Source organism: Camellia sinensis, chromosome 11 (genome assembly GCF_055761805.1).
Source record: "Camellia sinensis isolate YWXY chromosome 11, ASM5576180v1, whole genome shotgun sequence".
NCBI lineage: Eukaryota > Viridiplantae > Streptophyta > Magnoliopsida > Ericales > Theaceae > Camellia > Camellia sinensis.
Window position 1 is genome coordinate 130,524,387 of NC_138971.1, and position 60,948 is coordinate 130,585,334.

Consider the following 60,948-nt stretch of genomic DNA (forward strand, 5'->3'; position numbering starts at 1 on the left):
CTCGAGCGAAGAGTCCTGTTTCAGAAAATTTTGAAGCTTTGTTTCATATTTCAATTTTTGTTCTCTTTCACTTCCAAGCATTCTTAGGCATGACACAACAGGATTAATAAACTACTAATCAACATTAATTAGTAGATTAAAGAATAAGTTATTGACTTAGTGGTAATTGATTAAGAAGCCAAGTAAGAAATTGGTTTATTCAGAAAAGAATAATTTAGTAATGAAAGAATATGTGAAATGAGAACCCGATTCATTTGAATAAGAAAGAATTAGCATAGTAGACCTTCGGATTATTTAGACAAAAGACATGAGAAGTCAAGTTTGATCAAGGAAGTAATATTGTGTTTCAATGTGTATATGCTATGTGTTTGTGTAGGTCACGCGCTATTGTCAGCCTGATCTGCTTCTACAACTATTTGTGAGTAATAACTTAGTAAAACTATGTTCGATATGCAATACTTTATGAATATTATGATATGATATGAACTGTTTCTAAATGATACAAAAGGTAATTTTGTGATTACATGAATGATGATCCAATTATTTGAAATGTCTTTGTGGTATCCTTAGTGGAGGCCCTCGCCCAGGGGAAATAATACTGTGGATTATGGTCATGAGGCCCTCGCTCGGGGGAGATAATACCGTGGCCCAGGCCCTCGACCGGGGGAAATAATACTGTGGCACAGGCCCTCGCCCGGGGGAAACAATACCGTGGCCCACATATGAGATATGTTACCCGGTACCAGATGTTTCATTATGGAACTTGATATGCTTGACCAACATGATGTGTTACGCTAAAGGAAGTACCACACATGATTTGAATATGAATATGACTCTGTTTCTGATACGAATACGAACATGACTATGTTTCTGATTTGATAAGAGATTTGAAATCTGATTTCTGAATTTGATATGTACATCATTCATTAAAATCTTTACTCTGTTATTATTCACTGGGCTTTAGCTCATTGTATTATTTATGTATGTAGGTGATCAGGCGTGTGACCAGGCCTAGAGCTTCTGCCTGGATTCTGTTTTGTCAGCCAACCTATGTGCCTCCCGTGGAGGTTCCGGATATGTCTAGTGGTTATGGATAAGTGCATGAAGTTCAAGTTTCGTTTTCTTATTTGGTTAAACAAGTCTTTGCTTATTTTGTAAATAGGGTTAAGTCCCCTTTTGTTTAATCTGTATATATATGATGACGTAAGGGTGATGTGTAAATATGTATATAAAAAGTTTAAAATTTTTCTGTCTCATATAAGTCTGCACAACTCAATGGACGTTTTATATTTGTTATTTGCTTCCGCTAGCCCATAATATTATGTTAATTTGTCTTAGAGGCCTTCGGTAATCCCAAGATTACTGGCCGGTTATGATGCTAAACCTAAACCCGCCCCTATAGGTTTAGCGTCGTAACCGACCAGTAATCCAAGATTACCTTGCCTCAAAGACAAAATTTCAAAATATTTATAATCATATTGGGGCCTAAAGCGGAAGTAAAACAAAAATAAAAATATTCATTGAGCTTGTACCTACATGATACAAAAAAAATTATAAACATATAAAAATCTTATATATCTCACACACATATACATTTAAGACTCAGCAAAATACAATACTCTGACAAAGCTAAGGGGCTGATTTTCTTGGCTCTACTTGAGCCTAACTTGCTCCATTCTGGAAGCTTTTCAAAAGGCTGACACGGGTAGACTCCGAGGCTTTCTCTTTCCTTGTTGCTTAGTTTGCTCACCTACATATACATATAAATAATGAACTAAAGCCCAGTAAGTAATAACAGAATAAAGAGGTTAAGTGAATGAAGTTTGACGATAATACAAAAACCTATCTTACAATTTCGAAACGAATCTTAAATCATTTTTAAAGTAAGGCATTTGCCTTATTATATCAAATTTATAACAAAACAATTTCCATATCAAATCATTGTTTTCATTTTCTGAAACAATCTATTTGAATAGGCAAAACAATTCGATTAGCCATTATATCAATCCTTTGCAATGGAAAAACCATTGTTCGATAGCGATTTCCATACAATTCCGATTTCAAACCAATTCTCAATGATTCGTGTCAATTTCAATCCAATTCTCAATGATCCATATCAAAACTCATTCAATTACAATTTACGTAGTACACCCAATAAAGTAACAATGTATCAATAACAATGGGAACTCAAGAATGGGACCACAATGGGTCAATCAATATATCATATCCAATGTAACCATTAAGGTCTAACAGCAGAGATTTCTGTATTTCAATTATCCAATGGGCCACGGTATTGTTTCCCCCGGGCGAGGGCCAATGGGCCATGGTATTAATTTTCCCCAGGCAAGGGTCTATTTAAAGGATGCCACGAGTTTGTTTACAAAAATGAACTTCATTCATTAGTAACAAATAGTACTTCGATAAACCATTCAATCAATCATGTATCGATGTCGATAAAAATAACATTTTTGAAAATAAATATCACTTGAACATATCTTTATAAAGTTATTACTCACAGTGGGTTAAGTCGATATAAGGCTTCGGACGTCCACCTATACAAATCACATAACAAAGATACAATATAAGCTCCATTCAATATTCATTTCATTTTAATTCAACTCTCTTTATATGTTTCTACCTTATTTCATGACTATATGAGTCCAATTGGTGCCTAAGAATACTTAGAATGTCACGAGGATGCAAATAGGCACTTAGAAGAGTTAGTCAAAAATTGCTGAAAATAGGGTCTTCGCTCGAGCACACCTTTGGTCGCTCGAGCGGTCTACAAAGCTTTGTAAAAAAAATACTGGATGGCTTCAAAGTTCACTCGAGCGGTGACTTTTCTGCTCGAGCGGTCTGCAAATTTTCTGTGTTTTTGAAAACCAACAAAAATAATTCCCAAACATATTTTCAAAACTTTGACTCTTGCATGAACCAATTTAAACATGTAATTTTATTAATAAAGATGAACCCTTAACTGATTTTCTAATTTCTAATACAAAAATCTCTTTGATCATAATAATTTCATGAATATAATAATTTCAACATTTTTCTTCTTTTGTGTTATAAAACATAAAATTAGAGTTATAAAGCTCTTTAAAAGAAATATTCCCATATATGAAATTCAAATCAAAATCAAACTAATTTTTGATTCTCAAGTATAAATTGTAATTTATTCCCAAATTTGTCCAAATTTAGGTTTAATTCATTTTCTTTATATCAAACCCACAAATTTTAAAATATGAATTAAACTTTCTAAACTCTTGAAATTTCATGATGTATGTAAAAAATAGAACCCGATTTCATTATTAATAACAAAAATCAAACTTATCGAATGAATTACAAAATCAATTTCTTAGAATTTCAACTTAACTTAATTTGAAACCAAAAACTTAATTTATGATCATAGATGTTCCAAAATGTGTCTAAATTGAATAAAACTTTTAAATCAAATTACATGCATGGATTAAAAATCAAAATCAAACAAATTCCTAATTTTCAAAACTTTTCCTTTGTCTCTTCAAAATATGAGATTGAATTAATTCAAATTCTTCAAAATCCATGATGCATGTATAATTAGAGTATTAAACTTGTAGAATTTACTTCTACATGTAACAATGAGGCTTAATTTCATACAAGATCACAACATCAAACCAAAAATAATTAATTTCCATAACATGAACCTAACTTAATCTCTTCATCTTTGTTTTCTAATTTCTTCCAAATTATATGAAATTGAACTCAAACTCATCATTAATTTCAAGCGTAATACATGAATTCTAATTAAGGTTGCAATCCTTACCTTTAATCTTAAATTTGATAGTTTCTTGATGATCTTCCATTTTCCTTTCTTGAATTTCCTTCAAAACCCTTCAGCACAAAGCTCGCTCTCTCTCTCTCTCTCTCACGATTTTTCCCAACTCAAAGAAAGGAAAAGTTGCCTACTCTCTCTCCTTATGTTGACACTTATACACGTACACACACAGCTTTCTCTGCACACCCACCTCCAAATACACTCTCAATTTTAGACCATTTATAATTCAATTTATGATTAGGATTGATTTAATTAAGCAACACTTAATCTAATTAAATTTTGATTATCACATAATTAAATTAATCATAACCAATCACCAATCCCACATAATTTAATTAGTCTAATTGGCTTCAATTAAGGCCCAATTAATTATATTTAATTTTTACCATTCTGAATCATATTTTTAATCAAACTCCCGAAAGGCTCTAAATATTAAATTAAGATTATTGCCATCATCAATTTTGATTTCTCAAATCGATTTGGCTTTCAGTTTCTGATCACACTCAAAATTTTCGTCAATAAATTACACATTCAAATTGGATACCTCAAAAATAGATTTAATTCATAATAATCATAATTTCTCAAACCTTATAACATAATTAACTTAATTAACTCCGATTTGGACCCAATTAATCCAATCTTGACTTTACTAAACTGAACTAAATATTAATTAAACGCCCAAATGGGTTCATAATTAAAATTAAATTGATTCAACTTATTAATTTCACTTCCTTAAGCAATTTGGACCCTTAATTTCTAATTCCAAAATAAATCTTTAATAGAATCATATACGAATTAGATTCCACAATTCTCATAAACCCCAAATTAAATTAAAATAACGACTAATTAAAATCTCAAATCTCCTTAATTAACTAAATATAAAATATTATACGTGGTGGGGTCATTACAATCTCTCATTCTTTGAAAGTTTGATCCTTCAAACTTAAGACACTTGTACCTGAAAACAAATCATATAGCTTTGCTTCATTTCATTCCTCTTTTCGAAGTAACTTCCTTACCATTCGATTTTCTCATCACAGGAGTTTGACTCATTCTCATTTATTTGTTGGTTAATAACCAAAATTGGTGATTCATTATAGTCCATATTTTCATCAAAGGTCATTTAGTAATGATCAATAACATATACTAGACCTTGAAGTCAACCTCATAACATTAAACCACGAAACATATTAATCACAATGTACTATCCTTGTCAATCACTTAATTCATATACTTCTATTCATCTATTCACATGTCTCCAATAAGTCAAATAATCTACATGTCTCCAAATCATTGAGGATTAATCACAAATGATATTCATGATCCAACTTAATTTCAAATAAATCAAAATACTCCATTATTGACATCCCATAGGAAGTCATCAAAATAGATTAGGTACTTGATATAACCTCAAATTCACCTTTTTTTTTTTTTTTGGTCCACAATTTCTCTGACCACAATAGCCTTATTGACAAATCAAATCGGGTGGGGATTTGTTCCATTAGTTCTAGAAGAAAAGTCATTTACTTTTGAAAGTCAAAGACAATTCACTCAGGCATATGGCCAACATTTACTGATCATATTCAACATTACATCCCAATAATCCATATTGAAAGCATTGAGTCAAATTCATAGTATAACATTTCCAAACAATATGGCTCCTCTAGATAACGAAGAAACACTTATCACATAACATTAATCCCAATAATCAACTCATTTATAACCAAATAGGTTGAAAGGGGAAAAAAAAAAAAAGAACGGGTTCTGAATCAATCATCACACAAATGTTCGTTCACAGGTAGTAAGGGTGCTCAATAGTGGTCTTGGCAAATCGAAGCATTCTCATCCAAATTGTTTCAACAACCTCAAATTAAGTTCCAAATGCCCAAGTAGATGAGTTCTAAATTTATCATAATTAATTGAACAAACATAGGAATATGCATTCTAACTCAAGACTTTTTGCATTTACTAGACATTCTACCACAAAACTGCCAAACACATTCTTTGATTCCTTAGTTGGCTAGTACTACATTGGCATAGACAATCTATGATTCATTATTTCCATACTCATTCAAATTCTCATGTGCGTGTACACATTAATTTATTTCAATCTTCAAGTGGCATTAAAGATATCATCAAATTATTTTTAAAAATAAATTTTTAACTAACACTAGAAGCGAACTTGTTTTTCAATGTTGACAATGCAATCTTAGCAAATAGAATCGTTCTCCTTCCAACATGAAATAGGCCAATCTTCATTGGTTTAGCCCTTAGTCACATTTTATTAATTCTAGTATTTTCGATCAAGTTTTAAGTAAACATATTCTAAATTTATCAAACATTTGGTAGAAAAGATTCACATAACCAAAATCTCAAAATTCTATATACATACTTAAAGTACTCCCTCACCTAACAATTGGCTTAGTTACTAATCTTTAAACTGACTATTTGACTTGGAATCTCCTTAAAATTTTATTATTTGAATAGTCCTTCATTAGTTGCTCTATCTCTCCACATTTGAAACATGCTCCCGAAATTCGATAACACACCCTGTATAACACTTGTAACAAATTGAATAATTTGGGGGTGAACTTATATCTTGCTTAAAATTACTTGTCTCTTCGGATTTTGCTTAACAATTAACACTCCACCTTTTAGTTATATTATGCAATTCCTTCTTTGACTTAACACTTTACTTTTTCTTCTAATCTCGCGGTTTCCCATAGCATTGTTGCATAGTTTTCATCATATTTTCTAGCATTTCTTCTATTTTGCCCAATTACTCCAACAAGGACTTAACTTCTATTTTGTACTTACTTCTCATCATCTTTTCCAAAAGTCACAAGTCAAAGGTGGAAAAGACTTGGGGTAACATTGGATAGCTTGAAACATAACATCACATATTCAACCATAATTAAACAATTTTTACAAGGACATTGGTAGGGTAACCTATTTATTCCCATGAAGTTGATCGAGAATTTTTGATTCGAAGGTACATCGGCCGAATGTGATTCCAATCAGACTTTTAAGGTCATCAACAAAAATATGAAACTCTATGGTTCATACAGTAGGTCCCTCACGCAAACAGTACATCATCTTCATATTAAATAATTTTCTAACTTTCAATCACCATAGTCCCATATACTTCATTGATCATCAAATATTTCAACTTTTCAAATATTCTCATAGTCTAATTTGACATATAACCTATACAGCTTTCATAACTTTCGTTAAAGATTTTAATTCCTTATAATACCGTGTTCCCACGAATCAATATGCTTGTACTCACCAATGTGCTATAATAAAAAATTACATTTCCCTCATGGCATTAAAAATTTTCACAACAGCTCTTAACTTCAATATTAAACTTATTAAACACACACATCCCAGTCTTCTTTACTCATCGAAATTCCAAAATAACCTTTAATTCTTATAATACTATATTCTCATAAATCATTGTACTTGTACTCACTAATATTTTCTTATAATGTGAAAAAGTTCCTCAATAGTTCTTGACTCTTGGCCCCATACCACACTTATTAAACAAACGCATTCCGATCCTCTTATAAGTATCAAAATCTCCTACTTAAATCTATTACACAAACACATACGTATTCTTAAATGCATAACTTATCACTTGCTTACTAGATGCATGCAACTTAAATTCATTCTAAACATTCTTATGCTCAATGGACACATGTGTGAGATATTAACTCGTATTCTGATACCACTCTATCAGTTTAAATATTAGTACCTAACCCAATTGTTAAGTGAATGAGTACTTTAAGCATGTGTATAGAATTTTGAGTTGTTATATCATATATGTTTTGGCTATGTGAATCTTTCCTACCTATGTTTGGCAGACTTAGGATACATTTAATTGGATTTTTGGGACTCAACTAGAGACTACTAAGATTATTAGAATATGACCAACACTTAAATTTATTGTAAAGAAGCTTGTATCTAGTACTACTTAGAAGAGTTAATACGAAATATAAAGTAAGAAAATATTTTTGTCGAAGTTATAAATGTATATTTCGTAAGAACCTCTTGAAACAAAGGAATTTGAATTAACTAAATTGTAAAGAATTGAGAAAGACAAAAGCTTAGTTCCAAATAATTTGATGATAGCTTTGATGCCGCTTGAAGGTCTAAATGATTTGGGAAATCAAAATTTGATGATGACAATAATCTTAATTTAATATTTGGAGCCTTTGAAAGTTTGATTAAAAATCTAATTTGGACTAATAAATTTAAATATAATTAATTGGGCTTAAAATGAGGTCAAATTAGACTAATTAAATTATGTAGGATTTGTGATTGGGCTAATCAAGATTAATTAAGATTAAATGATGGTCAATTAAAATGTAATTGATATATTAATTTATTTTTAATAAAATTATAATGCAAAAAGGGATGTTGGTGTGTTCTGGAAAGTTCAAGGCAACAATGCTATATACATATATATACATCATCAAGTGATGAGTGTGCTGGGACAAAATAGAGCCAAGAGGGAGAGAAAGAAGAACCGAGAGAGAGAGAGAGAGAGAGAGAGAGAATTGTGCTGGAGAATTCAAGTCAATGGAAAGGAATACAAGAAGAGAACCAAGGAGAGGAAGGAAAAGTTCAAGAATTTCAGCCAATTAAAGTTTAAGGTATGAAATTTATGCTTGATTTTGTAGAATCTTTGTATTACACTTGAAATTGAAGATGAGTTTGGGTTCAATTTCATGTAATTGGAAAGAAATAATGAAAGTAAGAGGTAATTTGAAGATTATGATGTAAATTGATGGGAATTGGGTTTTGCATGTTAAATTAAGTTAGGTTGAAGAATATGAGTTATGATTCCTTAAATTTGTTAAATTGGGTTCAATTTTGAGAATCATTCTTGAATTGAGTTCTATAAATTACATGCAACAAGAAATGTTTGAAGATTGGATCCATGCAATGGAGTTTATAAATGACTTTGAAGAAAAAGTTATAAAAATCACGAGTTCATGAAATTAGAGAGTTGATTTTGGAATTAAAGGAAGTTTTGATTTTATTACGAAAACTAGGAATTTGTTTGATCCATGCATGTAATTGTTCACCGATGAAGGGGACATACATTCCTTTACTTTGGACAATGTATGTTTTTGTATTTACTTTTGTCGAGCGTGAAAATCACCCAAGCAGTACTTTTTCAAAGTTTGCAGACTGCTCGAGCAAGGGAATCTGCGCTCGAGCGACCCCTCACATGTTTGTACGTCCGCTCGAGCAAAAGAGGAAGTAGAGGAGAATCAACCAAATATACTGAAATTAAAGTTTCTTACCTTATACTTTAATTTCAGTATATTACCTTAAACTTTAATTTCAGTATATTTGGTTGATTCTCCTCTAGTTCCTCTTTTCTTTTTCTTCATTTCTTTTTTTGATCCATAGCTTTTTCCTTGAGCCCTCTTCCATTTCCAACAACTCTTTTCTTCTCCAGTAACCAAGTAAATTGAGTACTCTCTCTCTCTCTCTCTCTCTCTCTTCATTTCTCTCTCTCACGGTTCCACTCCCTCTCTAGAACTTCTTCAACAATAAAAGAATATTTTCGAGGCCTTAATCAAAAGAGCAGACGTCGGAGGCCTTATATTGACCTAACCCACTGTGAGTAATAACTTTATAAAGATATGTTCAAGTGATATTTACTGTAACAACCCCGACTTGTGATTAGCTAGCTAACAATGATTAATTATGCCTAAGAAGTAACTAAGGTGAAATTCTGAGGAAATTGCATGTGCGTTGCATTATTTGTGCTCATATCTGTCTAATGTAGAAATATCTGTTTGGATTCTGTTTTGTTTTGTGAATTGAAGGTCTTATCGGCATCCGATTACTAAATTGACTTGGTTTATGTGTCATTTGGAATTTTTAGAACATTATGGCGGCTTTAATTGAATTTCGATTTGGAGCGACTAAATTAGATTAATTAATGTCCAATTGAGTAGTTTAAGTACCAGCTGAGTGCGTGTTTCATTATGTCTTTCTGCTATATGTATAGGTCACGCGCCACAAGTTATTTGATTTGTCTGTTCTGTAAGTGGAGCCATTTGTGAGTAATAACTCTGTAAAGTTATGTTTAACTTTAATTATTTTCTGATGCTATGAAATGATCAGTTTTCTAAAATGCAATGTTTTGTATGAATGAATGATTATCCAAATTTCTGAAATGTATTCATGGCATCCTTAGCACAAGGCCCTTGCCCGAGGGCAATAATACCGTGGTGTACAAGTACAAGGGCCTTGCCTGGGGGTAATAATACTGTGGTTCTCAAGGCCCTTGCCCGGGGGTAATAATACCGTAGTTTTCAGGGGTTCCGCTCGAGCGCAACTTTTTTCACTTGTGCGGACATATAAACATGTGAGGGGCTGCTCGAGCGCAACTTTCTTTGCTCAAGCAGTTTGCAAACTTTGAAAAATTACTAGTTATGTGATTTTCATGCTCGACAGACGCTCGACGGTTGCTTGAGCGTGAGACGTAGGCAGACAATAGCGCTTGGGCTATGGTATTATCTCCCCCGGGCAAAATAATACTGTGGCACAGGCCCTCACCCGAGGGAAACAATATCGTAGCCCACGTATGAGATACGTTACCCGGTATCGGAGGTTCCATAATGGAACTTGATATGCTTGATCAACATGATATGTTACGCTAAAAAAAGTACCACACATGATTTGAATATGAATATGACTTTGTTTCTGATACGAATACGAACATGACTATGTTTCTGATTTGTTAAGAGATTTGAAATCTGATTTCTGAATTTGATATGGACATCATTCATTAAAATCTTTATTTTGTTATTATTCACTGGGCTCCAGCTCACTATATTATTTATGTATGTAGGTGATTAGGCGTGTGATCAGGCCTAAAGCTTCTACCTGGATTCTATTTTGTCAGCCAACCTATGTGCCTCCCGTGGAGGTTTCAGATATGTCTAGTGGTTATGGCTAAGTGCATAAAGTTCAAGTTTCGTTTTCTTGTTTGGTTAAACAAGTCTTTGCTTATTTTATAAATAGGGTTAAGTTCCTTTTTGTCTAATCTATATATATATGATGACGTAAGGGTGATGTGTAAATATGTATATAAAAAGTTTAAAATTTTTCCGTCTCATATAAATTTGCACAGCTCAATAGATGTTGTATATTTGTTATTTGCTTCTGCTAACCCCTAATATTAAGCTAATCTGTGTCAGAGGCCTTCGGTAATCCAAGATTACTGGTCGGTTACGATGCTAAACCTATAGGAGCGGGTTTGAATCGTGACATTGCCCATCAGTTTGCGGGTGGTAAGTAGTGCTAAACTTCAGTGTGGTTCCCAGAGCCTCTTGCAATTTGTTCCATAAGTGAGACATGAAGCAGGGGTCTCGGTCAGACACGATTGAAACTGGGGTACCATACAACCGAATGATTTCTGTGATGTATAAAGTGAAAAATGCACTGACTTCGTCAATCGGTCTACTATAACCCATATTGCATCATTCTTTAAGACCGACTGAGGCAGCCTGACCACGAAGTCGATAGTAATGTGCTCCCATTTCCATTTAGGAATAGGGAGTGGCTGCAGCATTCCTGTAGGTCTCTGACGTTTTGCTTTAACACGCTGACAATGCAGGCATTTGGAGACATAGCTTGCTATGTCTCTTTTCATTCCTGTCCACCAGTAATGTTCCTTCAGATCATGGTACATCTTTATGTTGCCAAGGTTGACTGCAAACCTTGAGCTATGAGCTTCCACCAACATCTTCTTCTTGAGTTTCGGAATGTCGGGTACGCAAATTCAATTTTGAAATTTTAGTATCCCATTGCTTATAGTGAAATCAGGATTAGGTGTACTCCTTTACTCCTCGTACTTTTTCTTGAAAAGTTTATCTTCACATTGGCGTGCTCTGATTTCTTCAATCAAGGTAGGTTCCACAGTTATGTTGGCAAGTAGTCCATTGATCTTGCGAGAAACAAGAGTACATGCCAAACTTCTGGTCGTCTTTCAGCACAGTGCATCTGCCACCACGTTAGCTTTGCCTGGATGGTGATGGATCTCTACATCGTAGTCTTTCATAAATTCTAGGCACCGTTGTTGCCTCATATTTAGTTTATTCTGTGTAAATAGATATTTATGACTCTTATGGTCAGTGTAAATCTCACAGGTTGCACCGTAGAGATAATGCCGCCAGATCTTGAAAGTGAAGATCATTGCAGCTAATTCTAGATCACGAGTTGGGTAGTTCTTCTTATGAGTCTTCAGTTGTCGTGAGCCATAAGCAATGACTTTTTCGTTTTGTATAAGAACATAACCCAAACCATTATATGAGGCATCACTATAAATAACGAACCCATCTATTCCCGCGAGGAGTGCTAGTATAGGAGTTGACACATGTCTACTTTTTAACTCTTAGAAGCAACGCTCCTGTTTGTCAATCCATTTAAAGGGTGTGTTTTTCTGAGTTAGTTAGGTCAAGGGTGATGTTATCTTTGAGAAATCTTGCACGAAGCGTCGATAATAGCCAGCTAGACCCAAGAAACTTTGAATTTTTGACACATTAGTAGGTCGTGGCCAGTTCACGATTACTGTAACTTTTTGGGGGTCAACTGAGATGCCATCTTTGTTAATGACGTGACTGAGAAAGTGTACACTAGTGATCCAAAATTCACATTTTTTCAACTTGGCATAAAGTTTGTGATCATATAATGTTTGTAAAACCGTTCGCAAGTGCTGCTCATGGTCTTTCGGTGACTTGGAGTATATGAGAATGTCATCAATAAATACAATAACGAACTCGTCAAGATAGGGTTTGAACACTTGGTTCATGAGATCCATGAAGGTTGCTGGAGCATTTGTGACGCCAAATGGTATGACGAGAAACTCGTAGTGCCTGTAACGGGTACTAAAGGCAGTCTTTTTAATGCTTTCCATTTTGACTTTTAGTTGATAATAGCTAGAACGCAAGTCGATTTTGGAGAATACTTGAGCGACTTGAAGTTGATCGAACAAGTCATCAATTTGTGGCAGAGGGTACCGATTCTTGATGGTGACCTTGTTCAGCTCCCAGCAATCAATGTATAATCTCATGGTACCATCTTTTTTCTTTACGAATAGTACTGGAGCTCCCCAGGGTGAGGTACTAGGTCGAATGAAGCCTTTGTCCAGTAGTTTCTAAAGTTGAGTCTTTAGTTCTTTCATTTCTGTCATTAATATGCGGTAAGGGGCTTTTGATATTGGTTGGGTACCAAGTTGAGTTTCAATGGTGAATTTGATTTCCTGGTTAATTGGCGTACCGGGTAAATCTTTAGGAAAGACATCCGGGAATTCTCGAACCACGGGGATTGCATCAACGGTGGGGGCCTCTTTTTGTGTATCGATCACATAACAAATATAACTACAACAACCTTTTCTTAGAAGTCATTGGGCTATCATGGAGGATATAAAACAGGAAGGGGTGGAAATTTTGATTCCATCAAAGACAAGCTCGAGTTGGTTTAGGAACCGGAGGGAGACCTTTTTGACTTTACAATTGATAGAGGCATGGTTGGCAACCAGCCAATCCATCCCAAAGATCACACCAAAGTTCCCAATGTGAAGGGGAATCAAATCTACGTATAAGGTTTTGCCTTTTAAGGATATAGTACATGATCTATATACATCAGTACTACAGGCATGATTAGCAGAAGGAAAAGACACAGACAATACATATTCTAAGGGTTTGGGTGTTGATGCCAACTTGGCAGCAAAGTGTGGTGCAACAAACAAATGAGTTGAACTAGAGTCAATGAGAACATGAGCTAAATGACCACAGACAGAAAGTGTACCTGACATAACGTTTTCGGTAACTTCCAGTTTTCCAAGTACCAAAGCAAAAGCCCTTCCTTGGCTTTTTGGGTCCTTCCTTCCTTCTCCAGGTCCTGCGGGTTTTCTGATTAGGCCAGAGGGCCTAGTTGTAGGATTGATAAGCTTTGGAAAATCCCTCAGCAAGTGGCCAACTTGACCGCATTTAAAGCATGCTCCTGTATCTCAATGGCATTGTTCCCAATGAGCCCTTCCACACGTAGGGCAAGATGGAATGGTGCCACCTCTAGGGTTAGTAGAACCTTGATTGCCTGAGCTGGTTGTACTCGTATTCACCCTCTTGGGAGGCGCAACACTAGATCTTCTATTGTCTTGGTCCCAAAATCGCTTCTTTTGGCTTGGTTCCCTATAGCGTGTAGCTTTGATTCCTTTTTCTGCAATGTATGCTCAATCTACCACTTCCGCATAGGTTGGTAGTTTGAAAAGCTCAATCCTATCTTTGATTTAGCATCCAATCCTGTTTCGAATTTCCTTGCTTTTCGAGCTTCAATGGAGATGACATATGTCACAAATCGAGCGAGTTGTGTAAACTTACTCTCGTATTCAGCCACCGTCATGGTTGCTTGCTTTAGATGTATGAATTCCAAAGCCTTTTGTTCCCGCAGCGAATTTGGGAAGTATGTTTCATAAAATACTTCCAAGAATCTTACCCAAGTCACGATTTCTTCTTTCTCCAGGGTGAGAAAGCACCATTCCTGCACATTATCTTTAAAAGTAAAAGTGGTGAAAGTAACCTTCTGTCTTTCTGTGCAGGGTAAGGCGCAAAAAATCTTTTCCATGTCTTTGACCCAAGCGTCTGCTACCATTGGGTCTGGACCGCTAGTAAATGTGGTGGGTTTCAGATTCTGGAATTGTTTTATGGTAACCGGCTCTTCTCGCTGTTCTGGCATCCCATTGTTTATGTTAGTCTGCAAGGCTTGCAAAAAAGCTAGTAACCGCTCTTTCCATGATTCTTTCCATCGATTCAGTGCCACTAACTGATGATTCGCTTCCGTTACCATTATTGGCCATTCTTCAAAGTAATAAACGAGGCATTATATTCATAACGCAACATATATACCGTAATATATATAAAATACCAACTTTATTATTTTTACAATTAATATTACATCCTTGTCCAAAAGTCAAAATATGTTAGTGTCTCATCCTTATGGTACAAAAACAAAAGATGGATCAGAACCGATCATGGTTAGCTCACAAAAAAAAAAATAAAAATAAAAAAATAAATTCTTTTCTACAAGATCTAGATGGGCGGATCAAACAACCATGAGAAGTAATGTTGCATAAAAAGCTCAAATTCTCACCCTAACTGTACCACACCAAAACACATATACGCTGTCTGGACTGTGTAAATGGGGACGAACTGTATGTATCCCCAAAACGCTCAATCAACAATCTATCCAGGTATCTTGAGGTATGATAAGTCATTGCTAAAGTCAACATCTTGAATATTAATAATTTCCAACGAGTTAAGGACATTGGTGAAGATGTAGTCATCGGGATACACATTTCCCCTTCTTGCAACAAAATTTGGGGGCAAAGGGCCAATGATGTAGTGTGGGTGGTCATATCTTAAGGCAAGGCCGAGGACGAGGGTGGGTCCGAGATATCGTCCACGCGTGTAGGCATGGCTCTACCTTCACAATAAGTATGGTACATCAGTAGGATCAGTTTATATATAGATTGGCCGACCCATCAATTGGGCAAGGCCTGGATGTAGTCTCCTAATTATATTCTTCGAGTCTCCCCATCCTTCTAGAGAGGCAGGGGCGGGGTGCTTTGCTAAAATATCCTCCAAATCGATAGCCCCAAGCTCCTCCCAAAATGCCTCATCAAATTTAAACTCGAACATTCCTACATCACTAGAATAAATGTGAGATTTTACAAAAAATGACTAACGTCGTAGGTAAATATTTATTTTTTTCTATTTTATTTATTAGTCCTAACCATTGCTCTGATACCACCTTTGTCACGACATAACCCCAGGGGTTTAGGACTAGAATCGCAACTTACTAATTAATTCTAATCTTAACAATTAAATGGCGCAAGCGGAGGCAGAGTGGTGGAAAGAAAATAATGGAATAGAAAATTAACTCCATTCTACTATTTTGATAAAAGAAAATACATCTATAGGGATTTTATTATTTTATTATTCAGTGACCTGCCCTTAGTAAAAAAAAAAAAAAACAAAGGAAGAAAAGGAAAGAAAACAAAATAATAGATCAGCATCAAATTCTTTTATAGGTTCCATTACATGAGGTTGCGGGTCTTCCTTACATCTCGTCACCTGAAAGGGTAACAACTATAAGTACATAATAGAGTGAGAAATATTATGCTAAGAGTATAAGAAACACAAATTAACCATGGATAGTTAGTTAGAATAAGGTAATTTGAATAAACAAATTATTTAAAGTGGCAGAAACTGAAATATAGAAATTATGTAAATAAATAACCATAACCACGGTGCAATATAGAACATAACAAAACAAAGGTCACTGGAGTGACAGTCAAAACAGAGGTCAATGGATCCATGACAAACAGAGGACCACAAAGTGGCCAAACAGAGGCCAATGGTTATTTAAGTCTCCCAAGGCATGGGACTCCCGTAATGATACTTACAGAAAATAATTGTTTACAAAATCATTGTCAAATAATTTCTAAAAATTAAACAAACATATCCATGGCTTTCAAAATAAGCAAATGGAGTTCATAAAATAATTAACGTAAATGAAATATAAATATAAGCTATAAAACACGAGTTGCATAAAATCTATTATGGTATCTTAAAACATTCGTAAAATATATTATGGTAACTTAAGGTATAATATAACTCACCTTAATATTAATCCTTACTATTTTCTTTTTATTTTTGCTAACTTCTTATGGCTGCTCCCTTACTTTCCCTTTTCTTTTCTTTTTTTTCCCTACTGTAGACACCCTATTTTTGATCGACCTTAAGATTCAGACGTCATCAATTGAGCGCTCGGTGATTGCGCATGTTGTGCTCGTTTCGAGGTTTCGGAGTTCTTGGCTGAGGGCCTCACCTCTAGACCTCGGGACCTTTTTGTACTTTGACTCGGTCCGCGGACCAAGTTTTGTTTTCTCTTCCCGGAGGGAGGGAGAGGTCTTGTAGACCATCTCTCAGTGGTCGTAGACTACTTTTCGTGGTCGTAGGCCACTGTTCCCGTTTGGAGACTAGTTTCCAGTTTTCGGAGCTGTCGGCTGCGCGCCTCGGCTCGGGACCGCTTAACATTCTCCTATCTAGAGGGACACTGTGGTTCGAGAGACCACTTTTGTGGCCGTACGCCACTTTTGGTGCACAACGGCCAGTTTTCGGGGCCCGCGCGCTTTGCCCCCCGAACTCTCGTTTTGCATCTGTGTTGGTTCATTTTTGGCATGAATCTTGTTTTCCTTGTTTGGGAGGTGGTACAAGGGTGGGAGACCACCTTTTCTCCTTGGAGACCACTTTCTCCCCGCCAGCCGATTTTCTTGTCGGTAAGTTGGTTTTCTTGGTCTTTGGGCCACATTTATTGGTTTCCCACCATACCACTGACTTGCTTTCAGTGTGGAGACCACCTATTGTGCCTGCCGACCACCTTGTTTTGTGGGAGACCACTTGCCCTGGTCGGCTGACCAGGGAAAATGGTCGGCTGACCACCTCTTCTGGTTAGCCAGCTTCCTCCTGTTTTTTCTGTCTGAGTGCATGTCAGCTGTGCCAGCTGGAAGACACGGACTGGATCCTCCATACGTGTATGGAGGATTTGCAACCAAGTTTTTAGCTTCTTGGAGAAGCTTTGGCTTTGAAACTCTATAAGAGAGGCCCTCTCTCTCCCTATACCAGGTTGAAAAAAAATTGCTCTAAGGCAAAGTTTATATCTCTCTGTCTCTGTCTCTATATTTTAGGCTTAGAAAGTGCTTTGTTCTTGGCCTATTGCACACCACCTCATAACCATACACCTCCACCATTGTTACTGAGTTGCTGGAGGGTTTTGAGAGGTCTCAAAAGTTGGGTTTTGGTTAAGAAAAGTTGCTGGTTTTGCTGAGCTTCAAGGGTAACTCCTTTTCCCTCTTTTTAAGCATTGTTTTGATCCTTCTCTTAGCCTTATTTGCATGCTTATTTGAGATTTGTTGTCAACTAAAAAAAGCTTCATATTTAAGTGTTTTACGTGTTTGTTTAAGGCTCTTTTGGTGTTGAGGGTCATCTACCCTCTTGCATGCTCTATTTAGCCTTGTTTTATGCCATGCCATAAGGCATTCGAGCTAGTCTTTGCTTGGCCTTCCTACCACTGAAATCCAGTGGATTTTTAGTGGTGAGAATGTGGCTTTGAGGGCCTAAATCAGAGAGGAGTGACCCTCTCTCTTGTTGTCTTGTTTACTAGCATTTTTGGCCTACCAAAGGAGCATATGTTTATACCATTTGGAGGCCTAGTTCAGGTACTTTTTGGTGACTTCTAGGACTTTCCTAGGCTCTGACCATGGCTGGTTTGATCCCCTTTTGCTTGCTTGTTGCATGTATAGAGTAATCCCTTTTCATGGCTTATCAAAGGCGCATGTCATTCTTGCATGTATTGGTCTTGTTTCAGTGGGTTTTTGGCCATCATTTGGCATGCCATGACTCTATTTTTACTTGGTTTGGTAGTCCTTCACATGCTTCATATGCTTGTAGTGTAACTCATGTTCACTAGCTCACAATGCATGTTGTTTTGACCCTCTATTCTAGCATATTTTGGCCATACTTCAAACTGATTTTGTTCATATATTGGGCTGCCTTAACTCTTTCTTGAGGCCTCTTGGTCGAAAAATGCTAGCCATGCATACTTGTTGTGTAATAGCATTGACTAGCTTTGAGTTTGGAGGTCCCTTCCATGCTTAACTTGAGCTATTTACATGTTTTGGCATCATTGGGCATGATATTTTAGAGTTTATAGGGTTGCTACACTTCCATATTTTCCATGCTTTAAGTGCTCTTTAGAGTTGTGCATTTATGCCCTATTTGCGAGCCATTGCATGAGCTTCACTTTTGTGCCTTTCAAGCCATCATCCCAACCCATTTTGCTATTGTTTTGGGCCTGCATAGGGTCTGTTTAGGGTTGGTTTCATCATTTGAGCATCGTTTTGCATGCCTATAGTGTAATGCACTTCACTAGTTTCAATGCTTGAGCCATTCAACATGCGTTGTGTGAGTTGTTTGCATGATTCGGAGTCATTTTGGAGTCATGTTATATGTCATTTCAGAGCTGGAATATATGCCACTGTACTCCATGTTTAGTCCTTTCAATGTATGTGCAAAGTTGTGTTTTTGTGCCTTAGGCTCGGGGCCATTGTATTGTACGTGATGGCATGAGTTTTGGAGCTTTGTTTTCATCATCTATGGCCACTGATTTGAGTGTGACTGAGGCCCATCCATTTTGGTTTAATTCCATTTTGCATCGAGTATGCCATTGTAGTTCATAGCATTGAGTGCCATGTTGTTGCATGATTGATCACTGCATTGTGCGTACCTTGTTCATCTCATTGTGTATGTTAGTTTCCATGTGCATTGCGTATGCTAGTGTCATGAGCATTGTGCATGCCATGTAGTTTTAGCATTGTGTATGCTAGGTGCATGTTTGCATGTTCATCCTTTGAATGTCTGCATGGCTAAGTGGCATTGCATTAGGATTGTCTGCTAGAGTTGCATCGGTGCATGCCATGTTTGTTGCATTGTGCTTGGGATAGGAGTTAGCCCAAACACGGGAAACGATGGACGTTTCATACTCGAAGTGATGCAACGTGCCTCGATTCCCGGTCGCCGACACTCTGGACTACACATGATGGAGTCTAGGCATTTATGTGTTCATATGTTCATTCATTCTATATTAAGTTGTGCAATTCGGTTCCTCGGCCATCATGTATCGAGATACGTGATTGGTGGCCCGATGATCAAGACCTACACTCCCTTGAGCTTGTATAAGGATGGGGAGAGTAGTCGTGCACACATGTGTTGCAACTACTTCGCCGTGCATCTCTCTTTCCTTTTGTTGCAGAAAACCAGAAACCAGGAGAGGAAACTGGTCGGCCGACCAGATTTACTGGTAGGCCGACCACTTTTTTTGGTTTCCACCACAAAAGGTGGGCGGCCATTGGTCTCTCATGCCTATAAATTGGTCAGCAGCCTTCCCACAGATTCCCAGGGTGGAGTTTCATCTCTCTGGAGCTTTGTGCAAGTTTCTGAAATCAATTGCAAACAAAGGCAAGTAGGGGCATCGCAATGGATTTCCTGACAAGGCGACTCGAGCATGCATGCATCCTTTATCATTCAAGGCAGAGCTGAGGCAGTCCACATTCATGTAGTTTGCATGCTAGTTTAATTCCTTACTTAGTTAGTTTGTTAATTAATTAGAGTTGTGTAATAATTAACTGTAATTTATTATTCATTTTGGTTGTGTAATAACTAGCTTAATTAGATTGGCTTAGATTAGCTAGTTGGTGTTGTATTATTTATTTGGATCCTCCGTCGAGAGGGCGAATTTTGTAATAAGTGTGCTTGTATGTGCTGCATGTCTTCCAACCCCACGTCTTTCTCCCTTTTATTTACCAGCTTACGATGGTTAGTTTTAGGGCGTGTTTCAATTAGCATCCTTATGCTTCGCATGTTTGCATTCATTCATCTGTCTTGCATGCACCGGGCTCGACGCATCATACTAACTGCATTGTATTTCAATTCCGAGTTGAATACATGTTATCTGTAGCATCTCATACGCCATCTTAGAATAGCCGAGCCTATCTTAGTTGTATTTTGCATGTGTTGCATTAGCCATCTTAACATGAACTAGGATCATGCATTGGTTACTAACTAGTTGCTGTTTTGGCTTGGAGTACTCGGTGAGTGTTTATGCTTTAGCATCCTTGCATGTGTGTGAGTGGCTGCCATGATAGCATGCTTGTCATGAGGCTAACTGCTTATGTGATATACCTGCCTGAATGCCTGTGGGTGAAGGTTGGATTATTTAAATTGGAACAATTCATCGATCGCGAGTTTTAAGCCCACTTGAGAGTGGCAAATCACCATGTTTTCTAAGCCCACTTGAGGGTGGAAAAATCCGCATTTTTAGCCTACTTGCGAGTAGCAAGCCACTTTCGAAAACAAACATGAGATGTTTTGTTCCAACTTAGACGATCCAGTCTATACTTGTATGCTATGCGCATCATGTAGCAATTCTAGGCTAATAAACCGGAAAAAGAGCACATATGTTTTCGAAAACAAGATATCATGTTTAGTAGTGGCCGATCTTTGATCGGGTGAGCGGGGGTACTCATTGCATGACCTTCCCCAATCGTACCCATGTTCCTGAGCCGAGGCAACTTTGGTGATGACGGACACGTGGCCTTAGGCACGAGTCAGGGTTTTCTAAATTCCCCCAAAATAAAATATTTAGGTGGCGACTCTGTATCTGGCAAAGCAGTCCATGTTTGGCACTTCTTTCTAAAAATCAGTTTTTCAAAACGATTTGCCGGATTTGGACTCTTTGGTGATTTATCAATCTCGTATTGCACTTTGCGAGATCAGATTAAGAACCGTGACATTGAGTCCGAAACTGTAGTAAGCTCCAAAGAACAAAACGGGATTTTCCCAGGACGTTCGGGGACGTCTACACCTACTAGCTTCACAGCCCCACCCCCCTTTATATATACACAGCCTGGTGATGACATGATGATCCTAATTGGATGACTCACCTCCCTTTAGTTCTCTAGAGCCTAAATGGCTGAGATTCATTTGACCAACAATATACACGTTCATTATTACTTGGATTATGAAATCAGATATAATCAGATATTATTATTAACTCACAGATTTGCTATATCTTATTATTATTATTATTATTATTATTATTATTATTATTATTATTATTATTATTATTATTATTATATTTGTTTATTTAACTTATTTATTTATTTAGTTCTTTCTTTATTGTTTTGATAATATATTATCACATACAACCATAATTATATATATAGCTATAAACATTTATGTGGTATTTACTTAAATATTCAAGGTGTCACAAATACTGACACATTTACGCTTAGGGGATAAGGGGAAATCTTGGGATGCTTAATTTGTAATCCAATGTATTCACCTTTGAATGCCACACTTAAACAAGGGATGTTCAACACAGAACATCAACCAGAACACAAACATAAATATCAACAACAATGGGAAAAATGGGTTGAATCTTACATCACACATGCATAATGTAATCATTCGTGATTTTAAATTGGCAAATGACTTAATATTTTTGGAATGTTTAGTTTGAAACATCGACATTCAAGAACATCAAACCCAAACAACCATAGACATAAACAATGACGAAAAAAATAGCCGAAATCACATATCCTACATGCATACTGTCAATATTTGAGTTTTTTGATTTGGAAAATGATTGAAAATATTTGAAGTGTTTAATTTGAAAGATCAATACCCAATGACGATAATCAAATACGTCCACCTTCAAATGTCACACTCAAACAAGGGAAAAAGAATTTAGAACATCAAACCCACACAACATAAACATCAACAACGATGGTGAAAATGACCAAAAATCACATATAACACATGCATATTGTAAACATTTGAAATTTTTACACGCACACACAAACCCTAACATCAGGTTTAACATTAGGATTACACAAAAACAAACATTGCTTACCGTCCCATTTCATTGTCATCACTCTAATTTCCACAACCCTAGATGATTCTGTAAGCCCAGCACCATCTCGACCTGCTCGAATTCTACACCTGTTTGTGTTCGTCCAAATCTCACGGTGAACAATGTAGGGTTTGTATCCCCAAAGTTGAATGTGTAAATTAGATATTATGTGTAGCAAAACCTCCCATCCATTTATGTTTCTATTGATTTTCTCACCAAATTTGAACAATGCCATAGTGATTTGAGAATCTTTCCATCTTGGTAGTGGGGGATTCGTTCGTCAAGGATGGAAAAACATAAAAGTTTATAGTGAGCTTGGTTCAAATGTGTAATTTTACCTTAATGAGAAATCTCACATTTCTCCCTCAAAATAATTACACATGTAGGATAATGTTACCCTTTTTGTGTAATTTCTACTAAAATGGAACATTTGGGTTTACAAGAAAAATGAAGGACTAAACAGTTCATAAGATCACCAATTAGGATTCATTAATGCTTCACCCAAATTATAATGTGAGGCTAATTGTAGCATCCATTTGTAATAATTTTCAAAATATCACTTCTACTGTAATTCTCAAAAACTTCCAATAGTTATCTTATTTATCATTGAAATTTGTTTTGATACTCTTAAAATAATATTATTAAATTTATAAATTATTTTAATAATGTGAACTTAGATGTTAATTTGTATCAAAATCAAATAATGAGGATACAAACCTATGATTTTAAATTGATTTAACTAATGTGTTGTTATGTTGTTAGGGGTGTTTGAGAATCGATTTTTTTTAATAATGTTTTGATTTTATAATAATAATAATAATAATAATAATAATAATTTAATAGTTTATAGTGACTTTTAAGTGTTAAGTTCGAAAGGTAGCCTAATTTCTATGAGTTTAGATTCTCTCCAGTATTTCCTTCGAGAAACGGCCCAGATTGGGCCACATCACCCCACTGAAATGCTTGAGGCTCAAATTGCTTTAGCTTAAAAAAAAAAAAGAAGAAGAAATCTCAAAATTGTTTAAGCAAAATAGAGTCTTTCAATTTTCCCTCCCATATCTTCCCATCCACTTTTTCCCTCTCTCTTGAGTTCTTCACTAGCGACGACTCCATCTCGCGAAATCGATGGCGAAGCTCGACAATGACAAACATTGATGGTGACCTCCCCTCTTGAAACCCACTCTCTCAAAGTGGCCCCAAAATCCTGTTGTACAATCTTCACTGTATTTGAAAAAATAAATTCTTCTTGTGTACTTAATAACAAACGGAATATAGAAGAAATAAAGAAATGAGAGAGTTTGTTTGATTACAAAAATCAAATCAGAAAATAAAATAAAATAAATAAAATAGATTTTTATTTTGTTACAAAAACAAAATAAAAATCTGAAGAAATAATAAAGCAGAAAATAAATTAATTACTTACCAAATTAATTTTCTTGAACAAATTTTCTGATCAAGTCCAGTGTTTAACATTGTATTCTTAAGACAAATTCGTCCTCTCCATGGTACTTTCAGAATATGTGGACGTCTATCTCCTAGGATAAAATGATCAACAACAAACAATAGTAGCACTACAAATTGTTTGCACAACGAACACACTAAGTGTTTACACTCTTTCTCACAGAAATTTAATGCAGCAAAATGCAGAGAATTATTGCAGAGGAGAAGTACGAACATTGTGTATAAAAAAATTAATAGAGGATCTGTCTATATATAAGGGAAAAAGTGGCTGTTTGGTTTGAACTAAATAGGTGCAAACCTGTTCAGTTTGAATTGAACAGATATGGCACAGTTTGGGTTTGAATTTGAATAGATATATTAACTGTTTCGGTTTAAATTCAAACAGATAAAAATTGGGCAGAATTTTGGTAGAGGGAAAAGCCGGACAGATTTTTTTAGGAATTAATTTGAATTTTGGACAGAAATTTTATTTTACTAAAAAATAAAATAAAATTCAAATGTTTTTGGCCCAAAAAGATAGGTATTGGACCGGACAAGCCCAACCCAACCTCACACTCGCGCCCAAGCCCAGGCCTAGCCCAGCCTGATCGATTGGATGGACGGACGGACGGACGGCGGCGACGGCACGTACGCGTGCGGTTATTTTTTGGTCTAATGGGTGTAGCCCAATTTGCTCATAATCTCCCTCTTCTACAAACTTGGGGTACCCCTTGGGGCCCTCTCCAAGTTATAATTCCAAGCTTTATAAACCTATAAATTTCTTTCCACCAAACCAATGTGGGACAGGCCTTTATTCAAGCCTTTAAGGATTTTCCACCAAAACTCCATTTACATGGAGCACACTTTGGCTCTAATTTCCCATTCATCTGATAATGGTTTTGAGCAACCAAATATACCACGTGAATCACAACGCGGCATAGAACGCGTTACTACTTAGACCCGCCAACTTTGACGCATGGGTCCCACCTAAAAATTAGACCAAAGGTTAGGAAAAATTCTATTTTTCCAGAATTTCAAAAACCATTTCTAACGATCCCCCACATGAATGGAATTTGATGACAACGAAAATGCAACAATATGCAGAATTTGTCGAAAGAGTATAAATCGAAAATATTTTGCATCAAGATAGATAGCTTTTGGCCTTGAACCTTCCCTAGTGATAACCTATCAGACTTACTAGCTAACCAATGGACGCGATGCCTTGAATTGTTCAGCCGTTTGTGTAAGCCAAGGCAATAGATTCACACAAAATATCTTCCGACACATCGTGGTTCTCACGGTTGTGTTCATTTTGGCCTTGAATGCTCCTAGTTTTCATGAGTGTTTCTAGAGAATTTAACCTCTTCATTCTCATAGAACTGGCCCCAGTTCGACACTCATATAGGTGATTCTTACTGTGAGTATCTCCTTATACTCGTCTTGATTTTTATGCCTAAATCAAGATATAAGTAATCATTAAAAACAAAGCTTATCCTTAAACCCCTGCATACAACATATGTTGCATATATCACTCTCACCATAGGAATGGGGAGGGAATTTTAATCTCTTGGTGATTTTTGGCGAGACACACATTACTTAATTGTCCCTTTGAACTTAGTTCTTAGGATCTCCAGTCATATAAGTAGGGTTACCATTATGATGACTTTTATGTAATACGCTTTAATCCCATCCCTTTCTGTAACGCCCTCAAAATAACAACATCAAGCCCATCAATATAAACATACATTTATATACAAAAGATCCATATTCTCCAATTCATCAGAATACTTCATTACAAAAGTATTACATGTTAACGACAAAAGCAAATGCCCTACGGGCTTACAGCTTTCCAAGTTAACACTTGGTTACAAAAGAGAGTACTAACTCGATTACACATTAAGCCCTTGGCTTGGATTTACATGTAATACATCAAAAGGAAATAAGACAACAAAAGTCTGTCCGCCTCTAGCCTCCCAAGCTATGTCCTTGGAGGTGGCATGCTACCTGTACCTGAAAATGATGTTCCCATATAGGGTGAGCCACAGCCCAGTAGAGATATACTAAACCAACTATGGACAATGACTAAAAGATTAGCAATTGATAGATGGCCAATACCGATACATCCACATATATCACATCACAGTTTCATAACGTACAAGTCTATGTCACTATTCATTCTCCAACTTTATTTAGTAGATAAGCATATTAGCTATATCAACACATCAACAAATAAGCATATTACACATCAACAGATAAGCATATTAGCTGTTTCCACACTTCATTAGACAAGCATATGAGCTGTATCTACACTTCTCAAAGATAAGCCTATGAGCTGTATCTTCACTTCTCTAGACAAGCATATGAGCTGTATCTACGGAGTTCATCCCCCATCTCCTCCCAACACTATCCGGTTTAGAGGTTCATCCCCCATCTTCCCCTAAACTGCGGAGTACATCCCCCATCTCCTCCTCTATACACAATGCATATAAACACAAAGGTTCTATACACAATCAATCAATACATAAAATTAATGTATTCTATCCACCGTCATACTCTATGACTCATTCAATCGATTAGTTTTAGTTTGCCTAATCATCGTGCATTGTCTACAACAATCAAGACTATCCTCCACCGATAGCCCAAAGCAGTTATTTCTAAACAGAAAATAAATGCACAAAATGGATATTAAATCAACATTTCAATTTGGTGAGCAATAAATGATCCAACTACACCCTCTAATCCCTTCCCTTCCCAATTTCCACAATCTCAATTCAATCCCTCATTTCTAACAATTAATTATACAAATTAATCAATCAACGTAATTAGGGCATTTTCCATAATTAACATTTCAACCCTCTACGGTTTCATTTTCATCAATGTTTCAACATTAATTTTCATTCCTTCATGCCAAACATGCATTTAGGTTTTATATGATTAAAACCCCAACTTTTGTAAAATTACACAAAGGCCCAAACTCTTCTTAAAATTACCCAACAACCCCCAACATATCCAAATGCTAAAATTTAAAGACAAAGCTCATAAAGAGGAGTAAGATATCCCTACCTCGAAGTTAGAGCTCGGATGGAGAAGAGACCAAAACCAAAGTGCTCCAAAGACCAAGATTTTCGGATCAAAATGACGCCCTCGACGATCCACACAACTTTTACAAAGGCCGAAGAGAGGGAAGACACTCTAACTAGATCAAACCCTAGAGAGAAGGGAGTTTCTAGAGAGAGGGGCTCTCAAGAATGAGTTTTAGAAAAAGTAGGAGAGAGAAAGAAAAGTAAAAAGTGATTTAAAATCACCCAGCGGATAACTCATATACGTATGACCCGCTCGAGCGTAGAATAGAGCGCTCGAGCGTAAAGCACAAACATCTGATCCCGCTCGAGCGCATAGATGACCGCTCGAGTGCCAAGAAACAAAAGCAAAACACATCCGCTCGAGCGTGAAAAGCCAGTCCGCTCGAGTGCAGATTTTCATCTCCTAGAACTTTTCAGGAAAAGAACTACCCGCTCGAGCGCCAACAATCCCGCTCGAGCGCGACCCGCTCGAGCGTAGAAAACACACCTGCAGAAGTTTTGCAGGGCCACGAAATACTGAAAGTGTGTAAACCCCGCTCGAGCGCAAGAAGACCCGCTCGAGCGGACCGCCTAAAAACTGGGCAACAAGAAATTGAAACCAAGGCCTAACCAACCTGTAACAACCCTGCCCAAAACATCCTAAAACTCAATCAAGCGGAATTAAAGGACGGCAACAAGATAGATACAACTACCAACTTCACGGAACCGAGTCCGGAATACAACAGAACAGTAAAGGGACAACCGGGATTGTTATACTTTCGATCTATACACTTGCTCTTTTGTCAAACCTTTTGTTAACGGATCCACAATATTCTTTTTAGATTTTATATAATCTATTGAGATTATTCCATTTGAGAGAAATTGCCTTACGGTATTATGTCGATGATGAATATGTCGTGACTTACCATTATACATATGATTCTGTGCCCTACCTATTACAGATTGACTATCACAATGAATGCAAATAACTGACACAGGTTTTGGCCAAATTAGAATATCTTCTAAGAAGTGACGAAGTCATTTTGCTTTTTCTCCTGCTTTGTCTAAAGCAAAGAACTCAAATTCCATTGTGAATCGTGCGATGCATGTTTATTTCGTGGATTTCTAAGAAACAACAGCGCCTCCCAGAGTAAAGACATATCCACTAGTGGATTTTGAATCTTTAGTATCCGATATCCAATTGGCATCACAATAACCTTCAAGTACTGCTGGATATCGAGTAAAGTTCAAACCATGATCACGGGTAAATCTTAGATATCTAAGAACTCGAATGATTGCTTTCCAATGGTCTTCTTCGAGGTTACTAATGTACCTACTCAATTTACTGTCTGCATAAGCTATGTCAGGACGAGTACAATTCATTAGGTACATTAGGCTTCCAATGATTTGGGAGTATTTTAACTGAGACACTGCATCACCTTTATTTTTTGATAAATAAAGACTGATGTCTACAGGTGTTCTAGCTACATTTATATCATCCTTGATAAATTTATCAAGAATTTTCTCAATATAATGTGATTGAGATAATGCATATCCATTAGATGTTTTAATAATTTTCATTCATAATATTACATCTGCGACCCCCATATCTTTTATATCAAATCTTTTGTTCAGCATTTGCTTAGTTGATTTGATCATGTTTTGATTGCTTCCAAAGATAAGCATGTCATCTACATAAAGACAAACTATGACATATCTTTGGTCTGTGTTTTTAACATAGACGCACTTGTCACATTCGTTTATCTTAAACCCATTAGTAAGTATAGCATGATCAGTTTTTTCATGCCATGGCTTAGGTGCTTATTTTAATCTACAAAGAGATTTTACAAGACGACAAACTTTCTTTTCTTGCCCCAGTACTACAAAACCTTTGGGTTGCTCCATATAGATCTCTTCATTTAGATCACCATTTAAGAAAGTTGTCTTAACATCCATTTGATGTATTTCTAAATTAAACAATGCTACTATGGCAATAAGCATACGGATGGATGTTATTCTTGTCACAGGAGAATATGTGTCAAAATAGTCCAGACCTTCCTTTTGTCTCTAACCTTTTACTACAAGTCTTGCCTTATGCTTGTCTATTGAACCGTCTGCTTTCATTTTTCTTTTGAATATCTATTTATATCCAAGAGGTTTAGAACCGGGTGGAAGATCCACCAATTTCCAAGTATGATTTTTCATAATGGATTCAATTTCATTATTAACAATCTCCTTTCACAAAGGTGTTTCAGGACATATCATTGCTTCCTTAAAACGTTAAGGTTGATTTCTAATAGGTATGTCATAAAATTTGGACCAAACGATTTTGATGTTCTTGCTCTCTTACTTCGTCTTGGTTCATCATCAGTTAAATCCTGTTGGTCGAGACCATTACTAGTCTCTTGTGTTTGATTGCCATTAGTTTCTTCACTTTATGTACAATCATAAGTTCTTTTCTGTGAATTTAATTCTTGTTCTTTCTTATAAGGAAAGTTATGTTAAAAAAACATAGCATTCCTTAACCCTATAATAGTGCTCACATTTATATCAAGTATTTTTGATTTATAAGTCAAAAACCGATATGCACTACTATTCTAAGCATAACCAATAAACACACAATCTACTATTTTTGGTCCTTTCTTAGTCTTTTTAGAAACATGAACTTCAACTTTTGCCAAACACCCCCACACTTTTAAGTATTTGTAGGAAGACGGTCGACCTTTCCATAATTCATAAGGAGTGCTATTGGTTTTCTTGTGGGGTATTCTGTTAAGAACATAATTAGCAGACAATATTGCTTTCCCCCACAAGTTTTGCGGTAAACCTGAACTCAGTAACAAGGCATTCATCATTTCTTTAAGGGTTCTATTCTTTCTTTCAGTAATTCCATTTTGCTGTGGAGAATAGGGTGATATAGTTTGGTGAATAATGCCATTTTGTGCACAAAATTTATTTAAAGGTGCATCATATTCACCACCCCTATCACTTCTAACCATTTTAATGGTTTTACCAAGTTGACTTTCAACTACAGTTTTGTAGAGTTTAAACATTTCTAAAGCTTCATCTTTACTTCTAAGTAAGTATACATAACAATATCTTGTGCAATCATCGATAAATGTTATGAAACACTTCTTACCTCCTCTAGTTTGAACAAATTTAAGATTACATACATCAGTATGAATTAATTCTAGAGGTTCGGTTTTTCTTTCAACCGATTTAAATGGAGCCTTTGTTAGTTTCGCTTCTACACAAATCTCACATATGTAATTAGGATCAATTTCAAACTTTGGTAGATAATCTAAACCAATTAATCTATGCAAAGCATCAAAATTCACTTGTCCTAATCTACCATGCCATAAATTAGATTCAAGAATATAAGCAAAAGATGTGTTATTTTTATTAATAGCAACTTTTGGTACAACCGTCATTACATTCAATTTAAAGAGACCATCACTCATGTATCCCTTACCAACATATATATCACTCTTTGTTAATACAAATTTATCAGACTAAAAAACAAGCCTAAAACCATTTTTACTTAACAAAGAACCAGAAACTAAATTCTTTCGAATGTCTGGTACATGCGGTACGTTGTTGAGGGACAATTTCCTTCCCTGATGTCATCTTCAAGATCACCTTTCCTTGTCCAGCCACAATAGAAGTAGAAGAATTTCCCGTGAAAAGTTGTTCACCATTTGCAGCCTCATTGTAGGTAGTGAACATCTTTTTGTCCGCATAAATGTGATGAGTTGCCCCAGCGTCAACCCACAATTCCTTGGGATTTCCAGCCAAATTAGCCTCAGACACCACAACAGAGAGATTGATGTTGTGACGCCCCAAAAATCGTGAACTTCAGAGAATATATTATCAATTAAATACAGGCTTTATCTAAGGTTAGGAGTCTAGGAAACGACGCTAATGAGTCCTATGGCCAATAACCGAGTAAGATCCCAGATCGCCGGAGGAGTCAAGTTAGCCTCCCTTCTTAGTCCAGCTTTCTTAGGTAGCGCACCACCTTTTTAACAAATCTTAAAAGGCATTGACACCAGGCCTCATAAGCAACGTAGAGATATGTATAGGATTACAAAGTAAATAATAATTATAGCATCTCAAATTTTAAATTTACAAAATGAGTTCCATTACTATTACAATCCAATAAGAATAAATACAAGCACAATTAGACTAATGAGCGAAATGGTTCCAAACTTTCTCTAAGGAAAACTTAAGTCTTTAAATGTCTTTGACTCTTCGTAGGCTTCGTACGTTTCTTCGATACCTAGCATGAAACGCGATGAGCTTTGAATGTCCAGTAAACGCACACACACCCCATCCCTTTTTTCCAATCCAATACACCATCACAATTATAACAAGCAAGTAATGAAGCATGATAATCATTCAATAATAAAGGATTACAAGGTTAGATGTTAGAAATCTAGAAATCCCCAAAGAGACTTTGTAATAACCCGACCCTTCTATATGCTTTTGGTATGCTTTCAGTCTCTTATTATATGTGTAATTATATGCTTAACGTGGAATTCCATGTAAAATTAAGTTTAATTGTGTGAATTATATGACTATGAAAGCATATCTGTTAATTGTGTGAAAAATCTGTTACAATTATGACGTTTGGATTAGTAATTGGAAGCCTTAGAAGCGCGATATCCCGAAATTGACTTTATAATTGTGATGAACATGATTTTAGATCTTAATATGAATTTTTGTAAAAATTTGATTCGTAATGATTAAATTGATTAATTTGTGGTTAACCCTTAAATAACCATATTAAACTCTTAACTTGGTCACTTTTTATATCACAAAAGAAATATCTCATGACAAGGAGAGAGTGCTAGAGAGGAAGAGAAAGGAGAAGAGGTTTCAATAAGGAGAAGATTGAAGGAATTGAGAAGAGTTGTAGAGATTTGAGTACAAGGTAGGAATAACCCACCAAAAATAACCTCTCTAATTGATTTGAGTTGGAATTTCTTTTACATTCATGAAAACTAGGGTTTATAATTAAAGCCAAGTGTATGGTAATTGGTTAATTGGAAGAATACTTCTTGTTTTAGGTTATTTGGAATTATTTTGAGCTATATGGAGGAGAATTGCATCTTATCCTTTAATTTTGCATGTTGGAACTCACTTATGCAACTAGATGGTTAAATATATGTTTGTTTAGACAAATAAAGCTAGAAATTTAAAGGAATTAAGTTGTGTATATGAATTTGAAGAGAATGAAGACCTAATTAAACTTCTGATTCATGTTAGTGTGATGTTATATCATAATATTGCATAAAATTCCTCTATTTTGTACCTTATGATGTGTTGACCTAGTTGGATGTTTCTCTTGGTTCAGACTGCTCAAAACAGGGGTTACGACCGCACGTGCGGGGATCATGGCCGTATGTACGGGAAGCACCATAGAGCGTGCGGGGCTCACAGCTGCACATGCAGAAAACAAAGGAGTACAAGTTTGAGGTTATGAAATAAATGCACGTGCGGAGAAGGACTCCTGCACGTGCGGCCCACCTTCCCGCACGTGCGATGGAGGACTTTCGCACGTGTGGCCAAGAGGAAAAATTCTATGTGTTTTTTTTTCTCCTGTTAGACCCTCTAGAATTATTGAAATGTGTATTTGAAGCTTTTAAAATGCTTGTAATTAAATGAAAGTTGAACGAATCAGACATTTAGTAAAAGGAAAAGACTAAAGAAAAGTAACTGATTTATGAGTTGCATGTTGTGTGTAGGTCGTGTACAGGAAGGGAATATTGCTCCTCCACAGCACTGTGAGTAACAATAGTGTAATGATATATTTCACTTACTTCTGATAATTATCGTTAGCATACTGTTACTCGTGAATGGGTTGTGTCTCGATATAGTGAACAATTGGAAAACTTGTGTGTAATAGTGAGCATTGGTATTCTTATGGACCCGAGGTCATTTTGTTCTATTATTGATCGACCTAGGGCCGTTCGGATATAAGTTACTTCTTGTTGGAAGCCCTAGGGCTGAGGGAGGTGGTGACATGCCGATGTCTCATCGACCCTAATATGATTTGAGTTAATTATGACTCATGGCCTAAGGCCGAGGGAAGTGGTGTACATGTCGATGTTCTACCTACCCTCCAATGTTCCAAATAGCTGTTGATATGTGGGCCTGAGGCCATTCTGTATGATGTTAGGCCGTAAGCCGTTTTGTATGATATTGGGCCCAAGGCTGTTTTGGGAATGAATACAGAACAAGGTCAAACATGTGAATTATATGTTTACATACGGTGTGATTTTTGTTTATTCATACGAATTGCTTACATGCTATTATTCACTGAGCCCTACTCACTCTGTGTTATGTATATCTATGTAGGTAATTAGCTCGGAGGACAGTCTTAGTCTAGCCCTAGCAGCTCTTTTGTCAACCCCGCTGTGTCCAATCAATTAAATGAAGCCTATTTATGTTTGTAAAGGTCCTTTCATGGCACATAATGTTGGGTCACTAGTACTTTTGTCAAATGTCGATAAACATGTATAACTTTTCACCCTTGAATGTTTTGGTTATACCTCCAGTTATGGGGTTGGAATTGTATAAGTATGTATGTCATTGTCATTTACGTATATGCTACGTTATATGTTGGGTTATGTGATGAAGTGTTTTGTGATCCAGGCTTTTAAACACTGCTCAATGGATGTCATTTTAGATTAAAAATTGCTTTCGTTCAGGCCCCGGTATTATATAAGGTATTCATGCTGTTTGATTATTTGGTTTTAAGTTCCATTATCGGGTCGGTCATGCCTAAACTTTTAGGGGTGAGTTTGGGGTGTGACAGATTTCGTCCTCCTAACCACAAGAATCGGACACGAATTATTCGGTATGCCCCTTCTTTTGCTGCTTTGTTGCAGAACTAACCTCGGATGCCTACCAACAGTTATATATCGCGTAGCGCCAAGCGCAGGGCCTCAAAAGAGACGGTAATAATGGGCCATGCCCAAATCCCTCCTTACACCAAATACCTAGGGTCCGAATACAACCGCTCCGTTCAAGGGTTCCGAAAACCACTTGCACAAGATTTTAACTTCCAAATAGGGAACGCATCCCGTCAACCAATCAATATCTTAGTAATCTTATCCAAAAATTCGCAACCCATTACCACCCATTATGTTTCCCGTTTGAGTTAGATAATTTAAGTCAGAGTTAGGACATACTCTTGAAACAACATCTATTGCACAAGTTTGAACAACTAAATAGTACAAATAGAAGGAAATAAGGTTACAACACATGAGATTCACATATGAAGATAGGCACAAGTAGCTCTAGGCATATTCAAGTAGTTAAGGGAATAAATTCGCACATGATTATAATTTTCAGATTTGCATAAGTGTGAGCACCATCGAAGGATTAAAATAAAATACATAAACCTATGACATGTGAAATATCATATCGAGACATGATCATAAATTAATAAGCATATTCATGAACACAAGAGCATAAAACACTAATGAAAACAGAATTTCCAGATTCAGTACTATCTAAAGATTATACTCAAAAGGGCTATTTCAAATTTTTCCAAAGCCCGGCCTTCCTGTGGTTCGTAGGGAACTTTATCTAGTTTTCATAACATTTTTCAAAAATGGAATAGCTTTTCCAGATTTGTAGTTATTTTAGAAATACTCCAGCTCTGTCCAGATTCGTCGACCATTACGAAAATCAGATTTTCTCACAAACCGCTCACTCGTTTTCAACGAAACCAATTTTCCTTGAAAGATAACTCCTTAAGAAAGATTTTGAGATAAAATGGAGGTCCAAAATATTTTTATACATTTTTCTACAATGTTCGTAAGGTGGATGTAAAACAAATTTTTCTGGCACAGTTCTTGAAAATAGAAAGTTTGTGAGAAAAGAGGTCAGCTAGGGGAAATTTTCCACTTATCTTATGATGAAAACATGCTAAATAATATGTATTAAACTCAGAAATTTAAGGTGAAGGTGTGCCTTTGAAAATTTTGAGAGATTAATAGGAAAAATGTAGTCTTATACCGATTAAGAGAAATAGAAGAAGGGTAGAATCAAGGCTCAACTCCTTTCATTTTTGACACAAGAATACCATTATAACACATCTGAAAATACCATTTTAAACTTCTATTAACATGTATTTGAAAAAGAAAAATGGAAGAGAGAGTTGTGTTGTGGCTTACTTGAGGGTTGTTGGAATTGCTAGCAAACTTTTTTCTTCCTCTCCTCTCTTCTACCAAGGTCACCCTCCTTCCTTTCTTCTCTCTCAGCTGAATATGGTGTGTATAAGTGTTGTTCTTGTATGTAAAATGCTAGGGGAGGGATTGTTTATATAATGAATTTGGTGCAAAAGGTCCTAAATGTCCCTTGGTTGGAATTGGATTGGATAGTTTGGATTTAGTTTGAATTCAATGGAATAGTGGAGGCTTAAAGGTCTTAATTAGGTTCCTTAATATGATCTAGTTAAGGTTTTCCTCCTAATCAAACCAACCTAGTTGCTTATATACATGTATATAAAAGTTTGTACCAAGTCAAAGATTTTTCTTCCTTAAATCATGGAAAATTGTCTCATAATACATTCATTACACCTACAATGGTGATAGCTAGCCATGTGATGGTGAATTGATGGACTTGTTTTATATTTTATTTTTTATATTTTATTTTTATTATTTTTTGTGTACAATTGTTGGAATTTGTAAAATAAAATGTTTTAAAAAAAGATTTTAGGATCCAAGTGTATATATAAATATATAATGGTACTTGTTTGGGGTCAATTTGTGATTTAATAAAAATATGAGGGCTTGGGCTCAATTAAAATATTTATTTCAAGTGTAGAGTTAATAAATTAGTGTTAAGAAAAATAATTCGGTTTGTATTATCTTGTTTTGAATTTAAAGGTAAATAACTGAACGAAAACTGTGAAAATCGAAAGTTAAGGTTTAGAGCAATTAATCTAAAATTTGAGAGTTAAATAATTAATATTAGAGTGTTAGAAATGATTTCTAAGCTTCCAGGATCGATTAGGGTTTGTATGGATTCGTCCGTGATGCGATTTCGGTTCTAGGGTTTAATTTGCGAATAATCAACGAATTAAGGGCTTTATTATAATAACTCAAAATTTAGGAACCTAATAAGGTTTACAAAAGTTAGGGGTCTCATAGATGTCATTTACCTCGTCAGAGATGTAATCTAATTTTGTTACATTGGTTTGATTGGTTATCTTCTTGCTTGTACTTCCGCGATCCTTCTTAGGGTGGTGGCAATCAGAAGCTGGATGTCTGGTCTTGCAACAGTTTTAGCATTTACCTTTGAACTTTTTATTTCCATTGTTGTCGCCTTGTTTAGGACCATCTCCAATAAACTTCCTCTTTTTGTAATGTGGTTTGTGCACTTGTTCAACCACATTAGCCTTAGACTCAATGGAATTTTTCCCATTCCTCTTTTCAGTCTTTCGGTTATCTTCCTCAATTCTCAATCTTACAATTAATTCATCCATGGTTATCTCCTTGCGTTTATACTTTAAATAATTTTTGAAATCTTTCCAAGCCGGTGGTAACTTTTTCACTAAAGCAGTGACTTGGAAAGACTCGCTAAGAGACATACCTTCAGAATGAATATCATGCAAAATTATTTAAAAATTTTGAACTTGAGAAATTACCATTTGGGAGTTTACCATAACGAAATCTAGAAATTTACCGACAACAAATTTCTTCGTGCCCGCATCCTCTGTCTTGTATTTTTTCTCCAAAGAATCCCACAATTCTTTTGCTGTTTTCAGAGGGTTGTAAACATTATACATCATGTTGTCAAGGCCATTGAGGATGTAGTTTCTACACAGGAAATCAGAATGTTTCCAATCATCTACAGCGGCAACAACTTGCCGATCACTTTCATCTTCTCTAAGTACTGAAGCCTCTTCACGGAGAAACTAGGCCAAATTTAGAGTTGTAAGATAGAACAACATTTTCTACTGCTATCTTTTAAACTCAGTACCGTTAAATTTTTCCCATTTTTCTCCATGATTTATTAGAACTTGAACATGGTTCTGGATAGGGACCAGAGTTGGTGTAACAATTGGAGTACCACTTCTAGTTGCAGTTTCAGTTGCAGTAGCCATAATATCTGATTACAAAATCAGAAAAAACCAAAACACAAATTAATTTTATAGTTACTAAAACCAGAAAATAAATTATAATACAAAATAATTTTATTTTCCTTGTTTCTAAAACTAGAAAAATAAAATGCCACAATAATTTTCTGTAACAAATTAATATTCTGCAATTGTTAATGACACCAGTATATTACTACTAGTTGTCGAAGAAAAATAAATAGTATATTACTACTATTTGTATTTTTCAACCAGAATATCACTTTGTGAAATCACAAAAAATTAAATACAATGAAGACACCAAAAAATTAATTTGTCAATCTTCACTATATTTGAAAACATAAATTCGGGTTGTGTACTTAACAACAAACAGAATACAGAAGAAATAAGAAAATAAGAAAATTTATTTGATTACAAAAATCAAACCAAAAAATAAAATAAAATAAATAAAACAGATTTTTATTTTGTTATAAAAACAAAATGAAAATCTGAAAAAATAATAAAGCAAAAAATAAATTAATTACTTACCAAATTAATTTTCTTAAACAAATTTTCTGACAAGTCTAGTGTTCAACACTGTGTCCTTAAGACAGATTCGTCATCTCCACGGTGTTTTCAGAATATTTGAACGTCTATCTCCCAGGATAAAATGATCAACAGTGAACGATAGCAGCACTACAAATTATTTGCACAACGAACACATTAAGTGTTTATACTCTTTCTCACAGAAATTTAATGCAGCAAAATGCAGAGAATTATTGCAGAAGAGAAATATGAAAATTGTGTGCGAAAAAATCAATAGAGGGTTTGTCTATTTATAGGAGAAAAAATGGCTGTTTGGTTTGAACTAAAGAAGTGCAAACCTATTCAGTTTGAATTGAACAGAAATGACACTGCTTGGGTTTGAATTTGAACAGATATAGAAACTGTTTCGATTTAAATTCAAACAGATAAAAACCGAGCATAATTTTGGTAGAGGGGAAAATCGGACAGATCTTTTTTGGAATTAATTTGAATTCTGGACAGAAATTTTATTTTACTAAAAAATAAAATTAAATTCAAATGTTTTTGGCCCAAAAAGATAGGTATTGGGCCAGAGAAGCCCAACCCAACCTCATACCACGCACCTAGCCCAGCCTGCTAGGACGGACGGACAGATGGTGGCGACACGGGTGGTTATTTTTGGGTCCAATGAGTTTAGCCCAATTTTCCCATAACCTCTCCATTTTACAAACTTGGGGTGCCCGTTGGGGCCCTCCCCAAGTTATAATTCCAAGGTTTATAAACCCATAAATTTTTTCCCACCAAACCAATATGGAACAAGCTTTTATTCAAACCTTTAAGGATTTTTCACAAAAACTCCATTTCCATGGAACACACTTTGGCTTCAATTTTTCATTCACCTGATAATGGTTTTGAGCGACCAAATATATCATGTAAATCACAACGCGACATAGAATACGTTACCACTTAGACCCGTCAACTTTGGCGTATGGGTCCCACCTAAAAATTAGACCAAAGTTTAGGAAAAATTCTGTTTTTTCAGAATTTCCAAAACCATTTCTAACAAATCCTTCTTGGTCTCTCTCTCTCTCTCTCCCTCTCCTTCAACATATCATCCTCACTTTCATCTCCTTCAAGATTTTCACCACGAACCAGAGCCCCGACGAGAAAACCCTTCTATGTGCTTTCTTCACCAAATTGAATTCACTGGTTTTTTGAAGTTGTCCTTTTGTCAAATTTTTGATTTGATGTATAGGAATAACTCTTCATAGTTATGATGAATTAATGTATAAGACATGAAATTGTTGTTGTTTGATTTCTTAAAGGTTCAATTTTTTTTTTCTTCCCAAAGCTGTGTGTGAAGAAGCTTTTTATAGGAATGATTTTAATGTATAGGATTCAATCTGTGAGATTTGGTTTGGTTTGTTCTTGATTTTTTTTGTCAAATTGTTGGTAGTTTTTGTTAGAACATGAACTTAAAAAAAAAGAAGAATTTAGCAGATTGTGAGGCACAAACAGTAACAACAATAAAACCACCACAACAACAACAAATTCAACAGTTGGATGTAAAATTTATTAGCAAGTTCAAATACAATTCATCTCATATGCTTGAAATTTGAAGTGCCTTCCACCTCTTTGTGCGGCACAAACAGTAACAACAATAAAACTACCACAACAACAACAAATTCAACAGTTGGATGCAAAATTTATTAGCAAGTTCAAATACAATTCATCTCATATGCTTGAAATTTGAAGTGCCTTCCACTTCTTTGTGCCCATCCAGGGTCAGCCTTGAGATTTATGGAGCCTTAGGTGGGCTTTGAAAGTCAGGCCTTCTTACATATATTTTTTTATAAAAAAGATTATGGATAAAATAAAAAGTTACCAATAATTTTTTTTATTATTTAGTAGCTACAAAAAGTTTCCTTATATATATAATCATTAAAATTTATTTTCATATATTAAGATACAAAAATATCATTACAAAGACTCAAAAAAGATAAAATAGGCTCTTGTTGTTTTATAGTTTAGCAATAATCAACACAAACAATATAATTCACTGATATCTGATAACGAAATGATTATGTTATTGTAATATGATATTTGATAACACAACCATAATCCACACAAATCACAATCCACTAATTATTTGATAATAAAACACAAATTATTGGGAAAAATTTGGGAGAAAAAAAAGAAGGCAAAATTATTCAATTAAATTATGATAAAGAGAGGGGAAAAAAAATTAAGGCAAACAAAATTAAGGAAAAGAAATTAGGGTAAAATTATTCAATTAAAATATGATAAAGAGAGATGGCAAAAAAATTAAGATAAAGTTATTTATTTTATTAAATTCTTGACATTAAACTCTATTTGGACTCATTATATCATATATATTTGTCTGGACTAATTATATAAATTTTTAATTAGGCCTAACAATGATTATATATTTATTTTTTAATTTAGCACAACATATTTTTTTGAGGAGCCTTTTAGACTAGTTCTCAAACAATAAAAAAATATTGAACTTCAAATTTTTAATCTAATATAAAACTAATAAATTTAGGTTTTTATTTTGAGCCAAAATTTGGGGGCCCTAGGTACAGGCCTTAGTGGCCTCAGCACATAGTCAGCCCTATGCCCATCTATACCCTGAAAAAACAATTTTAACACAAAACAATAGCAAAATAGCAACAAAAAAAAAAAAGAAAAAGCAAAACAATAATAATTTTAGCACCAAAACATCAGCAATTTCAGTACCAAAACAACAGCAAAATAGCAGCAAAACAGTAATAATTTGGGTAAAAACAGTAACAATGGGCGATGGACGGTGGTCAATGGTGGAGAATGACGATAGTGGTTGAAATCGTTTGAATATGCGTCTCCTCCCCCCCTCTCTCTCTCTCTCTCTCTGTTTGTTATCTCTCCGTTCTTTCACGTTTTGGGGGAATTTTGCTGAAACAAATTTGAATTTTGTTTTTTTAATGAGCTGAAGCAATCTGAGCCATAGGTTTTCAATGGGGTGACGTGACCCAATTTGAGCTATCCCCCGTAGGAATACTGGAGAGGATCTGAACTCAATTTGTATATGAACCAAGCACTCATGACTCAAACATGTGATTAAAGCTGTGTTTAGAGGAGTAATTTTAGAGATTATTTATTTATTAGGATCTACGGCAAGGTTGATAAACTGTGAGTTTTTTTTTTTTTTTTTTTTTTTTTTTTTTTTTTTTTTCGTCTATTCTAAAAAAGTTAAACTATTCACGAAATTGATTAAATTTTTAAATTATTTATTAAAATAATTCTTTTGTTAAAATTATAAGTTCAAAATGTGATTTTATAATAAAAGCAAATTTTGAAGATGTGATTTTACATGATCCACATTTATAATATTAATGGGTCATCGTATTTTAAGCTTGTGTGTTATAAAAAGTAAATTGGTTTGTTAAATAATTTAAAAAGTGAGTTTCTTAGATAAATAGTTTGATTTTTTTTTTAAATATTTATAAAAAAAACTCAATAAACTGGTACTTGTTTGAATAGAGTATTTTAGTTGATTATTTGACCATTTTAATCTGATTAAAGAAATCGTGTTTGAGATGATAATTAATTTTTTATTATAATTAATTTGATAATTATAAAAAAATAAAAAATTAATTATAAATTAAGTATAATATTTTATCATATTAATTATTTTAATTTATTTTATTTTTATTAACTAGCCAGGCCTTAATTTCTGATTATTTTAATATAGCCCGACCGCAACAAATCTACGTTATTGATATTGCAGAGGAGGAGAGAGAATCGTGTCACACCACCTACCTTTCACTTCGTTCCTCCGAACCCCCGCCACCTCTTGTTTGGAGTCCTGAATTCTCTCTCTCTCTCTCTCTCTCTCTCTCCAAATTCTTGAAATTTCAATGGAAGCGAACGTTTATTCACTTTGCAACAGGTCTCCACGTTTGGGGCTTCCTACTCCATTTCTTGATTCCAGAGCTGTAAATCGAGTAGAGAGTCTCAAACCTGCTCAATCTTTCAAGCAACGATGGTTTAGGACTCCGAAGAAGCTACGGTGTCGATCAAATGCACCAGCCTCCGCTGTTTCTCAGTCTGAATCTCTTGGTTCATCGACGGTCGAAAAGACGGAGTCTGTCACTCCCGTTTATGTGCCTACGCCTCCCAATCGCGATCTCCGGACTCCGCACAGCGGGTAATTCGATAATCAAGTGCTGTTTTAATTTACAACTGTTGTCGTTATCAATTTTGATTGCTAGTAAGTTGTTTATTTCTAGATTTATTGAGTGAAGTTTTTGTATTCATGATTTCTGTATGTATGTATTCACATTGAGGGTTCATTTTGTAACATTGTTTACAATTTTCAGTTTTCACTGTTTAAATTAAATTTTTTTTTTTGAAAACTACAAAAAAAAGATGGTTTAGGGTCCAATGATGGATTGAGGGGGTGTGCGGATGGGAGCGATTGCATTGTACTAGTATATTGAAAATAATTTAAAATTATTGGGGTTTGCACCACTAGCATACTTTTGCACCCCTATAGTGATAATCCTCCATCCGTCCCTGTTAGGGTCTATATGTGTTTTCAAAAAATTGTAAATAGTTTACAAAATGGAAAATGTTATATAGTTTACAAAATGTGGGCCTACTACCTTTATGTCTAATGGTAAGAAATTGGTCTATATGGAAAATGTTATATAGTTTACAAAATGTGGGCCTACTACCTTTTTGTCTAATGGTAAGAAATTGGTCTATATGGAAAATTTTATCTAACAAAATTTACTAAATTCTTGTAAAAAAAAATGAAGTCAGTTTCCTTCCTTTAGAAAACAAAATTTCACTCATTCCTCCCTCTACCATCCATTTGTTATCACCACTATTGCAGTGCTGCCCATCACATTTGGCCACCATCTCCCATGAGCCAACAACCTCCCACTGGCAATTACCTCTGTCCACCGTCTGTTAGACTTTTAGCCACCACCCTTGGTGGCTGACAACCATTTCCGGCCACCCCTCTCACTTGTTTTTAAAAGTAAGTTTTTAAAACACGTGCATATCAAACATATGTTTTTATTTATGGTGAAACTATTTTTATATATGCTTTTACCAAAAATAAACATAAATATGTTTAATGTTGTATGTAAAAAAAATTGGTAAGTTGTAAATGTTATTGAATGACGCGTGAATGTCTTGATACATTTGAAGCACGGATTGCCTATAATGTTCTTAGGGGCGCCTTGAGCTTTTTAGGTTCCCAAGCGAACTCCTAATATGGGACTAGGTGTGGAGTAATTCCGATGGTTTTTAGTCAATGGGTTTAGCAAATAGTGCAAGTTTAATTTACAACTAACCATATCTCAATAATATGTATATATATTTTAAAAAATCAAATAAAATAAAACTAAAAATTGCAAATTTAAATCAACTCTTGCTTTTGTATGGACTTTTAGTTATTAATGAAGATAGTTCTTTAGTCATTAATCGTCAATTGTGGTGGTTGTTGGTGATGGGGGTTGGCGATGACAGAGAGCTTCAAAGAGAGATATGAAAAAGAGGCGTAAAAAATGAGAAGGGGTCTCTTGGGGACTTAAGGTAGAAATTGTGTGTGGTGGGTGCAAAATAAGTTTGTTGTATATACATATAGGCGGGTGATAAAATCAGCCTTTGAATTTTGGACTTTAGCTGGGGCATTTCATTTGATTGAGGGTTAATAAAAATAATTTTGTTCTTGAGCTTAGTATATGGGCTGGACCTAAGTGTGGGCCCTATGATTTGAGTCAAAATTGGGTCCCCTAAATGGCTGCTTTGCCGGCTTATGCTTAGTGCCGGCCCTAAAAAATAGGGGCCCCCAAACGGCTGCTATGCCGGCTTATGCTTAGGGCTGGCCCTAATTGTTCCGACTTATATCCTATTTGGTTGCTCTGGAGAGAAGGGAAAGAACCGAAAAATTGCATTATAAATTCATTTATGCCTTGCATGGTTGCTGGGAAAAAAATTGAAAAAATAGCAAGTGAAAATAATATTTAAAATTTTCTTATTCTATTTCTGGTTGCTGATAAGATGAGAGAAAATATGAGGAAATGTTTTGTTGAGTGTTCTGTTTTTCTTTTTTAGGTTAAAGAAAATGAAAGAAAGGGAAAAGCTGTGCAATATTTCATACTCTGATATGTGATTGGGTTCTTGAATCAGGTATCATTTTGATGGAAGTACCCGGAAATTTTTTGAGGGTTGGTACTTCAAGGTGTCAATACCAGAACGGAGGCAGAGCTTCTGCTTTATGTATTCTGTGGAGAATCCAGCATTCCGTAAAAAATTGACAAGATTGGAAGAGGCACAGCATGGACCTCGATTTACAGGAGTTGGGGCTCAAATACTTGGTGCATATGACAAGTATATTTGTCAATACACTGAAGAATCTTGTAACTTCTGGGGAAGTAAGTTTTTATTGCCTTAAGATTTTGACTTATTGTTTTCGTTTCTCAATGGAACAGAAAAACTTCATAATGGTTCCTTATTAGTAGAACCATTCACTTTAGGCATAATTGACTTTTCTTTGGTATATTTTCTTTGTGATTTAGTAACTGCAATCTGTCCCCTTCTTTGCCTGAATGCTGGTTAGAGTATTTATTTATTAAAATATTGGTGCAATCATCTCATTATTATTTCACTATCAGAAGTGTTGACATGGGATTTTTTTAATGAAAAACTTGATTGCTATTTTTGTGAAGGCTTACATGTGTTTATATAATCAGATTGCTTCAGCTCCCTTCTTTTCAGTGGAAAGAGAAGTTTCATGCTTTATTGTGGAAAATCACATATTTATCTTGGTTCCATTTTTTATCTAATGCTTTTAGAATTTTGATTTATCATAATTGATTGTCTCATCCAGAATTTGTCGATGCATAGGTAGGCATGAGCTGACACTGGGAAATACTTTTATAGCTCAAAATGGCAAGAAGCCTCCAAATAAGGAGGTTCCACCTAAGGTTGTTTTCTTTCTTTGGATCATCTCCTTTCTATGTAAATGTTGATTTTTTTTTTTTCGCTTGGATTTTCTCTAAAACATTGTCTTTCAAATATAACTGATTTGTACATAATTTATTGAATTATGTGATTATGAGTAAATTTTTGTATTTGTTTCCTTTAATCATGGGTTTTGAACTTTATCAAGTTGTGACCAAATGGTATATTGATGCTGTAAAAGACATATATGATGGAGTTCTGATTATGATTAGATCACCTGCAAGAGACCCCGGTGAATTTTCAATCATTGTAGGGTTGTATCAAGGGTCAGTTATGAGTCCTTACCTATTTGCCTAAGTTATGGATGAAGTAACCAAACACATTTAGGATGATGCCCTATGATGTATGTTGTTCATAGATGACATTGTTTTTGCCTTCGCTATGGATGAGATAACTAAACACATTTAGGATGATGCCCTATGGTGTATGCTGTTCACAGATGGCATTAGTGGATGAAACTAAGTAAGGAAACAACACTAAATTACAAATTTGGAGAGAAGCAATTGAGTCAAAAGGATTTAAAATTAATAGAAATAAAATTGAATATATGGAATGTAATTTTAATGACAATAGAAGTAGAAATAATGGAGAAGTAAAGATTGAACATGTAGATGATAAATAGTTGTGGATACCTTATTTTTATCACAGTATTATGCACAATTGAAGTACAGACATTGCAAGGGTGAATTTTTAAAATCCGGTTTACATGGAATTAGTTATCAAAGTAGTAAAAGGGATTAAGGCGTTCTTCCTGTAGGAGACATGATAAAAGATAATAAATAAAATGGAACTAGAATAAAGCTCTAGGAAAATTCACTTGGCCAAAAAATGATAATAGGAAAAGAACAAATAAATAATACTAAACAATAAAAAGCTAAGAGTAATAGTAATGAATAATAATAAGTAAATAACAAGAGAAACAAATAAAGCATAGTGTTCACATCCAACTCTGAAGGGCCACATGTGAGAATGCACATGGTGTTTGCATCCAGGTAACCATCAAAGTTGAGCCACCAAGCCACGTGTCCCCCCTCCCTCTTTTTTATAAAAAAGATGTGGAATATGGATAATTTTTTCATTATTAACATTCATGAAGTTTCTCACACCTATTTTCCAATCTCTCATGTTAAAACCTATCACCTACCACCTCCACTTAAACCTACTCCACTAAACCTAACCCACTACACCACTACCACCTCACCTACTCCACTAAACCTAACCCACTACACCACTACCACCTCCACTTCACCTACTCCTTACCTACTACACACTCACCCTCTTCTATATATAGGAATCATGAATCATTGTAATAAATATGAATACATTAATCAATAATACATAAATTGTTACATGGTATCAGAGCAAGGTTAAGAACTTAGGGATTCCGCTTCACCGGCGGGCGGCAGCCTCGCCTTGGCCGTCCGCCGGACAAACCCACATTTTCTAATTCTCTCTCTCCTTCCTCAACAAACTGATTCATCACCCAACCCGTGAATCAACGGTCCAGATTCACCCAAACCATCAAGATTACTCCTACGACCCACGTCGCAACATCGTTGGAAATCGTCGAGATTAACAAACCGACCCGAGTTGGCCGAGTCAGACAGGGACACGACTCGGAGGATCTCTTCGAAGACCGACTCATCGCAAGGTAGAACCAAGGGTCCTTGGTTGGTAAACCCGTACTCTTCCTCGGCTTGAACCAAGAGGTTCTTGAAGGTAGGATGGTTCAGGTACGTCGCGCGCACCACAAACCTCTTGTTACTCCTCCCCACGCAGATCGCCACGTGTCCCGCCGGCACATCGGATCTCGTTGATCCCGCCGCCGCCGCCGCTGCAGCCTTCTCCGGTGCCGGCTTCTTCTCCTCCGGCTGTGGCTGTTCTATCGCTGGCTCCGAGCTCAACGTAAGGGTGCTGGTTCCGTATTCAAGTCCCACACCCACCACTGCACGGGTTCGGCTCGGTTCCGCAGCCTCGACTTCGGCGTGCACAACGGCTACCTGAAGGGCGTGATCACCGAGATCATCCACGACCCCGGTCGTGGTGCGCCTCTGGCTCGCGTCACTTTCCGCCACCCCTTCCGATTCACGCACCAGCAGGAACTCTTCGTCACCACCGACGGCATGTACACTGGCCTCTTCGTTTTCTGCGGACAACAAGCCCATCTCTGCCAAATCAACAGCTAATAGATAATGGGAATCAGATGATGGATGAGACTGATCAAGCTATTGAGAGGTCTAAAAAGGTTGTCCATGAGACAATTAATGTTGGAACAGACACTGCTGCTAAAGCAATTGCCCCACATGGGCATGTCCCTCACGCCACCCTCTTTCTCTCTCCTCCAACCTCACACTTTCTCTCTCTCTACCCATACTTTTCCATCTCTCCCCCACTTTCTTTATTTTATATATATATCTATATCTCTTTTTATTGTTTGATATTACCCAAACACTCCCCGTTTACACCACTCATCATATAATAATCTTCCACCGTCCCACTTTTTATCTTTTATTAAAAAAAAAAAAAAAAAAAAAAACCTTCTATTTATTCCCTCTTTTTCTTATCACCCACTATCTCTTAAAATAATTTATCATTTTTTCCACTCAACATCTCATCATCATATATTCTATCTATATTTTAATATGTAAACATATACATATATATACATTGAATTCAATTTCTTTTCTTTTTTCTCTTCTCTTTTCTTTTCTATCTATCCATATATTATTATTATTATTATTATTAAACCAAAAAAAAAAAAAAAAAAAAAAACACCATTGCCGTTTTGATTTCAACTTTCTTCTTATTATTTCTTTCTTTATTTTGCTTTCACATTATTTTTAATCTTTTTCAAATTCCATTCATACCATATAGCTTTGCACACCAAACCATATTTTATTCATCTCAGGGATCAACCCCGATCACAATTTTACACAAAAAAAAAAAAAAAAAAAAAACCAACAAACCAAAACACAACACCAAAAGATTTGTTTTCTTTTCTGCAGACGGCCACCCACCGACCTACTCTGCCGCCGGTCTCTTCTTCTTGCCTCCGTCTTGGACGGCCCTTGACAGTGTTGCCTCCGTGTTTCCCACTCCACTGGGCATGATCACTACTCCCTGCTCCTCCACTGCAGCATATGGCGGCCCTTCAAATCGGAACATCACGGTGGCCTTCCGCTTCAGCTCCTTGTTTTCCGCCTTTAGCACACTTATCTCTGCTCGCGCATCCTTATACATGCGTTGGAGCAGAGCCAGTTGGGCGTTTAACTGCTGCACCTCATTTGTCCTACTCTGCAGCCGGTTCGACAAATTTGTAACCGCAGTCATGGTTTCCACACATGACTTCAATGTATACTGATTGGCCTCCACATCCGACTGCACTGCCATTCTTTGCTCCACAGACCGCATAGGAAAGTTCAACGGAGCAAACTCCGGGGCGCTTGGTTGAGTTTCCAGTGCCACCGCACCAGTTATCTCTCTTGTTGACTCGTTGATGTCGGGAAAAAGCGTGAGCAGACCACGGGACGAAGAGGCCATATTCTGGGTAGCTGAACGGGAAGACGAGGCCATGTTATGGGTTGCTGAGTGTTTCAGAGAAAGGTTGGTTACAGAATGGCAACAGAGTGTTCCAGAATCTCTTTCTCAGAAACGGAAGAGTTTTTTCAAAGGATTTTTCGGCGGTTTCAGACTGGTTTGCACAGCCTTCGCCTCAACCTTGGTTAAATAGCCGAGGCAGACACGCCACTCTGTCGCTCACGTGCCTTGCCGCGTCTCCGGCTCACCTTTTGATGGCTCGACGCTTTCTGTCCGGCACGCCTTTTGATGAAGTGGGCGCGCCTTTTGAGGGCGCGACTTTTGAGGGCTCACTATATATATCCATATATATATATATTTGGGCAGCCTATATACACCATCATACAGTGTATTTTTTAAGGGTCCGACAAGACTCTGTAAACTGTCCCGACATTGATTCCGGTTAGCTCCTTCAAGGGTCCGACAAGACTCTGTAAACTGTCCCGACATTGATTCCGGTTAGCTCCTTCATGGGTCCGACAAGACTCTGTAAACTGTCCCGACATTGATTTCGATTAGTTTCTACAAGGGTCCAGCAAGACTCCGTAAACTGTCACAACAACTATCACAACATTGTCTGCTACAACGGTCCGACATGACCCCATAAACTGTCTTCTACATCGGTCTGACACAACCATCCAGTGTCCTCTACAACGTTATGACACCACCATACAGTGTCTTCACCATCGGTCTGACACGACCATACAGTGTCTCCTATCCTCTTTTCTTTTATGTATTCGTCTATTTTCTTGTTTTGTTACTCTCTCCAAACTCAAGTTGGCTAGTTTCTATCCCCCTTGAGTTTGCGGGGGCTGTTAAAACCTATCACCTACCACCTCCACTTAAACCTACTCCACTAAACCTAACCCACTACACCACTACCACCTCACCTACTCCACTAAACCTAACCCACTACACCACTACCACCTCCACTTCACCTACTCCTTACCTACTACACACTCACCCTCTTCTATATATAGGAATCATGAATCATTGTAATAAATATGAATACATTAATCAATAATACATAAATTCTTACATCTCATTTCCAATTTACTATCATTAGTTTTTGTCATGCCTATGTATTAATTTCTCTCACACTTGACATAATTTTAAATCGCTAGGAAACTCCTACTTGGATGATGTTTCTTACTAAAAAATATGATTATGCTCTCCTAAATAAGAAATTCGTAAGAAACTCACTTCTGTTGAGGAGGGAACTGATTCCCACTTGAAATAGAATCTCTCAAACATACAAATCTCAAAGAAACAAAAGAAAAACAACTAATGCTTATTCTAATACTTTCTATTTGCATTATTATATTTATTTATACTTAATGGAGACAATTTGCAATTGACATCAATCTCTAATATTTATTCATATTTTAACACATATATTACAACTAAGCAAGAAAAATAGTTGTTAGAAAATATTTATATATTTTTAATGTGTAAAATATATTCACCCCCCCTTCCCCATCCCCATTTCGTGCAACTATGGTTTTCCAAGGTATTGTATTAGAAACTATAGAAATAGTTTTATTTGATGTCTAAACCTGTATGGATATCTATTGCATGACAGTAATAGCTTTTGAATGCTAACTACGGTTGTGCAATGGTTACTTCAAACTGTTATTGGTTGGTTGAATGGATTGCATTGATATATTTTTTGTGGTTTCTGAAATGATTTCCACTTCTGTAAGTATTAGCTTATAACTTGAAAAGGTAAGATATTCTTCACACTTTGAATACTTGTATGACCTTACTATTGGATTTAGACATTTATTTTCTATATTTTTCTCTCTTCATGGTCTTTTTCTTCATGCAAATGTGGTTAATATCTCATAATGTTATTAAACACCAAGATGGAGATTATATTTAATGGTAGTTCATGATTGTATGATGCAGATCATACTAACTAATATTTATTGTATTTTCTTTCCAATCCATGTCTTGTACAGGAGTTTAATCAAAGGGTGATGGAAGGTTTCCAAGTTACCCCACTTTGGCATCAAGGTTTCATTCGTGATGATGGGAGGTGTGTCTCTCTTTGGTTACTTGTTGGAGATATTTTGAATCATGTATTTTATTGCTGCTTAAATCATATAATAGTTTTGCATCTTGACTAGAACATAATATCAATTTATTGCAATATGTATATGAGTAATAGATAAACAAGCTTCATGATCACGTACAGAAAGAATTTTTTAACTTCCAATTTATTTGGATAGGATTTACGACTTTCCAGTTTTTATTTGTTGAGTGTAGTTTGTTCATTTTTCTTTAAAGGAGATTTGGATTTAAAACTTGTATTCATCACTTTTTGGTTCTCTGTCTTCTTGTTTTCTTCTTCAGGACCACTCAATTTAGTCCTCCTAAATATTGTACTGGAGCTTCTCTGCTCCACATATAACATTCTTTTGGGTTCTCACAATCAATTATTCAGTCTCTAGTATAATTTGTTAAGATACTGATGAATAATTGAAAACCCTTGTGACATCTTAATCTTTGCTGACAAGGATTATGCTATGTATGATTCTCCATCTCTTCTTCATTACATATCTGATATGTCCATGATTATTAGAGTTTCATTGATCTTAATGATTATTGCCTTCATTTAATCTTCTTTAGTATAATTTGTTAAGATACTAATCAATAAATAAACCCGTATGATATCTTAATTTTTGCTGACATGGATTATGTATGATTCTCCATCTCTTCTTCATTACATATGTGATATGATCATGATTATTAGAGCTTCATTGGTCTCAAAGACTTTTGTCTTCATTTAATTTCTGGACTGTGACATGGTACAAGAGCTTCTTTATACTAGCTGAATTCTCCTCTTTGTTCAGGGACTATTGATAGTCAACAAACTTGTGAACCTAGGATCTAGTATGGCTGATGCATACATAGGATTGATAATTTTTTCTAGCCCCCCTTCATATTTTTTTTTAATTTAATTTCCAGCACTGTTATTAATATTTGCAGCCACAGCCAGCTACTGAAAAGCCCAAAAACTATCCCAAAATTCAAATATTTGACCCTATAATTGTAAACCTAATTTTCATACTAATCCTATAATCTTAATTCATTCCCTGCTGGCCAGAATTCCTCTGCTGCTTCTTGTGCTGTGCCCGATTATAATCTTAGTTTTGAAAATTTCGACAATATTTTTTTTAGAGGATTTAGAGTTGTGTTGGATTGATCTTTCAGCATGAGGTGTGAGTGTGAGTGTATGCTGGCACTAGTGCTAGCTAGCAGGGAATGGTCACCACACCACTTTAGGTGCTATTTTACATATAGTATGGTGTACATCTCACCCTTCCTAGACATCGTTTTATGTGGTTCACCCCAAAACTAGGGCTTTACGTCCACGGCTGTTGCAGTTTTTTACTATGATCAGAAAGCTACTGAGCATAGAGATTGCCGTCTCCTCCTCAACTAAAATACCTTTACTCCAAAATTTGGTTGAGTGGTCAGTGATCAGTATTTATTAGGACCCATACTATCCCAACATTTCATTGGATAGGTTGGAGATTGAGTTGAACCTGTTCTTCCCATTAATTAGAAGTCAATACATTTGCACTTTTTCTTTTTCTTTTTCTTTTTTTTTTTTTGATTGGCACTGGGGTATCCGGATCAAAACCCGACTAATCCCTAGGGGTGCACAAGCTCTTGGTAAGGAGTTTCCCGCAAGTGCACCACGGTAACCTCAAGAAATTATTTGCACCTAAGAGGTTTCGATCCCTGAACCTTGGAGGGAGCACACCCTCAAAACCCAAGGTCTTGCCACCATGCCAACCTCTTGGGGTTAATACATTTGCTCATTTTACGATGAAAAGAAAGAAACTTCATTTGAAATCAGCAATTCACTGCTCAAATATGCATTACTACGGGTAATAAAAATGGTACTGAGTGAGTGTAGAAATGAGAGGAGTAGATTTCTTGTTTTTGATGTCTTTTGTTTTATATATGTTTTTCAATTGGTTTTGTTTTTTAATGTTCTTCTGATTCTCTATCTGTGCACTAATAGGCCTGTATGATAGCTTCTCTTATTGGAAGGAGGCTGTTATACATGTAACATGACTATGAATTGATGATTTCATATTTGTTAATAATGGGGGTTGGAGATATGAAGGTGACACTATTGGAGGTGATGTTGCTACAGCCTACAGGTATACGTGAGAAGTTGGTACTTTCACAGATTTGGGTGTTGATGGTGTTGATGGATGTTAGTGTTATGTTACAGACGGTAACTGGAAAAAGTGGTGGAGATTAACTAATTTATGTTCGTACCACCAGCAAGGTAAAGGTGTTTGGCAATAGTGGTTTTGTTGTGGAATTAAAACTTGTTTTGGAAGCAAAAATATTAGGTTTTTATTGCAAAAAAAATACTCGAAACAATTTATGAATGTACAATACTCTTGTTAAATGTTGTAGTTAAGTTGACCCTCATTAAAGCTTAGGGACTGCGTTGGCATTATAAAATTCAAGGTGTAAAGTGGAAATTGGACCTAGTTCAGGGGGTAGATTTTTAATAAATTCAATAGTGTTGATTTGGTTTCAAGTATTTCAATAATCCAAAGGGCAAACTTCACTTTACCCCATTGTGGTTTGGTCCATGTGTGGATTACCCCCCTATCATTTGGAAATAAAGTGCACTTTTAGCTTTTTTGTCTAACATAATGGAATGTGAGAACCACTCGCCTATGTGGAGAGTAGGTTCATTTTGAAAACGAAAATATCCCTTTCACAGCTTCAAATATATAAAAAAATGCCATTATTTTTTCTCTCTCTACTATATCTCTATCTACTCCATTTCTACACAGCGATCAACACCTCCTATACTTCCTAGAAAACATCACAATAAACATTTAGCTCATATAAATACACATGATGGTTGTAAAATGGCCTCACATCTTTGAATGTGATTTGTTGCCTTTGTTTGCTTCCATGGAAACCCATCTTCCCCCACTTCTGTTTCTCTCTCTACTTTATAAAAGTAATTCTAATTTAATTATGATAATAATTATGCACATATATATAGCTATTATGGGTTAAAATGGGTGTTAAACCGATTGCAATTATGCATATATATACTCACACACACACACACACACACACACACACACATATATATTAGCAAAGATTAGTTAAACTGGGTTTTATGAAACACTAACAGAAGCAAGTGAAAAGTCTGAATTTTAATGGTAAAAATTTGAATTTTAAGACAGGTGAAAAGATAGAGGATTTGTAATTACATAGAAATTAAATGATATTCTTAAAATCTATCTTAACTCGATAGCAATGGCACCTCATCCCTTGCAATTAAATAATAGTGGTCTCATATATATATATATATACACACACAACAGATGCAAATCACAAAATGGAAGTAAAAATAGAATGGGTAAGGTTTGCAATCATGTGTGTGCCACTTGGGTGCTGATTGCAGAAGTTGAATTTGTCACAGTTGGCAACCATGGAAGAAGATATATATATATATATATATAGATAGGTTTAATTTAGAAGAGAAGAGATGAAGAAGATGAAGGTATAAAGGTCAATTTACATGTTCTGTTAACAGAAGTGTGTGCTCTTAGTCCACAAACCACATGGGGGTTATGTGGTTATTTCCAAATGATAGGGGGTAATCCGCACATGGCCCAAACTAGAAGGAGGTAAAGTGAAGTTTGCCCTAATCCAAATATCTCTTCGTTCAAGGCAACAAGGACAGTAGTGTTGTGGGGACCAAATTAAATATGTTCTTTCTTGTCGAGGCCTTTTTGTAATATATGTCTAGAGTTTGGAGGTCCCACTATAAGTGTTATGAAGATTTCTACCAAAATATTATGAAATGTATTGTTTCATGAACTCCCCAAAAAAATTGTGTAGATCTGCGCTGTTTGTATTGAAAGGGGCATTAACTTTTTTGCCCATCTGTCTTATTTGGGTTTATTTTCGATTCTTCTGTTAAAATTTGTGGGTCAGCCTCATCATGATATTGGTGTGAATTTTCCCTTATCTCTCTTTTTCCAAGATTTTTTTTAGTAAAACTAGATTATAATATGTTAATTTCATCGTTCATGGTAGTTGTTGATGTTATATTGTTTGAGAAGGCAGGTTTGTATAGGATGAGTCTCTCTGCAAAAATTTCAAAATCCATGCATGATAAATAAAATGTCATCTTTTCCCCAGCACAGAACCAACCCTAGTTGTAATTTGTTTGAGACATACCATGCCAGTCTGCACATTATCATGCCAGTCCGACTTAATTTGATCAGTTAAAATTTGACTGTTTGACTGACATACCTTACAATGACAGGACAGATTATGTGGATATTGTAAAAACTGCACGCTGGGAGTACAGTACCCGCCCTCTTTATGGATGGGGCAATGTTGCGTCTAAACAGAAGTCCACAGCTGGCTGGCTTGCTGCCTTTCCTGTATTTGAACCTCATTGGCAAATATGCATGGCTGGAGGACTTTCAACAGGTAATTTGTTAATTTCTGTCTTATTCCCAATTTATGCTACTACTTGGATTGCTCCATGTCTTGCTATTAAGTGCTATTCTGTGAAGTGTGCTATCCTATTCACCTTTTTTCTTGGATGTGAATGCAATAGTGACTCAGTGTTCAAGTTTATTATTCTAACTCACTCTGCATTTAGAAGTATTACTGCACCTTGACTGTTTATTGCAAAATCTTGGGAATTCCATTCTCAGGAGCAAAAGCTCTATCTGAATACTGTATAATTGGGGTGCAATGGTAGAAACAACTCAAACTGTGGACTTATTGTCACCTGGAAACATTCGCAATGTACTCTTTTAACTCCCTAGTCCTAACATAACAAGGAACATGTTTTAATTTGAAATTTGGAACTATATATTGCGTGGAAATATCGTTGGACATATGATGCCTGAGAATATTACTGGTCATTACTGACAGACTTTTTGAATTTTTTTTGTGTTGTCTATCTCAGGTCGGTGTAGATTGGGCCATTTTTTGCACAGCCCTACTAGTGTTAATTATTTTGGCATGTGAATGTTGCCCAATGGTGGGTGATGAACCATTTAAAAATCATGTTTTTTGTTTTTATGTTTTCATGGATTTTCACTGTCAATTACACAACATAGAATATCAGGCATTGGTTTGAGATGGTTTGGCCTACATGCTACGTGGAGTGAGTTTATCCAACTCTATGGTGTGAAAACTATGAGAGGAAGATTAGACTTGTTCTTGCTCTTCCAATTCAGGAAGACGGAAATCGTCGGTTGGGTTGGTCCAACCAAGAAAGGCGTTGGAGTCTTTGGGCATTGCTTGGGCTGAGTTAAGTAAAGACTGGCTACCTAGAAAGATCCTTCACTTCACACTTTCTATATATCTGTCTCTATTATCGGCTCCATGCTCTAGTTATGAATCGGAGATAGAACAATAGGGAGGTTGGTTGGGTTGAGGTAATGAGAAAGGACAACATTAACTTCTTTTGACCAAAATATGGCTTTGAATTTTTTGAAGCGAGCCATATGGAAGAATAGATCCATGTGGCTGACCGAAGTAATACAGATTAAGGCTTGTTGAGTTAGGTGGTAGAAATACTTGGGATGGTTACACTAGCAAAGAATCATTAAAACTTTGGCCTCCCTTTAAGTCATATTTTTTTGGAAAATGTTGATCACAATTGGTGTTTTACTTTGCTTATGCTTGCCATTAGTTTAAATAATTTCTCTATCAAATATCCCAACAGTAGTTTAGTAAATTGGTGCCTCAAAAAAGCTAATAATGAAGACATTTTCTTCTGGGTCATATCATCTTTTATCCTTTGCTTTATATGCCATGTGCTGAAAATTAGAAATGTCTTTTCTAATACTTGTATATGTATTTCAGACAACATATCCTTAGGTGCTAAATTTTTGTTCCAGGTTGGATAGAGTGGGGTGGTGAAAGGTTTGAGTTCCAAAATGCCCCTTCATATTCAGAAAAAAATTGGGGTGGAGCCTTCCCAAGAAAGTGGTTTTGGGTAAATGATTCTCCCTTCCTAGGAATCTTGCTGTAATAAAATTTCATCTTGTTTTTCTTGATGGTTTTTTAGGTTTGTTGGGTTTCATCAATTTCATTTTACTTGTACTGCTTGAAGAAAGGCAATATATAATTAAGGTGTGCCGGTCCATAAAAATGAAATTAGAAGACCCTTTTGGCCTAGGCTTCTGCTTGCTGTAAAAAGTTCATCTTGTTTTTCTCGATGGTTTTTTAAGTTTGTTGGGGTTCTTCAATTTCATTTTACTAGTACTGATTGAAGAAAGGCAATAGATAATTAAGGTGTGCGGGTCCATAAAAATGAAATTAAAGACTCTTTTGGCCTAGGTTTCTGCTTTTGTATCGAGATCCTAGATAATTTGGCTATTCATATGGGTGGTTTTCTTCCCCTACTTTGTAATACATAAATTATTTCTGAAACTAAGAAAATGAAAGGGAATGCTTGTCTGCTAGATGCAAAAAAACTATGAAGAATACATCTAGATTTCAATTTTGGCTATGGACTGCATTCTGGTCTACCAAAGTGGACATTATGGTTTTCCAAGCCATTGTAACTTTTTCTAGTGCTACATCTTTGTAAGGACATTTCTCTCTCTCTCTCTCTCTCTCTCTCTCTCTCTCTCTCTCTCTCTATAGGTTCAATGTAATGTCTTTGAAGGTGCAAGTGGAGAGGTTGCTTTGACTGCAGGAGGTGGATTGAGGCAACTTCCTGGAGTTACAGAGACATTTGAAAATGCTGCAATGGTAATTTTCTGTAGAGTTCCTGCATCACTTTTTCTCTTCTTTCCTTATTTTTGCTTCTATTATGTATCTGTCAAAAAAAAAATTTCTTCAGATGAAAATAAATTTAAGGAGAAAGATATATTGCAAATGTAGGAAGAAAGGATGAAAGTATACAATGTTTGTGTTTCTGGGTGTATCTATATGTATATGTGCACCTTTTGACTTGGGACAAAACAGGATTTCTTTAACAGAATTCTCCTAATGTATAAGCAAATATGAATGTCAAGCTTTATTGCATTTGCTTTGTGTACATTTCCTTCTTTGCATTTTTCTTTGTAATGGACTGCTGGTGTTATAGTACTCTTCTTCAGCAGTAAGACAAGTTATGGTTTGTTTGTTTGTTTAAAAAAAAAAAAAAACCTCAGATTGACTTAAGTTGGTGCATTTCTTTGGTTAGCTCTAATGCTTTAGACACTGAAGGACTCCTTGTCTTTCAGCCCAAAATTAATTTTCTCCTGCTTCATCTACATATTATTCTCACTAAATATTGTTATTTAATTACATCATAGTTTTGGGATTCCTTTTGTTGGGGAGCTTGATATGTATTTTTTGGCCACTTTCTTAAAAACTTAGGTTTTGGGGACTAGTGATTTAACATGGTATTAGAGCTCATGTTGGGGGAAGTCTTGGGTTCAAGTCTCTCCATCTGTATTTGTTTCTGCATTATGTTTCTTTCTATGTTTGGATGATTGCATTTCCATGTGCAAGACATGGTTGGGCGTGACGGAGGGTGTTGGAGAGCTTGATATGCATTGTGTGGCTCATTTCCTTACATCTAAAGCTTTGGGTACTGGTGTTGATCTAACACCTTTCTCAGTGCTAAATAGTGTTATGTTTAATGCACATAGCACCATTTGGTTTCCCATACGAAAACAGCATAGTTGAAGCTAATATCTGGAGATAAATCTAACTTTCTGGTCATTGTAAAATTGTATATTCTGTTTTCAGGTCCTTCCTTGTAGGAACTACGCAATTATCCTTTAGGTAGTGAATGACTAGTGATGATTACATACTTATGCAGATTGGCATTCACTATGAAGGAATTTTCTATGAATTTGTGCCATGGAATGGAGTTGTTGATTTTGAAATTGCTCCATGGGGTCACTGGTGTGTGTCTGCAGAGAATGAAACACATAAGGTAATTGTGTATCTATTAGGTTTGTTTTTGTCTGTTCTATCTACTAGTGGTATCCTTGTATGACAAAACTTTCTTTGGAAGCAAAATCGGTGACCTCAAATGTTGGTCAGTTTCCCTTCATCTGGCCAAGTGTCAAGATGATCTTATGCAATATCTTGAAAATGTGCTGTAGTTATCTCCAGAAAAATGAAATTCAAATATTTTCTCCGCAGGTAGAACTGGAGGCAACAACTAAGGATCCAGGTACAACTTTGCGAGCTCCCACCTCAGAAGCTGGCCTCGCTCCAGCTTGCAAAGATACTTGTTTTGGTGACTTAAGACTGAAATTGTGGGAACGGACATACAATGGCAGTGAGGGAAAGGTGTGTTTCGTTTCTCATACTTTAGTGTTCGTCTGTTCGTAAGTTGGAGAAGAAATATCAAGTCGTTTCCACTCAAACTATTGAACTCCAACCCAATGTTATTCTCATCTTAACTAGGGTAGTGATTCAGCTTTTTCAGCCCAATACTCTGCAGGTGTAGTTTGTATTCATTATGTATACATATAACATAAAGTAGTTTAATTATTGTCTCCGAACAAATTTAGGCCTTGTTTGGGGTGTCCTAAAAAAGCCTAAAAGTTAAAAAGTCATTATCCTATTTAAGTCACATCACCTCTCTACTGCACCACTTCAAACCCAACCCATATTTCATAAAAAGTCAAAAAGTGCACTTATTTAGATCATCCTAAACCACCCCTTGGGACTGGCACGACTTTTACTCAATTGGGTTTTAACTGTAAGGACCCAGACTTTTGTGAAAATCTTTAGTATCTGTAGGTCCTCCATTCAAAATTTTAGCAGCAGGAAAAAGAAGAAAGAAAAGAAAAAACAGGTGTAAATATGAGAAGTCTACTTTGTTCTTTCATATTTGAATCTGTCTGTCAATATTATAGCATAAAAAAAAAAATAATAATAATAAAAAAAACACATGCATTGCTAAGCAAGCAATAAAACGATGAATGCTTCGGAAGTTCACTGCTACTTTTGCACTTTTTTGATCTATCCACTTTTCACAATTTTCCCTTGTGAAATTTAGGGCTTCATTAAAATGAAGAGGAACTGCTGCAATTTATGGCAGAGTTCACATTGCTCATAGAACTTCATTTCATTTTTATTCGGACTATTTAAACGATAACAATATGTTATTGTGTCTCTGTTTCATTTGACAATGATCAAAGATTTCCTTAGATTTGCTCAGATTTGATTCCTGACAAACTAGTGCGATTTTACATTTTGTTTTTTTCTTGAATTCTATCAAGGTTATTCTCAACATGTGCATGGTTAAGATAGTGCAGTCACATTATTTCTCCGTGTCTGGAAGGCAACTCATGATCGTCCTCATTATTTTTTCAATAAAATTGAGGATTGTTTTTTTTGCATGCAAAACAAATCTATCATTGAACCTTAGCAGTTCATTACATTATACATTTTATGAATCTTGTTCCTAAATGTGCAATGCGTTGATTTTTTATTTTATTTTATTTTTTAAACATGTAGATTATATTGGATGTTACAAGTAACATGGCAGCAGTAGAAGTTGGAGGTGGACCATGGTTCAACACCTGGAAAAGCAAGACATCAACACCAGAAATAGTTAGCCGTGTTGTGGGTATTCCACTGGATGTAGAACGAATATTTGGGTTGGTTCCGCTACTTAAACCCCCCGGTCTATGACCAAAAGCATTCTGATGGTTTGAATAGTAGAAGAGGGAGCATGACATAAGTGCCCTACTGCAGCAACGCGGTCGGTCATAGATGTTAATGCTGACAATGCCTTATAATGCAATTTATATGCAATTTAAATCTTATGTTGAAATGTTTATGCTGACAATACCTTATAATGCAATTTAAATCTTATGTTGGAACGACCTGCTCGGTTAGGAACTGGTGTCCATTACACTTCTGAGTTGTAACTGATATTTGTTGAGCAGAGTTCTAGCACAAGCTGAATTTGTATATAAGAAAGAAAGAAAAAATTTATGTTCTATACAATTTTACTGTCTCTCATTTGCTTGGTGGACTTTCTATAGACTCAGGTTATGTGGAAATTTTATTACTCTATGAATCCCATTACTGGTTAGAAATGGTTTTATTTTATTTATTTTTTTCTTTATGTTAATACAATTCAAATAGCAATATGATATAACAGAAGTGATTGGTAGCTCGAATCTGTCCTTCCCCGAATCCCCCCGAAATCAAAACGACGTCGTTTCGTCGTTTTGATTTTTTTTTTTTTTTTTTCAGAAGAAGAAAATCAGAAAAGAAGAAGGAAGAAGAAGAAGAACAAGAAGAACTGGAGGGCCATCAACTAGGGGAGAAGGAAGAAGAAGAACTGGAGGGGCCATCAACCAGAGGTGGAGGTGCGGTGATCGACGACGGAGGCAAAGGCCGAGCTGCGACGATCGGCCGGGCGATCTGCGACGATCGGCGGAGGCGGAGGGGCCTCTCTCTCTCTCTCTCTCCATTCCCTCTTCCCCTCCTCTTTCTCTTCTCCTCTCGTCTTCTCTCTTCTCTCCCTCTCTCCTCTCCTCTCTTTCTCCCTCTCTCTCTCTCGCCTTCCCCTTCGCCTTCCCCCTCTCTCTCGCCTTCCCCTTCGCCTTCCCCCTCTTCATTTTTCGGGGGATTCGAGGAATGATTTTTCGGGGGAAAAATCATTTTTCATGATATAATTTTAAATATTAAAGACATGTTTATTGTTTTATTCTTCAACAAGTCACATCTTTCAAAGAATGTGAGATTCTCATTGCAGGTGGGAATAGGATTAAGCCACATTTTTTATTTTGTTTTGTTTTTTTGTTTTTTATCTTTATTGATTTTTTAAAAAAATTGTGGCAAATTGTTTT

General features: G+C 35.9%; 3 protein-coding genes and 1 long non-coding RNA gene across 5 annotated transcripts in view; 1 reads left to right on the forward strand and 3 right to left on the reverse strand.

The window, feature by feature from the left end:
* LOC114283353 (uncharacterized) overlaps positions 1–3,946 on the reverse strand; it is a 7,880-nt gene extending 3,934 nt beyond the window's left edge. The window contains exons 1-3 of one of the 2 annotated variants that reach the window (XR_014344521.1): positions 3,803–3,946; positions 2,517–2,552; positions 1,151–1,750 (exon numbers count right to left, since the gene is read on the reverse strand). This is a non-coding gene — a long non-coding RNA (uncharacterized LOC114283353). Of the gene's footprint in view, positions 1–1,150; positions 1,751–2,516; positions 2,553–3,802 lie in introns of those variants that run through there. The other variant, XR_003636533.2, reaches the window with a different exon arrangement.
* A 10,131-nt stretch (positions 3,947–14,077) lies between these two features.
* Positions 14,078–14,686, reverse strand: LOC114283358 (uncharacterized). Its single transcript, XM_028226166.2, has one exon. It carries the CDS (start codon positions 14,684–14,686, stop codon positions 14,078–14,080), a length of 609 nt encoding a protein of 202 aa, XP_028081967.2.
* A 26,541-nt stretch (positions 14,687–41,227) lies between these two features.
* VTE1 (tocopherol cyclase, chloroplast / vitamin E deficient 1 (VTE1) / sucrose export defective 1 (SXD1)) lies at positions 41,228–60,097 on the forward strand. Its single transcript, XM_028239519.2, has 10 exons — positions 41,228–41,699; positions 43,694–43,938; positions 44,411–44,490; positions 50,065–50,141; positions 54,432–54,601; positions 56,029–56,126; positions 56,780–56,887; positions 57,948–58,064; positions 58,277–58,426; positions 59,603–60,097. The coding sequence occupies exons 1-10, from the start codon at positions 41,410–41,412 to the stop codon at positions 59,777–59,779; spliced, it is 1,512 nt and encodes a 503-aa protein (XP_028095320.1). The 5' UTR covers positions 41,228–41,409; the 3' UTR covers positions 59,780–60,097.
* LOC145802135 (uncharacterized) lies at positions 45,414–47,055 on the reverse strand. Its single transcript, XM_082894790.1, has one exon. It carries the CDS (start codon positions 46,690–46,692, stop codon positions 45,991–45,993), a length of 702 nt encoding a protein of 233 aa, XP_082750916.1. The 5' UTR covers positions 46,693–47,055; the 3' UTR covers positions 45,414–45,990.
* Positions 60,098–60,948: the final 851 nt, after the last annotated feature.

Coding starts and splice junctions, on each gene's coding strand:
- LOC114283358 (XM_028226166.2), bottom strand. CDS start 14,686: ATGGTAACGGAAGCGAATCATCAGTTAGTGGCACTGAATCGATGGAAA.
- VTE1 (XM_028239519.2), top strand. CDS start 41,410: ATGGAAGCGAACGTTTATTCACTTTGCAACAGGTCTCCACGTTTGGGG. Junction 41,700..43,693: donor CTCCGGACTCCGCACAGCGG/GTAATTCGATAA, acceptor TTCTTGAATCAG/GTATCATTTTGATGGAAGTA. Junction 50,142..54,431: donor TTCATTCGTGATGATGGGAG/GTGTGTCTCTCT, acceptor TTACAATGACAG/GACAGATTATGTGGATATTG.
- LOC145802135 (XM_082894790.1), bottom strand. CDS start 46,692: ATGGGCTTGTTGTCCGCAGAAAACGAAGAGGCCAGTGTACATGCCGTC.